The sequence below is a fragment of the Condylura cristata genome, unplaced genomic scaffold, assembly GCF_000260355.1.
Source record: "Condylura cristata isolate star-nosed mole 26May11 unplaced genomic scaffold, ConCri1.0 scaffold00024, whole genome shotgun sequence".
NCBI lineage: Eukaryota > Metazoa > Chordata > Mammalia > Eulipotyphla > Talpidae > Condylura > Condylura cristata.
In genome coordinates this window covers 29457267-29526808 of record NW_004567125.1, presented here as the reverse complement: position 1 = coordinate 29526808, position 69542 = coordinate 29457267, and the positions used below count along the sequence as shown (strand labels likewise).

Below are 69542 nucleotides of genomic sequence, written 5' to 3'. Positions count from 1 at the left end.
ATCCAGGCCATCTCGCCAGGCCGCGTGTAGCTGTTCAGCTGATGCTAGAATGCCATCCTGTTCAGCACATGCACGCTGCGCCTCTGTGAAGGTCAGCTTGTAGCGACCTCCACGGGGGTGGTAAGGGAAGACCACACCTGGGAAAACACGCAGTGGGGTCAGTTTGCACACCCCCTCCCCCCAGCCAGCTTCCAGTCACCTGACATCTGCGGTGGCGTGTGACTCTTTAACCTAGTCCTTCCTGTTCATTCTGCACTCTGGCCTCAGACCTAACCACAGCCTTCCCAGGCTCTGATGGCTTCCTTGGCCTTAAATAGGGGTTCTTGACACTCCCCCTTAACTAATCATATCTCCTCTTGCCTCCACTGGAGTCCTTTGCTCATGTTCTTTCTATCCTTTTCCACCTGTTGAACTCCTATTCACCTTCAAAACCCAGCTCCCACAACCCTCTTCTATCCAGTCCTATATACTTCTGACATCCTGCATCATTGGAACATTCCCTCTGGTCAAGCCCTGGGTCTACAGAACTGGCAATGTGTGGGAGCCCCAGAGAAGTTAACCCTGACAGGGATCCCTATGATTTCCAGCATTGGTGAGGACAGTTCATTTTGGTTTCCTCTTCCACTGTCAGTTTTTATAATTTGTACTAACACGAGAGTTCTGTGTGTCTGTTTGAGCGGTAGACATTGGGGTGAGTTGCATTTCAGATACTGAACAGGGTGAGAAGAAATGACCTGAAGCTATTCACTAGCATGTGCCCTGGGCAAGGCTCTGACCTTTCCAAGCCAGCTACCCATTAGTTTGTAATAGCACCTCGCTTGGGTTTGTTTTTGTTTTGAAAATTAAAGACTAGAGAGAACTCTTCGACCAAGATCCTGGCACACAGAAAACACTCAAAAAAGGGGAGCTGTTACCTTCACTAGCATTATTTGCTATTGTTGGTATATTTATTAGGGGAGAGCTTTGAAAACTATCCTCAGCATCTTCTAAGGTGAACTAAAGAGGACAAACCAGGTGGAGGAAATTCTTCAGAAAAAAACCATACATCTCAGCTTCATAGTCAGCCAATGAGTGCAAGCCCTCTCTCAACCACAGTGATTGGTTGGTGGATGGGCACATGATTCAAAGCTGGGCCAATGAGGAACAATTCTGAGCGGTTAGCTGGTCCTGGAGGAAATCAATTGCTAAATTGGGAGAATGCAAGCCTGGGACTAGGGTTTTGATTCCATCAGAGCAAACCTGCCTGAGCAAAGCTCACCTGGGAAGCAGAGCTAAGGGGAGGAGGCTCCTGCCACAGTGTGAGTATCTGATGCTATCCTGGGGTTTCCCAAAGAACTTGCTATTGGCATTTTGGCCTGGCTTGCTAACTATTCTGTGCTGACTGCAGCATCCCTGCCTCAACTCACTGGATGACACTAGCAACCCTCTCTTCCAAGTGCCATGATCTCAAACTTCTCTAGATATTGCCAATGTCCCTGGGAATCACTCTGGATGAGACCCATTACCTTACCCTTCCAAGCCTCCAATTCCTTTAGGCTAGCTTGACTTAGTTTCTGTTATTGCCCTCCCTTTAGAAATACCTCCTCCTGCCCAAGGGTCAGTCACCTTCCAGGTCCAGCTTGACCATGCCTGTGTCATCTTCCAGTTCGTTGGTGACCTCACATTCATAGCGCCCATAGTCCTGCAGTGTGACATTTCGGAGAACCAAGGAGGCATCCCCAGGCCCATCACCCTGCAGTTCTGCTCGTCCGCGATAGCTGCCAAATGCCCGGTGTTGGGGTCCCAGAGCCACAAAGACGTCGACAAAGGCCAGCGGATCCACTACCTTGGTCCACTTGAGGCGGACACCATCATGGCCATGGGCAGCTGCCTCATAATGGTAGCGGCAGGGCAAAACGATGGTGCCACCCCTGTGGCTGACCACCTGCCCGGGAGCTGTCTGCACCACCACGGAGCCAGAATCGCCCTCTGCAGGCGACCAAGCAGAATTCAGTAAAAGTTCCTAGGGGCGGGACACCTGGCAAGGAAGACCCTGGGCAGGGGATATGGGAAAAAGTTTTGGGTGGGGGTACTGGAAGGGGGCTGGGGTGGGAGTATCTGGGGCAGTCCTCCCTTCCCCCTCCCTATACACAGGCTGTCACAGGTGGCCAGTCCTCTTGCAGGGCGTGCCCAGCACCCCCAGCCCGAACTCACCCAGCACGTGCACGACTTTCTTCCGGCCACGCTGTGCCTCTGCGGGGGCTGTGAGCAGCAGGACTCCCCAGGCGGCAGCCCAAAGCGCGCGGGGACCCAGGGCCGCCCGAGCACACACCTGGAAGCACGGGGTTCTCAGTTTAGTTTCCTGACCTTTGTCTTTCGGAGGACTAGCCTCCCGCCTTTCCTTCTTCGCAGAGAGGACTTCTTACACTCCCAGGCCCCCGCCCCGGCCAGGGTGGGATCACTCCCCCAAGAAAACTGACATTCTCCCACCATCTTTCACCTTAGCTCCTGCGCAAAGCCCACGCCCCTGGACTCACCGTGCCTGGTCCTGCGTGTGTAACTTGCCTGATCCTCTAACCCCAAAGCCAGGAGTTTTGGAGCCCCGCCTCCTTCTCTCACTCGCCTAGGCCGAGGATGGGAGGGAGGAGGGAGGAGCCGAGGCAGCGGCAAGCGGCAAGGTTATCGGTGCGCCAGGAGACTGCAGCAAACCGGCCGGGAAGGGGGTGGCGGGGGAGGGTGAGTAGGCTGCCCATGGGATGGTGGAGACAGAATGGCAGAGAACAGGAGATAGAGAAAGGCAGGGAGAGACGAAGAGAAAAAGACAGACATGAAGAAGAAAAGGGGAGAGACAGTAGAGAGAGCGAGCCAGCGAGAGAATGAGAAGGTAAAGCCATGGGATAGAAAAAGTCAGAGACTCAGAGGGAGTGAAAAGGGACAGGGGGTGACAGTGGTGAGGGTGGAGGTGCGAGGGAGTAAAGTATGAGACACTGATTGGGACAGAAAAGGAAAAGCAGAGAGTCCGAGGAAGAGGATACAAATGAGTGAGACTGGGAAGAAAAGAGTATAGACTGAGAGGAGGAGAGAGACTCCAAGAAACGCAGATTTATAAAGAGACGCAGAGAGACCCGCACTCACTGTTCCACTTACCATTCTGCCCGTGCGGCCCGCGGAGCGGCCCCTGCGTGCTCAGACTGTGCTCCTAGAACGCCGGGGAGGGACTGGACAGTTCCAGGCAGGCGCAATCCCGGCGTCTGCCTGCAAGGGGAGGAGGGAGTCCTACGGTGGTGGTTGGGGGGAGGGTTGTCGTTAAAGGGGACGCAGAGGCGCGTGCTCAGTGAAGTGACCGGACACTGAGGAGGCAGGACCACGCATCTCAGTTAGTGTGGGGTCTCTGCCCCTCGGGCTGACCACGGGCCAGCAGAGGAAATATCTTGAGCCCAGTTTAACCATCTATAAATCGGAGGAGGGGGCTTGAAGGAGTCTTCTATTATGGAAATTCTGCGTGGGTGAAGGAGGGGTGCCGGTGGACCTGAAAGGGGGACTGACTTGCAGGACTGTTTTTTGATCTGTCACTTGGTGAACACGGTGGGGTGGTCATGGTTTCTGGCACCCAAAGATGCTCACTCTGGGGGCAGGAGCCTCACAAAAATTATACTTTGCAAAAGGGGCCTGCAGCAACAGGTCCTCGTACAATTTGCTGTGGGATAATGGAAGAGAACCTTTGTCTCTCTGAACTTCACTTTCCTCTAGAAAATAGAATGCTGGTTCATTGGTAAAGATACATGTTTGGATATAAAATAGGTGACTAACTGGGTTGATAGAGACAGGGAACAGGGGTGTCTGATCAAGCCTCTGCTCCCTTCTGGCCCTGAGTCACTAGAACCTTGCCCTTCATCCAAGTTCAAAAACAGAACTAGGAAACAATGAACTCTCCCCTCAACAACCTTGGTTGTCTCCCCAGCCTCCAAATTACGAGCCAACCAGAGAGCAGAAACAGGACTGTGAGTTCTAACAGTTGAATGGGCCAGGGCCCAAGCTCAGCCATAGCCAAGAGGCATGACCTTGCTCTAGGACTGTCATTCCTATGTACAGGTTCCCATCTGGAATACTAGATGAAAGCACATGAGGTTAGCTGCTGGTGTGGTAATCTAATAGGTACTTAATAAATATGCCACACTAGTAGTTATTATAACTACTAGTGACTTCAACAGGTCTCTGGTCCCTCTGAACATCTGGAAGATAATTAAGCAGAGGCAGATTTCTGTTGTCTGGCACCGCCAGATCCTGATGGTCACACCAGTGTCACTGAGTATGCACTGCGCCTTTTGTAGGGCTTGAGAAAAATCCCTTACCCCTCACCCAGAAACACTCAGCAACATTTTGGGCACCAAGTTTTTATTAAAAGAATCCATGGGGGAATGATGGATAAAGCTTTGGAGGGAGTACAAGAGTCCGTGTGGGGTTTGGGCACAATGACAGTTGATCTGGCTGTGGCCCTCTCTGTCAGGACACCAGGCTCCTGGGTCTCCCATTCCATTTGCTGGCTTTAAACCACCATAACCAGGACCAACAACATCTAGACATATACCTCCTTCCTCTAAAAAATACATCCCATTCTTCCTGGAGTAGGACCAACAGGCCATGTAAACAGTGTTCTGGGGTTCCATGGCCCCCTCAGTGCTGCTTCTTGTGGTGGGCCGGAAGTCCCCGAGGTAGGCTGGTGAAGAACGCAGGCCACTGCAAGCAGCGGAAGGCCAGCAGGTGGGGCCCCAGTGCATACAGCAGGTTACACACAAAGAAGCAGGCCCAGGTGTCTTCTGGCACGCGGTAGGTGAAGGGTGTACGCAAATGCATGGAGGCACCCATATGTGAGAACTGTGCCTGGTGGCCACACAAGAGGATGAATGTCATAGGCAGGAACAAGTCCTGGCATTATTGACACCCTCCCACCCCCTGAAGCTTGTCAGATTGCAGTCAGGCAGAACCTAGAGGGTCCCATCTTCAACTAGCTGACTATGATGATCTGTCTCCCTCTCCAGTTCATCTGTCTGCCTCTAAATATACCTCCCCCAAATGTCTTGTCTATCTGTGTCCCTCTGTCTGTCAGTCTCTCTCCTGCAAAACCAGAACCATCTTCACTCATCTGCTGGCCCTGAATCTTATATCTCTGACTTGCATCAAGTTCCTTCTCTTAGTATCACCACCCTGAGCAGTGGCCCTTGACACAAATCCTATCAATTCTAACCTGAAGATATCTTTGCAGTCCCCACTGCCCTGTTCTGGTCACAGGTTTTATCAGTTCCCATCAGGAAGCCATACCTTCCACTTCTCAGATACCTACCATAGCTTACCACTGTTCTCAACACAAACCCCCACGCTCAGTGCTCTTCGCCCTCAGCAACCTCTATGGCCTTGCCTTTACTTATGTTATAGCCTCGCAAAATCACTGTCTCCTGTGCTTTTCTTTAAAGCTGTTCTCATCTGGAATGCCCTTCCTGCCCAGAGAACTTACAGCCTTAGGTCAAAGTCCAGCACCTAAGTCCTCACTTCTAGAAAAATTTCCTCCCATATGGAATCCCTTTCAGCCCCCATCACTTTCTCCTTGACTCTAGTTCTGACCCAATAGGGTTGGGGGTATCTGTGTCTGGTTCTTTTCTCCCCCAGACTAGGGAAAGTTGGAGTACTGAGCTGTACTTCTCGAGGCCCAGATCACCATGCCCAAGAGCAATTACTGAGTAGTCAGAAACTTTCTCCCCTTATCCACCTCCTCACCTGGCCTATGGCTCCAGCAAACACTAAGGCCCAGTCAGGCAGCCAGGAGCAGCCAGGGAAGATGAGGGCGTAGACAGCCAGGATGTAGAAGGGCAGCACATAGAACATGTAAACCAGCATCTGGGAGCACACAGTCAGTGGGGTGAGCAGCAATCCCAGCACGTCTCCTGATATCCTCAATGTGATGCTCCGGGGAGTATCTTACCTGCCTCAGATCCCATCCAAGACAGAGGCTCTCTGCACACCCCACCCCTGTGCACAGTGTGCCTCTATTTCCCTGAGTATTCCCTCCCCCACCGAAATTCATCACCTCCTACCACCTGGACACATGTAATTGAGTCCAGCTCAGTTGAGAAGTAGTATGTCCCCTTGGTCTGGTCAATAAGAACATTCTAGCTCCCTGACCAGAAGATCAACTAATTAAAATGGGCCAATCAGAGCTATTGTATGCATAAATAAATAAATCTTAAAAAACAAAAAGAGGGCCACTACTTGCCTGAGTGATCATCCAGGGAAGTTCTTCATGAACTTCCTACCTGAGAGTTAGGCTTAATCTCTGGGGAAATAGGGCTTATATTACCCTAGGCTGGGTAAGAAGGACAGAGGGCAGCCTGGAGTTACCCAAGGCTGTCACCTTCAGCCCACAAAGGGAAAACCTGGGAATGAAGCCCAAACAAAAAGAAAGCAGGCCCTAGAGACAGAATTATCCTTGAGCTGCTAGAGCCAGTCATCCCTGGAGGCCAGGTACCCCAGCTACTTCTCTTTAAGACACTAAATTCCACTTGTACTTCTGCTAGTTTCACTAATGTTTCTGGTACCTGTTTCAAAGAGGCCCCTTGGCCCCTTCTCCCCCCTCCTGCCTTCTCACCTGTATTTTTGGGTAGGTCACAGGATCCCGAAGGTACGGCTCATACTGGTAAATGTAGACAAAACAGGCATCTGTGGGACAGTCAAGCACCACCTGGGGACAAACCAACAACACATCTCAAATACCTCTCCCACTGGTCCCAGCTGAGGCCACACCTCTTGCTCTGGCTTCCCCTACAGATGGTTCTCTCCCTCTGTCTGGGAAGCCACAAATATTGATCTGGAGAGAATGCTGTAGGGAATGAGGATTTGTCATGGAACACTTAAGTCATGAAGAACTTCCCTGGATGATCACTCAGGCAAGTAGTGGCCCTCTTTTTGTTTTTTTAAGATTTATTTATTTATGCATACAACAGCTTGGGTGCAGACCAGAGGTTTGGGGGTGAGAAGATTCACCAGAGACAGAGTGGGGAGCAGAATGGATGGACTGACTGAAATACACTGCTGAGGGAGCAGCAGGCGAGAGAGAAGAGGTCTGCCACACCATGTGGGTCAACTCCCTGGCTGGGGATCGAACTCATGCTGCAGTGGCTACATGCAGATAGCTTCACGGTGCTGCAGCTAAACTTAACCAGGGAGACCCATTAGTAGTGGACTTTTCTGCAGTGGATACTAGAAAATATGTAGGAGAGGTGGGCCAGGATGTGAGAACTAGAGGAAGAGGAGGGGTAGGCTGACTAGCACAGACTTACCAGGCCCCGGAAGAGGGTGAAGAAGCCAGCTAGGGTGAGGTAAATGATGAGGGCCAGGTCAAGTGGGCGCTGCAGGAGTCCCTTTTTTTGCTCCACCCATACCTGCTCCATGGGAAAGACAGAATGAGAGCTCTGGTATCCAACGGGCACTCAGTAATGGCTCATCACTCCTTTCCTAGTGACCAAGAAGATCCTTCCAAGCAGATAATGTCTTTTTTTTTTTTTTTAAAGATTTATTTATTTGTGCATACAGAACTGGGGTACAGGCCAGAGGCTCAGGGATGGTGAGAGGCTTCACCAGAGACAGAGTGGGGAGCAGAACAGGCAGATCGACGAAGTACACTGCTGAGGGGAGCAGTGGGCGGGTCAGGAGAGGTCTGCCACACCATGTGGTCACCTCCGGGGCAGGCGGGGATCGAACTCATGCGGAAGCGGCTTTAGATTCTCAGTGCTGTGCTTTAACCCGCTGCGCCACCAGGGAGGGCCGCAGATAATGTCTTTGACCAGAAGCAGATCAAGTAGGTAACACCAAAACACTCACCATGTTGTGGGTGCAGCAGGTTGGCGCCTGGGGTTGGTTGAAGATCCTCATGCCAGCCCAGCAGGGAACCAGCACATAGGGGATGGTCAGAAAGAAGGCAGGCCTGATATCTGAGCTGTATTTGCCTGCCATGTGGCAAAGAGATAGCATCGCTCAGTAAAGGTCTCTACCAAAGCCCCTGGCTGAAAGTCTGATTCAAATGTCATCCTTGTTCAAGCTCTAATACCTGTGGCTCCCCAGACACTCTTTAGTCTGGCCTGCCTTGATTTACCTTTGGATACAGCTCCTACACTACAGCTATTTTGTGCTCTCCTTGGACACACTTGCATTGTTCTTCCTGACAGCCAGCCCCTCACACCTGCTGCCTTCTCCACTTGACCTCCCAGGATCCACCTACAAAGTTTTCCTTTTGTCTCCTGGATTCAAACTAAAATTCTTTTCTTGTGTCAAGAACATGCTGGGCCAAATCCCTGGTGATAAAGTAGAGAAGTGGAGTTTACCCTCCTCCCTCCCCTCCCACTCTCCAAGAAGAAACAGGGAGAGGCAAGGCAGATTATTGCCTGGTGCATGGACAGGCATAGGGAGGGAGTGCTTCAAGGACACTGGGGAGAGAACGGAGGACCCTGGGGAGAGGATGGAGGACACAGTGGGGGTTTCTGGGCAAAGGGTAGTGATCTAGCCCAGGAAGAGGGGATTCCTTAAAGCTAAGGCGTTACCAAGGATGTTTCCTGGGAGGAACACCAGGATACTCATGATGAAGGATCCCAGCCAGTAGAGTCCAAGGCTCCGGTACTTCTTCCTGGGCAGGGGGTCAAGGAATGACTAGGAGATACCCACCCCTTAAAGCCCTAGCTAGGACCCAGGGAAACCCTGGGCTCCAAGTTTGCCCAGGATAGAAGGGACAACAGGGAGCTGAATGAAGGAATGAATAGTTGGATCCTCTGTGCTAGGACAAGTGAATGCTCGGGCACAGGAAAGACCAGCTGGCCACCCCATACACCTGTGATGCTTGCCAGAATCTTCTCTCAGCCATCCCTGACTGGAATCCTAAAGAGATGCCTCCTGATCTCCCCTACAGGGAAATTCTTGGGCTCCACCCTAGCTTGGGAACCCCTAGGGTCTTGACCTTCCCAGGTTCCAGAAGCTACCCTGCCTGCCACACACCTTTTGCGAATGGCTCCAGCCATGGTCAGGTAGAGAAGGTAGTGAACGGTGCCGTCCCAATAGCAGGCGAAGACTCCATGCGCAGTGCGGAGATATGGATCACCCTGTGGGGGCAGGTGCAAGGCTCAGACAGGTAGCAGACAGGAGGCATACCAGGTTGTCCCCTGCCTACCTCCTTGGTGTAGAATTCCATGAAGCCAACCATATAGCCATCTTCCTGGAGAGCAATAAGGAGGTCCACCACCGAGGTGAAGGCAAAGACAGCAAATACTGTGGGAGAGTAAACAGGGCTGAGTTGGTGTGTGTGGTGGCGGTTAGGAGTTGGGGGACAGAATGAATGATTGCAGGTGAGGCAGGGCCAGGTGTGGGCATGGACTGAGGCTGCAGATCAGATACCCAAATTCCAGGAAAGGATTCAAGGCCCAAATAATCCAGTTCCCAGACCAAAGTTCATGTGACCCACTCCAGCCTCTCATGAGGCATAGTTCCTGCCCTTAAGCGTATCCTGGCTGATGGGGGAGTCACCATCCTAGCCCTTAGGAGATACCATAGTGAGAGGGAAGCAAGTCATTTCAGGAGCTCCCAGTCTGATGCTTTGCTCTTTGGAGCCCCAAATCAGAGGAGGAAGGCTCTTTGAAGTTTCCCTTCAATAGAGTTTAGGGTCATACTTCTGACTATATAATTTTCCTGTCACTTGTTGACAATATATGTTTGACTCAATTTGTCACTGATTCAATAATGCCAAAAAGCCAGGTCTTTTTGAGGTGCTTCAGTTTGATGAGCGCCCTTCAATGATCACCAGTCCAATGGAGGAGACCCTGGTCCAGGCAGTTCTCTTCCTCAGGATCTTCCCACTGACTCACCAGCATAGAGTGGGTCATAGTAGATATCACCTCGGGACAAACTGTAGATAGCCACAAAGAGCAGGCCCAGGACCAGTATACTCATCAACGCCACCCCTAGGGGGCTGTGGAGGAAAAAAACCAAGTGAGGGAGGCCAAGCCCATTGATGGGGCCCATTTCACCTAATGAGGGCAGCACAAACTCTGGGACACTCCAGGTGAGAAGACTGAAATGTCTGTCATCCAGGAATGCCATTTCCTGAAACTCTCTCTCAAGCTGCTTCTCCCTCCTGGAAAATCTACCCAAAAAATATCTTTTCCACTTGGCATGTTCCTACTTATTCTTCCTGGCCTATCTATATTGTCTCTCTCCAAAAATCTCCCCAACTCATCAGTAAAGATTGTTGCCGAACTTGGGTCAAGTATATTATTGACACTTCTGACTAGACAATTTTCCTCTCACTTGCTGATATGTGTTTGGCTCAACCTGTCATTCATTCAACAATGCCAAACCTTGCTGGTGAGACAATTCCCAACTCTGCCAGAGGGTCTCTAGTATTCACTCTGTATACCTGTCTGAAGCTCAGACTCCTCCCAGCTAAAGTCCAAAGGCTTCCCTAATTCTACCTCACCCTGCCCTGATCAGTCTCCATCAACCTGATAAGGCAGGTCATTAAGTGCATGGATAATATAAGCCAGTTATCTCTGGATGGCCCCTAATACATGGCAAACTAAGGTCCAGAGAGGGCACAGGTTTATCCAGAGTCACACACTCTCCCCCACATTCTCTCTAGATCCCTTTCTCATGAATTCTTTTGACACCTGGCATCCCATCCTAGTTCCATCTTACCAATAACAATTATAATCAGCAGATGAGGCCATTAACAGTATTTGCACACAATTCTTAATTCTTAATTATAACTATGGGATAGGATCTAGGTCTTATTTATTATAGAAGGAAGAATCGGGGAGTCCCAGAGCAACCAGGCTCATCCAAGAGGATGAAGCCAGGAATATTTGTACCTGAGGAGTCAACTCCTAAGTCAGTACACTACACTTTTTGCCCTGTTTTTTGGTTGGGGGTGTTGAGGGGCTTTCATATGCCTGGTACCCAGTGACTGGATCCACTGGGCTGCCTTCTAGGGCTAGAAGACAGGAAAGGGAAAGGGAGAGGTCAAGGAATATAAGGAAAACTGAAGCTAGGGAGCAGGTGGGCCAGCCCTGAAGGAAGCCCCACTTCTGATAGTTAGGTGATGAAGGAATCACCTGATAGGGATGGTGGGGTAGTGAGTGTGTAGCAAGAGTCAGGTCACTATGGCCTTATCTGGGCAAATTCTTGGTGACTTGGGAAAGTATGCGATACTTCTCTGCGAAACCCACTGAAACTCTGATCTTTGGGGTACTCTTAAAGCTTTACACCCCTTCTCCTCAGGTCCCAAACTGCCATTGAGTGTCCCCAACCCCACAACACATTGTCTGACCAACAGAAAGAGACTTCTGGTTGTAGAGAGGTATTTCTGATCCGGCCCCCCTTCTTCGTGGGCAGAACTGCATGGAGGTGCCAGGCTCCCGGACCTGGGCAACCACAGTTTATCCTCTCTACAGTGCGTTCCTTGGCCCCAGCCCGCCCCGCATAACCTCCCCACACGCACTGTGAGAGCTCCGAGACGTGGTTGAGCACATAAGACACCGGGAGGGCGCCAAGTGACAGAGCCGCGATCTTGCCGGCCAGCGGCGGTAAGTCCATAGCGGTGGGTCGGGATACCCGCAGGGCTCAGGCCTCAGCAGCTCAGCCACGGGGCTTCAGGCGGGGTTGCCCCGACCAGTCCAGTCCCTCAGGCCCCGCCCTGCGCAAAGGTCGTCCCCACCTCCCCCACGGTTCCTGGTCCGCCACCTCCTGGACTGACCTGAGCACTCCCAGGCAGCCTGAGTCCCCGCCCCTTGCAACAGGTCCTACCCTCCTCCTAGGTCCTGTGCCCAGCCTCGGTTTCCCTTTCTGTTGAAGGATAGAACAGGCGGCCTCAGAGCACTTGTTGAAGCCAGAACTGTCCTGGCCTTCCCACTCTGCGCCTGAACTGGGGACTTAACTCCTGCATTCTTTATCCCAAAGTAGGGATGTACCAACCTCAACCTCAGACACTCTTTACCTCTGCCCTTCCCCAAACCTCCCTCCCACCAGCATCAACTGTGTAGAACTTGGATGTCTCATTGGTTGAGCCTGAGCTCCCTTTGGCACCCTTGCGTTTGTTTTCTAGATGAGCAGTGGCACATGTAGTCAGAGTCCAGGTATGAGGCTCTGACAAGGATGAAGGGTTGGCAGGCCCTGGGTTTGGGGTCCTTTTAACTAGATTGACTACTGTGGTGGTGCCCACAAGGTGTCGTGTGTGGCTTCCTTGAGCCCTGGCCTCTGTTTACAGGAGGAAATGGGCTCCCAGCACAATGGAGACTAAAAGGTGGAGGTGGAAATAATTCTAAGAATTTAGGGGGCTGGCCCTCCCTGGTGGCACAGTGGGTTAGGGCACAGCACTGCAAGCTAGCCACAGGGACACCCAGCCCTGACATTGACCCACATGAAGCAGCAGACCTCTGCTTTATCTTCCCACGGCTGCCCTCAGCAGTGTACTTCGCCAATCTGCCCGTTCTGCTCCACACTGTCTCTGTGAATCCTCTCAGTGCCCCTTCACCTCTGACCTGTACCCCAGTTCTATATGCGTAAATAAATCTTAAAAAAAAAAATTTTAGGGGGCAGGGCCCTCCTTGGCATCTCAAGGTGTTAAAGCACAGCACTATGAAGCAATGTGCAGCCTCTAGGCAGGAGCACAAGTTCAATACCTGGCCAGGGAGGTGACCCACATGGTGTGGCAGACCTCTCCTGACTCGACTGAATGCTGTTCCCCTCAACAGTGTTTCAGGAGATGCACTTGTTCTGCTCCCAACTCTCTTTGGTGAACCCTTACCCCCACCCCTGCACCTCTGGCCTGTACCCCAGTTTTGTGTGCATAGATAAAGCAGAGTCCAGGGGGGGAAGAAACGGGGGATTTGGACTGGATGGGAGGGCTGCCATATGAGGGTCAGAAGGCAACCTGCTGTTTTTGCCACCACCATCACCCTAGCCTCAGTTCTCATCCGTGTACTTGCTGCTGGAAACAAGGTGAACAGTGCCTGACTCCCACCCGAGGGTACCCACAGTCTGGGAACTGGGAGAGTTCAGAGCTTGGAGTTCCTTCATGCAGCTCCTTGGAATTGTGCCAGCTGAGTCCATCTGAGTCTAAGTGACAAGCTCATCACGGACCCAACAACCTCCCTGCACAGACGTCTATGCCCATGGAGTTAAATTCAGAATCTCTAGGCTGACTGAGGCTCTAGTCTCATCTCTTTATCTTTCCCAAGTCTAGCAATGCTGACAGCCATCCTGCAAGCCTCATATTTTCTCTTTTTTTAAAAAAAGGTTTATTTATGCATACAGAGCTGGGGTACAGGCCAGAGGTGCAGGGATGGTGAGAGGATTCACCAGAGGCAGAGTGGGGAGCAGAACAGACATCAACAAAGTACACTGCTGAGGGGAGCAGTGGGCAGATCAGGAGAGCTCTGTCATGCCATGCGGGTCACCCCCAGGGCAGGAATCGAACTTGTGCTAAAGTGGCTTTATCTTCTTAGTGCTGTGCTTTAACCCACTGCGCCACAAGGGAGGGCCCTCTCACTTTTTTTTTTTTTTTTTTTTTTGAGATTTATTTATTTGTGCATACAGAACTGGGGTTCAGACTAGAGGTGCAGGGGTGGTGAGAGGATTCACCAGAAATGGAGTGGGGAGCAGAACAGGCATATTGACGAAGTATGCTGCTGAGGGGAGCAGCAGGCAACACAGGAGAGGTCTGCTGCACCCATGTGGATCACTTCTGAGTCCTATTTCCTCACTTCTGGAAGCAAGTCTCTCCTCCTCCAAGCAGACTGCCCAACCACACATGCCCACCCTTCCTGCAAGGCCAGGGATGACTCAACCAGCTATCTGAGGCTGAGTCTCACTACTAGGAGGCACTTTTACAAAAAGGACACCTGGCACACTCCTCTTCCTCCACCAAAGTGGGAATGAAGTCCAGACTAGTTTGGTGAACTTCACCAAGAATTCAATGGTTGGGTGCTTGACCACAAGGCTCATGGTTGACATCACTGGAACCAGTGTCTGCACAAACAGAACTACCATGTCTGGGGACCCGGCCTGTCACACCCTTGTCCTGCCTGTGGCAGTGTACATACAAAGAGCCCTTCACTCCCCACTTCCAGAGACAGGGATAGGTGGTTCATGCCAATCTGGGCTCTGTGGGAGTCTTCTCACCCCAACACTGCCCAGATCAACTTCTCCAGTGCCAGTTCCTACTGTTCATTAACTTTCTTTAGACAAATATGAGCACCAGCTCCAGAGTCACTTACTGGTGAGATGAGGGGCACAACTGTGCCCTGTGACCACCTGCCCCAAATGTCTGGAGGATCAGGCCATGCACGGCCTCTCCCTTACCTCCTCCCTGCACAAAGGTGTTTGCTGGATCAGAGTTGGCCCGTCAGTCATCCTGGAGGTTTACGTATAAAAAGTCCTTCACTCCCCCGCCTTCCAGAGGGAGCCCACATGACCTTCCCAACTCCAACCCAGGCTGATGAGGGACGGAGATTCCATGGGCAGAGGGCCAGACAGTGCTCTGGGTAGCTTCATCATAGCATCTTGTTCCCACCCACCTGCCCCAGGTAAAGAACAGAAGGAATTTCTGGTGATGGCAATACCAGGCCGCCTAAGTGGGCAAGCACTGGGACTTTTAATACACGGCACAACACTGGCAACAACGGAAGGGCAGGCAGAAATGCAGGCCGGAACATTCCACAGTCCAGGGATGCCGGGTGCTTGAAATATGTTGGTGTCTCTCCACAACACTCAGTAGTAAGGCCGCCTAGGGTTGTTCTGGGAGGAGCAGGGGAAGCGCAGAGATAAAAGGGGAAGATTAAGGATGAAAACAGACAGCTCCTCCCATTCAGAATCTCCCAGGGCAGCTGAGTTCATATCCCTAGAAGGGGAGGGCAGGTTTGGGGAGTGGTGGGTGGGAGTCACTAGAGTGGCCTCACTCAGACAGAGGGACACTTTAGAGGAGCACATGGGCTGTGAGGAAGCCACGTGAGGATGGGGCACACGCACCAGGGGGTTGGGCCGAAAGCGGTAGGCCAGCATCATCCTCTTGCGGAAGGCCTCATACTCGTCATCTTCCTTGGAGAGCTCGGCTGGCCGGTCAATGCCGAAGCCGGCGCCATCCACTGTGGTAGTGCCCCTGCAGAGCGGTGATGGGAAGTGTGAGCAGGGATCCAAGTTGGTGCCACAGGCAGGAGAGGGGGTGGAGAGCCTAAGTTTGAGGAAGGGAGGCTCACCCCACTTGGCTGGGCTCAATAGCAGCACCTCATTGCAGCTAGAGGTGCAGGGACATCTGTGGAAGCAGGGTCAATGGGCCTGTTTCCCAGTGGGACTTTACTCTGCATCCAACACAGACTGCACTCGCTTGTTTATGGTGTTCTGGGACTCTCCCCTCCTTCACCCTCTTTGACCACACTCACTTGTTGACAGGGTTCTTGATGCCCTGGCCATCTGAACCCAGCCCTTCACCCTCCTTCCAGCCCATCTTCATCAGCATTTGGTAGCCAATGTTCTCCACTGTCAGCTTGAACTCCTTGTACTCTGAGTAGTCAGGTTCTCGGCCCTCCTGCAGGGCAAGAAGGCATTGTTATCCATCAGAGCAGCAGCTGGAAACCCCCGACTAAAGACATTGGCTGCTGGGACCACCTTCCCATCTACCTCCCTTCCCAAGTCATGCCTCAAAATGGATCAAGTTCCTCCTTCCTTATTAGGCTCCTGAGAGCCAAACTTATGTACTCCTGGCTGGCCAAAGAGAATCAGGTGACAGGGTCACAAAAGGCTGCATGCACATGGGAAAGATGAGTCGCAAAGCCAAGCCCCTGTCATATGTCAAGGTGATATCTTACAGAGTACTAAATAGGAAATATGGTGAATGAGAAGGCCACCCTGTCATGTGGTTCAAAGGACAAAGAAGTTTTACAAAACCCCCAAAGGCCACATGGAATGCAGCAAGTTGGCCATCTCTCCTTGGTGTCTCATGGCACAGGAGGAACAGTTAACTCTCCTCCGGAAAGCCTGTCTGCTGGGCTTCTGCCTGAGAAACACTGCCTGTAAAGGTACTTAATTGGCTCCACTGGAAGAATTTCCCTGGAGCCCCAGGAAATGTTTCTAAAGTGGCAGCTGAGCTTCTATTTGCTAATTCTCTACACAGACAGCATCTGCCATAAGCAGATGCCTCTCATGGCAGGAGAGCCAGCTCCTCCTGAGTGTGTGGGGGCTGAGGCTACCTCCAGCAGGCATCGCAAGGTGAGTAGGCTGCAGGAGGGCTGGATGGCCCAAGATAGAGGCCCAAGGCCCTCCCAGCTCACCTTCAGGGCCTTGAAAGTCTCCATGAACTTTTCCAACTCGTCTGGTGGCAGGAAGTCTCCAATGAAGTGTTTCCCCCGGCCCATCTTGGTCAGCTGCTCAGCCCACTCTGCCCAGAGAGGGAGAAAAGAATAAGGGGTGGAAAGCAGTACCCCAAGGCAAAGAGGTTCAGGGTGCAGCTGATTAAGGCCTTGATTTGGGCACCTGCTTCCCTCAGGTGGCACTGTTGAGTGATATGTTAAGAACTATTCCTTTCACTATGGAGGAAAAAGGCATAGAGAGTCTCACCCAAGGCCCTGCAGGCAAGGGAGGTGGGCTGGGGTCTGAATCAGGCTGGTGGTTCAAGACCAGTGTGGTGCCTCTGAGCAGGTGCCTTCTGGGCAGGTGGGAGTACTGTCCTGTGTTCCCAAAGTTCTGACATCCCCCATCCACACTCCCACTCTTGTATGAGTCCCATCCTCACAACCACGTCTGGGCCCACCCCGAGTCTTGTCCATCTCCATGCGCCGCAGTTGGTGTTCCCAGGTGCCCAGTTCACTGTCCACCTCCTCATCACTGTCATAGCCGTGTTGGTGTTGCTGCAGTGCCTTCTCCCACAGCAGCTGCATGTCTTGCATCGCTCGCTTGTGCTGCATGATCATGTCATACATCTGTTGCATCTGTGGGAGCACAGCTAGTGATAAGGGATAGGCATGGACAAGACTCAGAGAGTACTCTCAAGTACCCAGGATGTCAAGATGTTACTTGGGTCCTGGAATCCCAGGTAGAGCATGCAGGACCCCTCTCTACTTGCCTAGAACCCCAGGCCTACTCAGAACCCAGAACATTATGGCACTGGCACTGTGTACTGGGCAGTAACATGGGCTTTTGACCTTTGGGAGGGTCAATGGTGACATAAGAGGGTTATTTATGGTCTGGAGGTGCTTCAGGACACATAGGCTGGTACCTCCAGTTCCCAAGGGAAGCAGCAGAGGCTGTGTCCCCCACAACAGAATCTCTGCCCAGCTGGCATTACCCCAACACTTTCCAATACCATATGAGTAGCGGCCACAGTGCTCAGAGCATCTTATTCTAGTAAGGCTTGTCCTGTACTGGATGCTGGGAGAAATAAACAAGATTTCAATAGAGACTACCCAGGTGAACCAGCCATGAGTACTGGCGTGGGGACTGCCCAGCAGCACAAGAAGGCCTAGACTCTGGGCCTGAATGCATGCTGGTGAGGGTCCTCAGAAAGAACCTGCCTGCACAGGAGGCTCAGACTATACTGTGGCCACTGCACTCTGGGGCAGAGTCAGGGACAACACCATTGGCCCTATGGAGCCTGCTTGTTCTGCCCTACACAATCTCACCTCCTGTTGTTCTTTCAGCTGCTTCTTCTGAGCGTCTGAGAGCTCTGTGACACCCACCAGACCTACTGGTTTTCCCTTCTCATAGCCAAGCCCCTTGAGGTCCTGAACTGGAAATAAGACACAAGACAATCAATGACAGACACATGCAATGTCCTGCTCCTATGTGTGCTGTGGAACCTGTGAACTAATGAAACCTGCCAGCAAGCATGGCAGGACCTCCCGCCAGGTGAGTTAGTTTACCATGTCACTTGACCGCAGGGGACACATCTGATGTCATCCCCTGTGGGATCCTCTAGGCAGGCTCTGCTACCACTGTGTGTAGATGCTGATACAACTCAAGAGATCTAGGATAATGGTGACACAGCAGGACTCTGCAAAGCCTGAGATAAATGAGTGGCGATGAGTATGCACATGCATGTGCATGTGTACATGTGTATTTGAAAGGTAAACAGGTGCTGTGTGTGTCTGAGAGGTGTGCATGTCTATTTCCATATACAGACTCCAGGAAGTCAGTCTTGCAGTCAACAGACATTGGCGTAGACACACCTGGGCTCAGAGTCTGGCATAAGACTTATCGTGTGGTTTGTTAGCTTCTTCTGGGGAGGCAGCCAACCACCCTCAAAGCTATTGACATTTAATTTGGCATCAGCTTTGAGCTTGGCTAGAGCCAACAACACTAATCTGTGTGAAGAAGCTGCTATGGCCTCTCCTGGGTATAAGAAACAACCACTCCCCAGGCAGTAGCTTCCTGGAGAAAAGTCAGGTAGAGAGGGTTGCAGGGATCCCCCTGGGAGGGTGCAATAAATTGGGTCCTCCCAGGGGCTAGATCTTTGCCCCAAGAACCACCCACATCTGCCCCTTGATTTCATGATTGCAACCAACCTCATCTCAAAAATTATGTGGGGCCACAGCAGGATGTAGGGGAGTCCTGTGGAGAGGGCCAGGAAGACAAGGACTGAGCAGCCCACCCACAGCTATTTTCCTCAGGCCACTTTCTCAGCGAGCAGCCAGTGAGGGGCTACCCATGTTCCCCTAAGGCCAACATGGATAAGAAGAACTCTACCTTAGTTTGAGGCTTCAGAATCCATGCTTGTCCACTGCCAGAAGAGGAATGTGGCTTCTCTACCAGGAGGGTACGGAAGCCAAATCCAAGGGACACAGTCTCAGTGGATGTGCATGTATCATGCTAGATCCTAGCCCCTTCCTTTATAGCTAGCACCTAGTTCAGCATTGAGCACAACCCAACCCAAGTTAACTACCAAGACTTAGGTAGGTGACACCTAGAGCCCCAAGGAGGAGCAGAATCTTCAGTTTTCTCCTTGGACCCCAGGCACTGATCAGGAGATCCCTCAGTCTGGACAGGAGGGTCTGTAGACCTAACCTGTGATAAGCTGAGCTGCCTTCCTATTCAACCCAGTCCCAGTAAGGCAAATACAGATGAGAGCCAAAAGCTCAGACACAACTTACTGTGAGCCAGGTCTATTCTAGTGGGGGGTGGGGAAGGTGGGAACACTTCCTCCCAAAGGTGCATACTGAATGGGCAAGTTAGACGATGGCATGAGACAGCATCTCTCAGTTACCAATTACCATTTGCAAGTATAATAACAATAGACACCTAATACCTGCAGGTTTTCAGCAGAAAATGAGAAATCAGATCATCATGAAACTGCTATCAAGAAGAGAGGATAGGAGTAATTATGCCAAATTGACCATGACAATCACTGTTTTATCACTGTGTATTTCACATAACGTACCAGAACTGACAGGATGCAGGAGAAGCAGTGCTTAGGGGAAAGCATACAGTTGTAAGTGCTCACATTAAGAAAAGTTCTCACCTTAAGGTTCTAGAAAAGAGCAAACTAATTCCAAAGCTAGCAGATGGAAGAAACAAAGATTAAAACAGAAATAAGTGAAACAGAATAGAAATACAATGGAGAAATTCCATGAAACCAAAAAAAAAAAAAAAAGATGTTTTAAAAAGAAAAACGAAACTGACAAAGTAATCTAGATTGACTAAGAAAAATGGAAGACACACACACTAAAATCAGAAATGAAAGAAAACATATTACTAATAACCTTACAGAAATACAAATGACTATACAAGAATACTATGAATAACTGCATGGTAACAGACTGGATAGCCCTCACTGTGGAAACATTCCTTGGAATGCATAAACTACCAAACCTACCTCTAGACAATATAGGAAACCTTAACAGACTTAGAAAGACAAGTACAATTAATAAACAGAAACCTGCCAACAAGGAAAAGCCCAGGGCCAGGTGGCATCACTGGGACAGGCTATAAAATACTTAAAACTAAATAACTGAAACTGACTCTCAAAGTTTTAAAAATAGAAGAGAGGAGGCCTCCCTGGTTGCATAGAGGTTAAGTCTTAGTACTAGCACTGCTGTGGCCTGAGTCTGACTCCTGGCCAGGGAGCTACACATGGCACAGCCGACCTCTCTGTCTTGCCAGCTGCTCCCCTTACCAGTATTACCAGTATATTTCAGTGGCTCTGATCTGCCTGTTCTGCTCCCCATTATGTCTCTGGCAAATTCTCTCAGCCCTGCACCTCTGGCCTGTGCGCCCTAGTTCATGTACACATAAATAAATAATCTTTAAAAAAAAAAGAAATACAGCAGCATGTTAAAAGGATTATACACCATGACCAAGTCAAATTTATAGCAGAAATACAGGGGTGGTTCACGTAAGAAATCAATCAACACACTATATTAACAGAATGTGGTAACATACCACATTAATAGAATAAAGGGGGATGGGAACCACATGATCAGTTGATGTTGTAAAGCATCTGACAAAATCACTCTTTCCTGACAAACTATGAACAGATGGAAACTTCTTCAACATAATAAACGCTATGTAAAAAATATACAGTAGGATTTCACTGGTGGTACAAGGGGTTAAGTCTCAGTACTGTGAAGTTATCTGCAGCCACTGCAGCAGGAGTTCGATCCCTGGCCAGGAAGCTGACCCATACAGCAAACAGACCTCTCCTGTCTTGCCAGTTGCTCCTTTACACTGACAAGGAGAGGATCTGCCTGTTCTGCTCCCCACTCTGTCTCTGGTGAATCCTCTCACCCCTAACCCCCATGTCTCTTACCTATGCACCAGTTTTTATGCATAAATAAATAAATCTTTCTAAAACATAATTTTTTTCTCCTTCTCCTGGTTACAAAAGCAATACAACAAGCTTTCTAAAAAATGGAAGTTGAGTGCCCTCCCTGGTGGCACAACGGGTTAAAGCACAGCACTATGAAACTATCCAAAGCCACTGCAGCATGCATTCAATCCCTGGCCAGGGAGGTGAGCCACATGACTTGGCAGACCGCTCCTTGTCTCACCCTCTGCTCCCCTCTGCAGTGTATTTCAGTAGACCCACCTCACTCTGCTCCTCACTCTGTCTCTAGTGAATCCTCTCACCTTCCGCACACCTCTGGCCTATACCCCAGTGCCTATATGCATACATAAATCTTTAAAATATATACAGCCATAAAATTAAAATTACAAAAAAAACATAGCTAACATTATACTCAGTGATAAAAGACTGAAAGTGTCGCCATGATCAGGAACAAGGAAGAATGTCCATTTTCCCTACTTTCAAAAGATATCATATTAGAAATCAGAGCCAAAGCAATTTAGCATGAAAAAGAAATGAGAAGCATCCAAATTGAAATGGAAAAAAGTCAAACTACATCTATTTGCAGATGACATGATCATATTTGTAAAAAATTTACAAAAAGACTATCAGTGCCTATAAATTCAACAAAATTGAAAGACATAATCAACACACAAAAATCAGTTTATGGGACCTCCCTGGTGGCAGAAGCACTATGAAGCTATCCACTGCCATAGCAGTATGAGTTCAAGCCCCAGCCATGGCATGGCATGGCAGACCTCCCCTGACCCGCCAGCTGCTCCCCTCCGTAGTGTATTTCAGTCAATCTGCTTGTTCTGCTCTCCACTCTGTTGCTGGTGAATCCTCTCACTCCCTGTACCTCTGTCCTATACCCCAGTTCTTGTATGTATAAATAAATAAATCTTTTAAAAAAAGAATCAGTTACTGCTTTCCATGAGCAACTAAGAATCTGAAAAACTTCATATACAATAGCATCAAAACGAACAAATCATGAATAAATTTAACCAAGGACATTCAATGAGACTATAAAATATGTCAAAGAAAATTAAAGATGACAAGCAAATGGAAAGATACCCAGGTTTACAAACAGGAAAACTTAAATATTGTTAACATGTCAATACTACCCCAAATCAATCTAGAGAGTCAATATAATGACTATCAAAATGTCAGTGGTGTTCTCTGTTAAACAACAACAATAGAAAGCCAATCCAAACATTCACATGAAAATTCAAGGGACCCATGATAGCCTAAAGAAATTTTTTAAAAAGAAAATAAATAAATAAAAAAGAACAAAGGTGGAGGCATCACACTCCTGATTTCAAGACTTACTGCAAAGCTAATGTTATCAAAACAGCGTATTGTGGGCCCTGCCTGGTGGCTCAGCAATTGAAATGCAGTACTGAAGAACTGGCGGTAGCCATTTCAGCATAAGTTTGATCCACGGCCACATGGCTCAGCAGGCCTTATCTGTCTCGCCCACTGCTTCTCTCAGCAGTGTACTTCGTCAATCTGCCTGCTCTCTCCCCACTCTCTCTCTGGTGAATTTTCTCACTGTCCCTGCACTTCTGGCCTGTACCCCAGTTCTTTATGCATAAATAAATAAATCTTTTTTAAAAAAACAGCATGCTGTTGGCATACAAACCAATGTAAACAGAACAGAGAGTCCAGAAATATACAACTGTTCAACTGCTTTTTGTTTTTTGTTTTAAAAGTTTTACTTACTTACACAATACAAGAGCTGGGGCACAGGACAGAGGTGTAGTGGGGTGAGAGAATTCACGAGAGACAGAGTGGGAAGCAGAACAGGTGGGCTACTCAAATACACGTTTGAGGGGAACAGCAGGTGAGACAGGAGAGGTCTGCTGTCCTGTGGGTCAGCTCCTGAGTGGGGATAGAACTTATGCTACAGTAGCTGCTGAAAGCTTTACAGTGTTGAGACTTAACCCCATGAGCCACTAGGGAGGTCATCAATTGGTTCTGACAAGCTTGTCAAGACTATTCAATGGGGAAAGGAAAGTCTCTCCAATAATGGTGACAGGAAAATTAGATCTATGTGCAAAGGAATGAAATTGAAACCTTGTCTTACACCATAAAAATCAACATGGATCAACAGTCTAGAACTATAAAGTATGAGGACAAATCACTATTCACTTGGATTTGGCTGTGATTTTTTTTAAAAGATTTTTTATGTATGCATACAGAACTGGGGTACAAGCTAGAGGAGCAGGGATGGTGAACAGATTCACCTAAGACAGAGTGGGGAGCAGAACAGGCAGATCGATAAAGTACACTGCTGAGGGCAGCGGTGGGTGAGACGGGAGAGGTCTGCTGTGCCATGTGGCTCACCACCCTGGCCAGAATTGAACAGGTGCTGAAGTGGCTGTAGCTACCTTCATAGTGCTGTGTTTTAACCCACTGTGCCAACAGGGAGGACCCTGGCTATGATTTCTTAAATATGATGCCAAAAGCAAAGGCAACAGAAGTTAACTTCATTAAAATCTAAAATGTGCACCACAGGACACCATCAGGAGAATGAAAAGACAGCCCACAGATTAGGAGGAAAGAACTGAAGATCAGGGACCTCCTTGGTGGCACAGAGTTTAGTCTCAGCCCTGTTACTATCATCAGGCATTGCAGCCTGAGTTTGATCCTGGGCCCACAGCTCCACTCAGCAGTATATTTCAGCTGATCCACCTGCTCTGCTCCCCATTCTCAGAATACTCTCATCTGCCTATACCCCAGTTCTAATATACATTCAAAAAAAAAAAATAAAATGCAGGGCCCTCCCTGGTGTCACAACAGGTTCAAGCACAGCAATATGAAGATATCTGCAGCCACTGCAACAGAGTACAGGAACACAAGTTCTATCCCTGTCCCTGAGGTGACCCACAAGGTGCAGCAGTTCTCTCCTATCTTGCCCGCTGTTCCCTTCAGCAGTATTCTTTGTCGATCTACCTATTCTGCTCCGGACTCTGTCTCTCGTGAATCCTCTTACTGCCCCTGCACCTCTGGCCTGTACCCCAGTTCTGTATGAATAATCTTTAAAAAAAAGAAAAAAGAAAAAACTGCAAATAACGTATCTACATAAGCTGTTAATATCCAGAATATGCAAAGAATTTCTATGGCTTAACAACAGAAAGAAAAACAATCTAATTTTAAAAATGGACAAGCTATACATATGACCCATTGCATCCATTGATTAGGGAAAGTTGAATTCAAACTACAATGTGGGCTCTCCCTGGTGCAAAGGGTTAAAGCACAGTACTATGAAGCTCTCAGAAGCCACTGCAGCATGGAGTTTGCTCCCTGGCCAGGGAGCTGACCCACATGGCATAGTAGACCTCTCCTGACCCACTCACTACTCCCCTCAGCAGTGTATGTCAGTACATCTGCCTGTTCTACTTCCCACTCTGTCTCAGGTGAATCCTCTCACCCACCACACCTCTGGACTGTACCCCAGTTCTGTAAGCATAAGTAAATAAATTTTTAAAAATAAGTAAACAAAACTACAATGTGATTCTATTGTGCATGCACTAGGATAGCTGTAGTATGGTGAGGATATGGACTAATTGGAACCCTTGTGATAGGTGTGGGGTGTGTAAAATGATTGCCTTATGATTTCTCAAAAGGTTAAATATAGAGCTAGATAATCCAGCAATTCCAATTCTAAGTATAGACACAAGCAAACTGCAATCAAAGATACAGCAGGTTAACCTTCTGAGCACTAGACACAATAAACAAAAGGTGTAGACAATCCAAATCTCCATCAACTGATGGATGGAAAAAGCATGGCACATCACAGATTAGAACATCACTCAGCCATGGTAAAGAATGAAATTCTGATACAACCATAAAGTAGATGAACGCTGAAAACATGTTCAGTGAAAGAAACCAGACCCCTTTTGAGAGGCTGGGGAACCTAAGGGGAGCTGGCCCACCTGACAAAGGTGAGGGAGAGGTGTCCACATCCCTTTGCACCAGCTCGGCGGGCGGGAGCTCCACCTTGTCCTCTTCGGGCCCCCACCGACTCTTCCGCTTCCTCTTCACGGTGGCTGTGGTGGCTGTGGTGGCTGTGGTGGCTGTGGTGGCAGGCTTTCCAGGAGTGGCAGCAACCGGGGTGACAGTGGGTAAGGGTGAGGATGCAGATGAGACAGGGCAGGCAGCAGTGGGGGGCATGGACTCCGACAGGGTTTCAGGAGGGGATTTGTGCTTCAGACCAAGGTCAGTTGCTGTGGGGGTGGCTGTGGAGCTGGCTTTGGCTTTCCGGAACTCCTCCAGTTTCTGACGATAATATTTGTACCCTTGGCTATTGGGTTCATATAGAAAGCTGCAAAGGAGAGTGGGGGCATAGCATCAGCTGGGCCCATGTCCCTGTCCCTGATTCTGGACAGGAGCTGCTCAATCTTGTAAAACATGCTTAAGTTGGCCAGAGTCACCTTAGGGTCCTATCAGGGAAGTGGTCCCCACCATGACCTCCAGTCCTGCCAGGCCTTGTCCAAGTGCAAAGAATGGTATGACAAGCACCTGTCACTATGACATTCCCACAAACTGCAGACAACTCCAAGTCACTACCTTCACTTAACTGGGCACCTTTGAGAGGGCCATTGGTCACCTTCTTCAAGGAAAAGAATGTGCTATCTCAGATGCTCTACAGACTGTGGGGCTTCTTCCATGCTTCCCTAGGGACCTCGCTTCCCTAGAGGACTTCACACCAAGAAGTTGCTGGGTGTCAGCAAACACTGAAGGATTTGTTCTAAACTTGATAGCTCAGTGCACTGTTGCTTCTCTCCATTACATCCTCAAGAGGCATCAATAGCAGATGAAACATTGGAACAGATGAGGAGCTAGATGTGAACCCAAGAGGAGAGGTCTGGAATCCCCTACCTCCAGCTCCAGCTCTAGGTGCAGAGGAGACAACACAGGTTCAGAACTGGCAGAGGCCATGGCTCCATCTGTACCTACCCAGTATCTCAGACTATGACTGTCCTGAGTTGACAGTCCCACCTTGGGAGACTGATGCAGTAAGATGAGAAAAAAGTAGGCATACAGAATGAAAAGTAGGAAATAAAACTGTTTGCTTACAGATGACAATTCAAATAGGCAAAAAAGCTCTTGGAAGTAGTAAGTGATTACAGTATGGTTGGAGGATCCTAGGTAAGCAGCCAAAAGCCAATCACTTCACTATACACCAGTACTTAACAAGTAGAATTTGAAGTTGAAATTGAAAACACAGTAGCATTATAGTAGCACCCAAAAATGAAACATTTAGGTAAAAAAAAAAAAACAACAACCTAATAAAATAATGATGAAAACTGCAAAACCAATGAATGAAATCAGAGAGAAACTGGAGCAACATTCAATGTTCCTGGTTAGGAAGACTCAGTATTTTTAGTTCTTCCCAATTTGATCTATACATTTAATGCAATCCCAATGAAATTCCCAGCAAAGTATTTTGTGGATGTTTACACACTAAATTTTAGAGCAAAAGACTCATAGTAGCCAATACAATACTGAAGAACACAGATGGATGGACAATAACTGACTTCTAGATTACTACAGGGCCTCCCTGATGGCTCAAGGGGTTGAGTCACAGCTGTTTACAGCCACTGCAGCATGAGTCCGAGCCCAGGCCAGGGGGCTGACCCACATGGCGCAGCAGACTTCTCCTGTCTCATAGCAGTGTATTTCAGTAGATCTGCTCATTCTGCACCTCACTCTGTCTCTGGTGAATCCTCTAAACCCCCACACCTATGGCCTGTACCCCAGTTCTTGTATTCATAAATAAATCTTTTTTAAAAAATAGACTACTACAAACTTATGTAATAAAAAAAATTAAAAAAAAATAGACTACTACAAATGTACAGTCTTTAAGATGGGGAATGAACATGCAGATCAGAGAATAGAAGGCTGAGAAAAGATGCACCTAAGTACAGTGAATGAGACCATTTGCTTTAAGGAGCAAAGACAAAAAGGTAGTCTTTTCAACAAATGCTACTGGAACAAGTGGGTATCCACAGCCAACAAAGAAACCAATAACCTCAACCCCTTTACTAAAATGGGTCACTGACTAAATGTAAAGTACAAAAAGTATATAACTCCTAGAAGATAGAAGAAAACCTAGTTGATCTTGGTGAAAAGTTTATAGCTACACCACCAAAGACAGGATCCATGAATGAAACTGAAAATCTGAACTTCATTTAAAATCTCTACTCTGGGGGGCCATCTACTCCCTGATGGCCTAAGGGTTAAGTCACCGCACTATCACCACTACAGCCCGAGTTTATCTCCAGCCAGGAAGCCAATCCAGATAAGGTGCAGGTGACCTCACCTATCATACCTGCTGCCCCCCAGAAGTGCTAGCTCAATAAATCTGCCCCAATATGTCCCTGGTGAATCTTCTCCCCCATTCCCCCTCACCTCTGGTCTACACCCCACTTCTTCAATGAAAAAATAAAATAAATAAAGCCTCTACTCTGCAAAAGACACTAAAAGAAAGACAAGTCATAACTGGAAGAAATATTTGCAGAAATATCTGGTGGCACAGTGGGTTAGGACACAGCACTGCATGCTGGCTGCAGCAGTGTTAGTGTGAGTTCGATCCCCCACACAGAGGTGACTCACATGGCGCGGCAGACCTCTCCTGACCTACCCTCAGCAGTGTACTTCGTTGATCTGCCTGTTCTGCTCCCCACCGTCTCTGGTGAAATCTTCTCACTGCCCCTGCACCTCTGGCCTGTACCCCAGTTCTGTATGCACAAATAAATAAATCTTTAAAAAAAAAATCTTCTAGATCACACATAAGGAACAAAAAAGATGAGATTCCATAGCACACCTATTAGAATGACTAAAATTCAGGGCACTGGAAATACCAAGTGCTGATGAGGTTGTCGAGCAGTAGCAAATCTCATTCACTGTTGGTGGGAATGCAAAATGACAGTGACTTTTGAAAGGAAAAAGGATGGACACTGTGAGTCTGTTCACCAGGAAAAGTCCCTGTCTTATTTTCAGCATCAAGCTTATATACTGTAACAAAGAGGGCCTGCGCCCATTGGCCAGGCCCCAGCTAGGCGGGTGGGAAGTATCAAAAATTATTTACAAAAGAACCTGTAAGCTGGGGTTTTTGGGTCTGTGCCCATGTACGAGGATGGAGACAGCCAGACCCTAGTCAAGGTTGCGGGCGCTTCCTTATCAGCCTGAGGCCCAGAATTGCTAACTAAGCTAAACTGCTAAGCCAAACTGCTTTCCTTCAACTTTAGAAAACAGTTTGGAGGATTCTTACAAAATTAAACATACTCTTAGCACACGATTTAACAATTGTACTTCTTGATATTTACCCAAAGGAGTTGAAAACTTATGTCCACATAAAAACCTGCATAGGGGGCCCTCCCTGGTGGCGCAGCGGGTTAAAGCACAGCACTGAGAATCTAAAGCCGCTTCCTCATGAGTTTGATTCCCGCCTGCCCCGGAGGTGACCACATGGCGTGGCAGACCTCTCCTGACCCGCCCCCTGCTCCCCTCAGCAGTGTGTTTCGTTGATCTGCCTGTTCTGCACTCCGCTCTGTCTCTGGTGAATTCTCTCACCCTCCGCATCTCTGGCCTGTATCCCAGTTCTGTATGCACAAATAAAAATAAATAAATAAATAAATAAAATCTTAAAAAAAAAAAAAAAACCTGCATAGGTGTTTACAGCAGTTTTATTCATAATTGCAAAAAGTTGGCAGAAAACATGTCCTGAAGCAGGTGAATGGATAAATAAATGGTGGTCTATCCATCAGAGTATTTTTCATGCAAAAGGAAAAGAGCTATTAAGCCATGAACAGATACAGAGGTGCCTGAAGGGTATATTACTAAGTGGAAGATACCACTCTGAAAAGGCTATGTACAGTGGTTTCAGCTATCTAAGGTCAACCTTGGTCTGAATAGTTCAATAAAACATTTTGAGAGACTAATATCATGGTTTTATTGAGGTACACTGTTACAATGTTCTATTTTATCATGTTATTAATCCTTTATTTTATAAATTAAACTTTATCATAGCAATGCATGTCTAGGAAAAAAAAGAGTATAGAGAGGATTTGGTACTATCCAAAGTTTCATGCATTCACTGGAGATCTTAGGATTGTATTCCCCTACATACAAGGGCCACTAATGTACTGTATGATTCCAACCATATGACATTCTGGAAAAGGCAAAACAATGGCAACAGTAAAGTTTTATGATTGGGGAGTGGGAGTGGTAGGCTGAGAACAGAGGACTTCTAGGGTATTGAAAGTATTCTGTATAGGGCCCTCCCTGGTGGTGCAATGGGTTAGGACATAGTACTGCAGGCTAGCTGCAGCCACTCCAGTGCAAGTTCAATACCCTGCCCCGAAGGTAACCCACATGGCACAGCAGATACCTCCTATCTCATCCGCTGCTCCCCTCAGCAATGCACTTCATCAATCTGCTTACTTTGCGCCCTACTCTGTCTCTGGTAAATCTTCTTACTACCCCTGAACCCTTGGCCTGTACTCCAGTTCTGTATGCATAAATAAATAAATTTTTAATAAAAAAGAAAATACTCTGTTTAACAGTGGGTACATATCCTTATACATTTATCCAAACCCAGTGACACCAAGTATAAACCATAATGTAAACTATGGACTTACAGGGATGACATGTCAGTGCAAGGTCACTGACCCTAACAAATACCACTATGGTGAGGAGGTTGATAATGGGAAGGCCATGCCTTGTATGGGGGCAGGGAATATATGGGAAATCTCTGTATCTTCTACTTAATTTTGCTATCAACCTAAAATCATTCTTAAAAAATAACATCTTTTAGAACTGATGAAACTCAACAAAAATAAACATCAAAAAATGGGCAGAAGAGCTAAAAGATACTTCTACAAAAAAGAAACTCAGATGGCCAACAAGCATATGAAAAATGTTCAGTATCACTTGTAATAAGGAAGATGCAAGTTAAAACCACAATGAGATACCACCTCACCCCAGTGAGAATGGCACATCTTCAAACAACTAGCAACAACAAATGTTGGCGAGGAAGTGGAGAAAAAGAACTCTCCTGCACTGCTGGTGGGAATGCAAACTAGTACAGCCACTATGGAAAACTGTTTGGGGGCTCCTCAAACTGCTTAACATGGAGCTTCCCTACGACCCAGCAATCCCACTCCTACCTGGGTATCTACCCAAAAGACATAAAAACACTGATTCAAAAAGATATCTGCACCCCCATGTTTATTGTCACCTTATTTACAATTGGAAAGACATGGAAACAACCCAAATGCCCAAAAATGGATGACTGGATTAAAAAGATGTGATAAATATACACAATGGAATATTACTCAGCAACCAAAAAATAAATAAATAAATACATGCCTTTTGCAGCAACATGGATGGAGCTGGAAAAGGTCATGCTTAGTGAAATAAGCCAGAAAGAAAAGGAAAAATACCAGATGGTTTCACTCATAGCAGGAGTATAACAGACCAGGCGAGAAAATAATAATAATGAACAGCTACATACCAGAGCCATTTTATGGGGGTGGAGTGGGGAATGGGATCAAGAACATTGGGGGGAGGGAAATGCTCTGGACTATGGTGATGGCACATGGGTGATTTGGCAATGGGAAGCCCATGGGGATTACAACTGAAATGGAAAAATGCACAAGATGATGTAAAATAAACTATTATAAAAAAAAAATCTCAAAAGCCTGTAGAAATCTAACTTGTGGTTCAAAATATCTTTTTCTGAGGAAAAAAAAACTCAAATAAATTTGGGATGAAAGAAAAAAATAACAATATCATCTTTTAAAAACTTTAGCAAGAGATGGCACACGGGTGACTCGTGATGGGAAACTCATGGGCATTACAATTAAGCTGAAAAAAAAAGTACAAAATGATGTAAAAATAAACTATTATATTATAAAGAAAAAAAAAGAATAGTGTGTTGAAATTACTGAATAAATGTCTGCACAACTTTGAAAAAAAAAAAAGGTTTAGCAAGGGGCCCTCCCTGGTGGTGCCACGGGTAAAGCACAGCACTATGAAGCTATTGCAGCCACTGCAGCACAAGTTCGATCCCCAGCCAGGGAGGTGACCCACATGCCGTGGCAGACCTCTCCACCCGCTGCTTTCCCCAGCAGTGTATTTCAGTCAGTCGGCCTGTTCTGCTCCCTGCTCTGTCTCTGGTGAATCCTCTCACTCCCCACACCTCTGGTCTGTATTCCAGTTCTTGTATGCATAAATAAATGTCTTTAAAAAAAAACTTCACTGTGGCCCTCCCTGGTGGCACAGTGGGTTAAAGCACAGCACTAAGAAGCTAAAGCCACTGCAGCGTGGATTTGATTCCCGCCTATCCTGGAGGTGATCCACATGGCGCAGCAGACCTCTCCTGACCTGCCCGCTGCTCCCCTCAGCAGTGTACTTTGTCGGTCGGCCTGTCCTGCTCCCCGCTGTCTCTGGTGAATCCTTTCACCACCCTGCACCTCTGGCCTATACCCCAGTTCTGTATGTATAAATAAATAAATCTTTAAAAAAAAACAAACAAAACTTTACTTCACCTAACAACATAAAGCTTTCCCATCAGAATACAGCGAGTACAGTGGCGATGGCACATTTACTGGCTGGCCACCTTGCCTCAGTTTCCTCACCTGGAAGAGCCCAGCACACTGGCTGTTGCAAAGAACAAGTGGCTCTCACGGGTGATGTGTCAGAGCTGCATGTGGCTCACAGCGGGTGCTGTGCGGGCTGCCACCACCTTCGCCTGCGTGCCTTCTGCCAGCTGAGATGCCACTGGGAAGATGCAGTTAACAGTTTAGCCCACTGAGGCTAGATGTTCAATTTTACTAATGTCTCATGACTACATAGAGGACGTTACACTGATCTATTATTTCTGGGAACAGCATCTAAGAACTGGGATTACTGTCAAAGGGATAGGTTTTTCTGGCTTCTTTATAGCTATTAGGGGTAGTTCCCTGAAACACAGAACCACCGGTGTGCTGGCTCATGAGAACAATCAAGAGGGCAAAGAAGGGCTCAGAGTCCAGAAAACAAAGTGGCAGCTATATCTGGGGGTGACAGGAGCAGCTGCACACCTGCCTCCACAACGCCTGAACATTTGGTAGGATCCTAAACACCCTCCCCAAGCAGGACACCTAATTGTTCCTCAAAGTCCAGCTGCATGCTGTTGGCTCTGGCCATCGTCATAACCAGGGGCAAGTTTCCCAGATCACACTATCCCCCATCAGCTATCCCACTTCAGCCCTCACAACATCTCTCCTGCCTGCCCCCCACCTCCAGCCAGGTCAACACAATAGGAAGGCTGATAGTATTTCTCCAATCTGACCCTTCTTGACCAGAGCAACTGAGCTCTGGACTCCTGACCTGGGAGAGCCTAGATCTTGGACAGAATTCCCTAACCTTGCTTGCTCTACCTGTGGTAGATTTTTGCAGTCTGTTCTACTGATGATGAGACATTAACCTAAGCTTCCTGTTTATTTTAATAAACTTACTTAAGTAAGTGGGAATAAAAGGTGCAATGACTTATAGTACACTAAAGTAAATGCTGGTTTGGGTGATGTAGAGTGGAGGTGACATCACTGTGTAGTGAGAAGACCCCAGTCCCCTGAATTCCAGACCCAAAAACCTCTTAGTCCTAAGGGCTTCCAGCTACAAGGATATTTCCCTGCTTATCAGAATTGTCTACATCTTGGCCTTCTCTCCTTCCTACATGCCCATGATTCCACGGACCCCTGATGATTCCTGATGATTCTTTTCCCCTCCACTCACATCATATGGTCTGACCACCCCTACTACCCTTAGGACTGCAGTACAGCCAACCCTGTGCAGACCCCTCTGGACCTGGCCCTGTTGGACTTCAGAACCCATCCACACCATGCTCTCATGCTTACCCTCCACTCCTCTGTTGCTTCACTCCTTAGAAGCCTCTAGGGGGCCCTCCTTGGTGGCATAACAAGTTAAAGTGCAGCACTGTGATGCTGTCCACAGCCACTGCAACACAAGTTCAATCCCTGGCCAGGGAGCTGACCCATCTGCTGTGGCAGACCTCTCCTATCTCCTCAGCTGCTCCCTCTGCAGTGTACTTTGCCAATCTGCCTGTTCTGCTCCCACTGTCTCTAGTGGATCCTCTTACTCCCCACACCTCTGGTCTATTTCCAGTTTTTGTATGCATAAATAAGTCTTTAAAAAAAAAAAAAAGCCTCTTTGGGCCCTGACCTGCCTCTTCTAGCTAAGTGCAGGTATTGAATTCACCACCAACGAATCAAAAAACAGTTACATGACCCATTCCACTGGTACCTACCACTCACCAACCCATGTGAAACCTACTCACAGACCAGGAATTCCCAACCACAGTCTTCATCGTAAAGGCAAGAACCTAAGAACACACACACAGCTAACAGCAGTTCTGTAGATTTCTGCCAGGGGCCTGGCTAGCTCAAAGTCTGGGTATGCTACAAAAGGGAGCTTGTAGAGAAAGCTGGAGAATTTCTCTACAAGGTGTGTGGAAAACAAGGTCCCCAGAAGCACCTGCACACTGGCCTCAGAGATAATTTGGGGCTCTGACATGCACTTGGGAATAACTGTATAGTGCTCAGACTGAGCTCTAGGATCGAAACTCACGGACACATGTCCTGGTCCCACCAACTTCTCTCCATGAGACTCCATCACATTTCCTTATCTGTGGGGCCATGACCATAGTAAGGGTCATCTCTTGGAGGCTCCCCCCTTACCTGAATGCCTGGTTCTCACGATTGTTCTGGAGGGCAATGGTTTCCACCTCTGGACCCCCATCTGCTATGAACCTGGCCAATTTTTCTGCAAGGTTCTTGACCTCTTCATCCTCTGGGGGTGAAACTTTAAGCAGGCTGTCAGTACTGAGCTCAACTCACCACACCCAACAGCCTAATTTCTGCTAAAAACCCCACAGGCAACAAGAGGGGTTTATTTTAGGAACAATGCAAAGAAAAACAGGCAAATGGGAATCAGATTACTGCACTGAGAGAAAACACTAGATTCAACATCACAACATATCCCCACCTCTCCCCCTCCCCACCCACCACCCCCCATCCCTTCCCACCCTGTAAGTTGCAGGGGCCTTGGGTACACATTGGGACACAAGAATAGGCCACATCTGGGGCCAGCTAGAGAGATGGGAGCCACCCACCCAATCTTCATACTAGGGACTGACTTAACCCCCCTTCTTCTGAGAGAAGATGGGGCAAAGAATTACAGGCAATACAATGAACTGCCCTGTGGCCCAACTTCAATCTCTACACCAATCCCTTGCTGACTGGCGGGAATTTTTCACTTGGTTATAGTCAAGAGCCCAGTCAGCACTTCCCCCCAACACTCATCCACCAGGATCTCAGCTGATCCTTTGTCTCTGCCTACCCTCCCCTCCACAATGTCAGAGACCACCTCAGTATGTGGGTACCTTCATTGCCCACACACAACAGGCATTCATTAACACTAATGAAAATGAACATGAACCAAAAGGTTCCTTCTCTCCATTGTTTACAGTCTTGGCTTTGACTCTCAAGACTTCCCAGTCCTCAAAGCACTGGCAAAGCTGGTAATATCGGTACCAGCATGACTCCCACTGCTTGGGAGGACACACACCCAGGCTGCTGACATCATTCCATGCCAAGGTGGCCACAAGGAAGGAACCCTGATTCCATGAGGGGTGGGGTTGTTCACGTGTCCCCAGAGTCCCCTCCATCAACCTACCTTTCTGAGAGGCTGCCTGTAACTTCTGTGCCTCCTTTTTTATCTCGGCTACCTTCTTTCTGTAGTAGAGGAATTCCCTGCTATTCTTATCATGCAAAAACCTGGAGAGTTTTGTAAACAAAGACAAAAATGAGCAGAGAAAATGGGCAGAGCAGTGCAGACTCAGATGACATGTTGTACAAAGGCAAGCTGGTGAGCACATGCCTGGACAGGGCCCAGGAATAGATCTCCATATCCCAGGGGAGTCCCTGGTACCTCTGGTATGAATTAAGGAGCCCTTGGAACAACATCTGGCTTATACAAGCAAGCACCCAGTCCCACAGCCTAAGTCACTTCAGGGTTTTATACAAATATCTGTGCATACTGTCGTGTGGTACAAACATTCAGTAGCAGTGACTTTCCCCTCCCAGAAGTACTTACGAAAGTGCTGGATTATCCTTGTAGTTCTCCATAGCTAGCTTTTCTAATTCTGGGCCTCCTTCTGCCACAAAGCGGGCCAATTTCTCTATCACTTTCCGAGTCTCGGCTCCCTCTGGGGGTGAAACTTTAAGGAGGCTGTCAGTACTGGGGTTCAACTCACACACCCCACAGTCAACAGGCACACTCTCTCTATGGACCACAATGACAGAGGGGTGGGGGGAGAAGAGGGTGAGATGCGGGAGGTTGTCGGGTGTCCCAGGTCCAAGTACAAAGCACCCCGATGAGGGGAGTCAGTCTTTGGAGGCACACTGGCAGGCACACTGGCAGGAGAGAAGTGTGAGCTCTCGAAGGCCAAGTCGGTCCCCAGGCTGACAGGGTGACGGTCCCCTTTTTTTGAATGCTTAATTCTTTTCTTTTTTTATCAGTGTTCAGTGTTATAAACTGATTCCCTTTCATCCTTCAAAGATGACAAATTCTTTAAAAAACATCATTACAAATTGATTTAAACACATCAGGTGGGTTTCTGTCCATTGCATTAACGTCATCACAGAAGCTCAATCATCCCCTCTGTGGCTGGTGGAGCCTCTTCCAGCTGGCTCCCAAGGTCTTTGGGCAGGACCTCAGGAGTCTCGCCGGCCTCCTCGCTAGCTGCTGGGACAGGGCGCTCCAGGATCATCTCACAGATTTCCTGCCCAGACCTAGAGCCAGCAAACTGTCCAAGAAGTCTTGGTTTCCATGAGTGACAAAGTGTTTCCAGACCACCTTCGGGGCGCTAGGAAGGCTTACTGCGACGAGCTTAATTATTACCTCAAGGCCTTTTCAACGTAAAAAGGTACAAAAATACATTTTTGTATTTGTGTTAGCCTCCCCTTTGAGACACATAGACCTCAGTTTTTTATTTTCACTCCTCTATCTCCAGATCATCATTCAGCCACTATAGAGCTCATGACCCTCTTAGGAGAACTCCCAAGAGAAAGTCCTTGCAGTCAGGCAGTGACTGAAAATGTTTGAGTTGCTCAACAATAGCCCCAGACACCAATAAGTGCCAATTTTGTTCCCCTTGTTACCTGGACTGCCAGGAAGCTGAGTGGGGGTGGAGGTGGCTGTGGCTTATGGAGGACCCAGGAGAGGTACCAGGGACATTCTGTGTCTGCCTTTTCCCCAGTCTCACACTCTTCCTATATGCCTGGCAATGACCTTAACCTGGTCACTGTTTACAGGGATCGTGCTTTTCTGAGGTCATTCCAATAGCAAGCTGTTAACAGGCCCTAAAATAACCCACTGCCCCAAGTAAAGTCATGGTTTCCAGCAGGGCCCTCTTTGAGAAAACACTACTGTCCCTGGCTTCCCTCTGACTGAGGCTGGACACTGAATTCCTCTGACCACAGCCTGAACCAGCACCCAAAGTCTAACCAAGGGTTCTATATGCTGTCACAGCATGACTACAAAATTGCTTCCCTCAGTTCTCACCCATCACGGTGCTATGACTATATATCAGTCACCTGGGCTGAGATGAACTAGGCCTCCACATAGTTCAAATATCAGCAAAGCTACCACTAACCATGCCCTCTACACCAGGCAGCTTGGGTGGCTGAGACCAGCAACTGCCTTTCCCTGGGGCAGGAGGGCATACTTCCCACCCTTTGTGCTGAGAGATAAGTAATCCACAGAAAGGAACAGCACTCTGGTCTCAGGGCTGGGAAAGTGTGGGTCCAGGCCAGAGACACTCCCTGGAACTCCTCCCCTTGTGTGAGACAAACAAGGACATGGTGAAGGCTCCCCTAAGGGGGCCACAACTCCCATGCACTGATCAGCACCATTCTGGAGCGGGCCCCAGAATGAAACTGGCAGTCTGCTGTTCCCACATACTACTTACTTTCCCCATCCTCTACTTCAACCCCCCCCCCCACACCCCAGGGAACAACCTCAGCCCTCCACTCAGCTGGGAGGACTGGTACCCCTCCCCACTACACTAAAGCCCTTACAATCCTGGCTGAGCTTTCCCTGCCAAGTGCCGACAGCCCCGCAACACTGGAGCAGTGAAGGGAGGCAGCAGCCCTTACCTTTCTTACCTTTTATCTCCAACCATTGCTCATAATCCTCTTCTTCATCTTCATCAGGAGACTGGAAGACACTTGGGCGGCTGGCCACAGGCAGTTGCTTGGCATGCATGTAGTTCTTCACCTGCCCTGGTGGGCTGCTGATGAGGGGGGGCCTCTTCCCAGTCCGGGGGAGCACACGAGGGGGAGCACTAGGTGCACTGGGGGCAGCATCTTGGGAAGGAAGGGCATGATGCTCAAGGTCTCTAGGGTGCATGCCTGTCTTCTCAGCTAATCCACATGCTCTAAGCCCTGGGGTATGGGTCCTTGGATTGCAGCTCAGTGTCTGGCAGAATTAATGAGGAAGCCACCCATTTTATAGATAAGAACAATGAGGCTTGGAGGAAGGCTTTGTGGTTGTCACTGACCCAGGCCTCTGCATGCAACAGCTTTGGTTCCCCATGACTGTACCCCTGGGGGCCCAGGGAGAAGAATCAGCAGGGTAGGTCCAGGTAGTAGGAGACATGGGCAACAGCTCACCTGTGTTGTTTTGTGCCTTCTGCAGCTTCAGAAACTGCTGCAGGAAGCTGCCGTCGTTGGCGAACTTGTTGGAAACAGAGGAGTTGTGGGAATTCACCATTCTAGACCCAGGGCAGAGGACAGAGGTGAGCCGAAAGAGGCAGCCACTGAGAAAAAGGCCAAGTGCCAGTCCTGAGCCCATTCCTGTTTACTAGGATGCAAAACTGGCCCCAGAGATTATCAGCCCTGCAGAGCACATGATGGGCAAGCAAGAACAATCTCACTAGTCAAAGCAACTTGAATTATCTCCAAAGGCAAAGCAATCTGCCAGGAGCAACCAGTGTACCCAGTAAGAAAACTTAGGCCAATTGCTCCCTAACAATACCCATCACGCCTATTGTTAACTAGATACCTGTGTACCATGCATGGCACCTGTCATACCTGTTAACTAATCACATGACCTGTTTCTGGCTCCCATGTCTTCCCAGGTATTCAAGTTCCCCAAGGAAGGGTGTGTGTCTCTATCTGTGTGTGACTGGCCTGGGCTCGACAGTGCCTCTGTGAATCACACAAACATAGGGAAACACCCAAAGTAACATCTTGGTGGGAGTTTTTTATATTTTTACTTTCTTATTTCTTTCTGCAGAATATGGTTTACTTAAAAATAAGTTTTTAGGCCCTCCCTGGTGGCGCAGCGGGTTAAAGCACAGCACTAAGAATCTAAAGCCGCTTTCGCATGAGTTCGATTCCCGCCTGCCTGGGAGGTGACCACATGGTGTGGCAGACCTCTCCTGACCCGCCCACTGCTCTCCTCAGCAGTGTACTTCATTGATCTGCCTGTTCTGTTCCCCACTCTGTCTCTGGTGAAGCCTCTCACCGCCCCTGAGCCTCCTGCCTGTACCCCAGTTCTGTATACAAAAATAAATAAATCTTAAAAAATAATAATAATAATTTTTTAAAACATCTACTTTTAACGAATCAGCAAAAAAACAAATGGAGCAAACTAAATATCTAATTCATTTTTACCATATTGGAGCAAATGAGACTGTCAAAATACAAATATAGAAAGGAGGAAACCCAAAAAACATACCTTATATCACAATAGCTACTCTTCAAACATTTTGTTCTATTCCTTTAATTTGCCCCCTAAATTAGAAACAGAACTAAGGCTGTGACCATAGAGAATAACCTACTTCTTCCATTTCCTCTTACAGCAATAATATCCTGTCCAATCTCAGCAATCTCTCATCATTCACTTTACAAGGCTACATGACATCCCACCACAGACACACCCAGTAATTTAAGAGCTTAGGAAGCCTGTATCTAAGCTTTTGCCTTTAAAAGCTTCATCTTTCTAGAAATCTGTTCTAGTGAACCCAAAATGGAAATGACTTAACAATGGGCAAAGGGCAGTGGTTAAATGAATTATAGGATACTTGCAGGCCAGAATGAGCCATACTGAACAGTTAACATTTTAAAAATAAAACAATCAAGTACATTGCTAAATGAAATACGAAATGCAGAATATAAACAATATCCTACTTATGACAAAATAAATTTGAACTAAAAATTGTTAGGAAAACACAACATAAAACCAGCATTGCCTCTGCATTTCAGAGTTATAGCTGATTCAGGATTTTCCTCATCTTGTTCTCTACTTCCCACTACATATATTGACAATGTTTAAATTTTTAGTTTTTCATGTGAAAGAGAAGGTTGTATGGGTAACCTGCTTGAAATGAAACCAGTAGGGCTTTCTAAAGATCCTGGCTCCATCCTCACACCATGCAGCTCCCTTGGAGAACAAAGGCTTGAAGGTAGGGATAATGATAGACAAGAAAGCACCTTTGGCGGTAGTCAGCAAACGAATTCCACTTGACAACCATTCCTAACAAACAGTAGAACATATAATGCAGCTGCTGGCTCTTGTTAAACAGATTAAATGTGGTACATCCATATAATCAAGTACATCTGCCCTTAAAAAGGAATGAAGCTTGACACATGATACAATGTAGAACCTTCATTGACTACTTCTTATATGAAATATTTAGAGTAGGCAATCCAGAGACAGAAAGAAATTAATGGTGGGCTGAGGGAGGGGGATAGGTCTCTTTTGAAGGTGATGGCAAGTTCTGGAATTAGAAGTAGCTAATATGAAGCTATATAGTAAGTATGTTATTATGATGCTATGTAGTAAAAACCACTACTGGTATAGTTTAAAAGGTGAGTCTTATGGTATGTAAATTACATCTCAATGAAAACGAAAAAAACTATGATGCCTCTAAACAGGGGAGGAGCAGCTAACAAAATTGATTAAAACTTGAAACAAGGCCCTCCCTGGTGGCGCAGCGGGTTAAAGCACAGCACTGAGAATCTGAAGCCACTTCCGTATGAGTTCGATTCCCGCCTGCCGCCTGCCCCGGAGGAGACCACATGGCGAGCCAGACCTCTCCTGACCGCCCGCTGCTCCCCTCAGCAGTGTACTTCGTCGATCTGCCTGTTCTGCTCCCCACTCTGTCTCTGGTGAGGCCTCTCACCGCCCCTGAGCCTCTGGCCTGTACCCCAGTTCTGTATGAATAAATAAATAAATCTTTTAAAAAAAAAAAAAAAAAAACTTGAAACAAAAACATGGGGAGAAAATATACCAAAATTATTATCTTGAGGTGATATAAATGCTTCCTATTACCTCAGCAAGAAATTCTAATATTTGGAGTGGAGACAAGAGTTATTCCCAAAGTTACGTGTGCCATACACTCCTCCACCTGACGTTTCCCGTTAGCAGTTCAGCCCTGATTTTAGAATCCAACAACCTCACAAGACCACCTGGGAAGTGACTCTACCACGCTGGTGCAAGTGCTTCCACAACATCAGGGGCAAGAGTCCCCAACTAGTAGATCACTCACCTCCAAGCCATGTTCCACAGTCCTTGGAGGCCTAATCTCTTCTGTCCAGAATACACAGATATTTGGAAAACAGGGGAGCTGAGACAGAGCTTTGTGGAATACTAATGTTCCACAATTCAGTTTATAGTCTGAAATTATTAGTTCATGTTGCTATAATCACTTGGAATTTCTGATGACAGGGAGAAGGAAACTTGAGCTCCCTACTGCCTAACTCTGGAATAGACCCTTTGGTCCTGTAATCAGTTCAGGCTGCCTGATTCAGGGGCCCTCTGCTTGGCAGGCCTTTCCCTGCTTCCTCAATAGGCTGCTTCTCCTTAGGTCTTCCAAACACAGAACCTCTGCTATAAGCCTCAGAAGTGCACCTACAGTGTTCACTGCATCTAGGAACGCATTGCCTCATGTTAAGCACTAGCAGCTCTGGGAATGGGAATGGCACCCACTTTGGTAATATCTAAATCCCATAGGGGGAAAAAAAAGGAGTCTGGGTTTTTGCTGTGCCCTGTGCTTCCAGTTCCAGGGCCATACCTGATTGGCATTAAGTAACTGCTTAATGAGGAAGCTGTCAGGCCATCCTCTGGGCACACATAACCCTTGTTCCTCTCATGCCACAATGAGCCTCGTACAGAATGTCACTCTTTGCATCATCAGGTTGCAGGTCAGGTGTAGCAGGCACACTGCTCTCACAAGCAAAATCCTCTGCAAGTAACCCTCTAACACACCAGGAGGCACTTACTCGCCAAGATATGGGCAATGAGGGCTGACCATTTGATTCTGTTTGGCTTTCTGCTCCATTTTGGCTTCAATTTCCCGTTTCTTCTGAGCAATAAGCTCTTCTTGGTGAAGAATATTCATGTTCATTTTTCCAGACTTGGGAGGAGCAACCCCAAACCATCGGTTAGCCTTTCCTGGGTAGAAGAAGCACATTAGAAGTCACCTGTGCTGCACAAACATGCCCACTTGCTGCTATGGGCCAGACAGCAACTGACATTCATACTTTATTCATTCAACATTGACTGAGCTGTACCAGGTCCTGTATGAAGTGCTGAAGAAGGAGCCTCTCTACCCATTTGGCACCCATCTATGTTGGAGAGACAATAAACTTACAACAAAAAAAAACCGCAAAACTGTACCAAGAAATCTTGATGAAAACTATATACAGGTAGAAAATAACCTCTAGAAGAGTTAACCAGAGCCAGAACTGAAGAGTTAAAGTTTAAAGAGCAACCTGGGCAAAAGTCCCAGGAAGGAATAAGTCTGAAGCATCCAAGGACCAACAAGGGTCCAGTACAGCCACAGTGGACCACTCCAGGGATGAAGATGAGAGCAACAGAAAATCTGTGCTTTACTTTAATGACTTTGGAAGTAACAGGGGAGTATTAAGCTGACAAAACCCAACTGGTACTTTTATTTTTAAGATTACCTCCATAAAGCACAGCACTATGACGCTATCTGCAGCCACCGCAATATTGGGTTCGATCCCTGGCCAGGGAGGGGACCCATATGGCGTGGTAGACTTCTCCTGTCTCACCCACTGCTCCCCTTAGCAGTGTATTTCAATACATCAGCCTGCTCTGCTCTTCACTCTGTCTCTGGTGATTCCTCTCACCCCCTGCACTTCTGGCCTGTACCCCAGTTCTTGTGTGCATAAATAATCTTAAAAAAAAAAAAATCACTGCAGTTGTCCACTGAAGAGTGCATAGGCAGCAAAGAAACCAACAAGGAAGTTTGTTGGTCCAAGCAAAAGACAATGGCGTCACATACAACGGTGGTAACTGAGGAGATGAAGACACCTCAGAGATTCTCCAGAGACTCAGAATAAAATCCAAATTCTAAAAGTCAAATTTCAAGGTAATGCTAGAAGAAACCCCCTCCCCGGTTGCACTTCATCCTAATTATTTGACAACACAACCTGCCCATCCCACCCTGAGGCCTTGGTACTTGCTGTCCCACCTCTTCTTGGGAGGATCTTTTCTCCAGGTCATCCCATAGTTGGCATGCTCTCATCTTAAATGACCCCCTCACATCAATGCAACTTGCTCTCTGTTGCACACAGAGTAGAAAACAACCTTCAAGAAAGCAGGGGCCTCTTTGGGGTCATCATTGCACCCCCAGTGCCCAGAACAAAGCCTGACACACCACAGCAAGTATCTGCTGCATGGGTGAACACCTCCCAGTCTGGGGATACGCCGTCTGTGAAAGAGAGAAGGGCAAGGCTTGCGATAACATTGGGGCTCCTGACAACGACTAAACAGTGTAAAGGAAATACTACATCAGTTCGGAAAAGCAGCCTTTCCAGAAAACGGGACACAGGACACAGGCCAGACAGCGGCTGCTACCAAGGTGGAGAGGGAGGGTGCTCGGGACAGCCCAAGGTTGTCGGTCTTTGGGGCACAGGATTCGGAGATTCCCCGAAGACGACTACTTGGAAAACGAAGCAGAGGCAAACCTAGCGGCGGCCTGCTCGGAAAGCTAGGAGCCCTAAACGCGCCAGGAGTGGAAACAGACAACTGAGTCTGGGAGGCGTGGAGGATGGGGCTCGGCGGAGGTCACTCCGGGCGGCCTGTAGGTTGTGGCGGGATTGGCGGGGTAGGTGGGCGACAGACAAACGAGGCTGTGGCGCGCAGACCAGGCCCCGGCGGCCGCCGAGGGGAGGCGGGGGCTGGTACCTGCAACATCCCGGGTGTCCATCTTGAGACTCCTCCACACCCACAATGCTTTGGCGCCGCCTGAGGAGGCCTGTTATAGTGCGCATGGCCTGCCGGGAGATGTAGTCTGCGTCTGCCAGCCACCTCCGGCAGCTGCGAGGACGCAGAGGGTCTTCTCCCCCACCGGGAGTACACATCTTGACCTTTCGTCTGTATCCGGTCTCAGTCTGGAGGACCAGAAGGCGTCGCCGTTTCTTATACCTACTTGGAACCACGGTATCGCTAAATACAAACTACAAGTTCAAGGATGCTTTACACGGCAGATCTCGCGACAGCCGCGAGGCTAGCCAGCCCCGCCCCACGCACCGCTTCCGCCTCCCTGCGGGCGGCTTGTTGTTGTGGAGGCCAAGATGGCGGCACAGGCGGTGGCGGCGGCTCAGGCAGCTGCACAGGCGGCGCAGGCCGAAGCGGCAGAGTCGTGGTATTTGGCGCTCCTGGGCTTTGCCGAGCACTTTCGCACTTCCAGCCCGCCCAAGATTCGCCTGTGCGTGCACTGCCTGCAGGCCGTGTTCCCCTTCAAGCCGCCGCAGCGCATCGAGGCCCGTACGCACCTGCAGCTTGGTTCGGTGCTCTACCACCACACCAAGAATAGCGAGCAGGCGCGCAGCCACCTGGAAAAGGCGGTGAGCGCGGGCCGGGCAGTGAGCGGGGAGGCACTGGGTGGTGCGGGCCGAGGGCCCGACCGGGGCACCGCCCGCCTTTGGGGACCCCAGGGCCTCGCCCCACACGGCACTTAACGTCTCCGGTGGCTGCAGGGCAGAAGGACTTCACTCAAGGTTTGCTGAGTTTTCTTCTCAGGAGCACCAGTGTTCCCAATGCTTAAAAGTTTTTTTGAGTATCTCCTGCGTTGGCACGGAGATTCGGCACACCGGTACACGGGCCGGTGGGTCCAACTTCTCGGCGCACAGACTCCTCCTGAAGTGACTCAGGATTGAGGAAGGGAAGGTTGACAGTCCAAATATTCCTGGGGGATCTGAAGTTTGGTCTCAGGAAACCTGGAATGACTTTCCCCTCCCTGGATCCGAAAGTCTGATCTGTGTGTTTGGAGGGTCTTGCAGTGTGCAAAGCAGAGATCCCGAGCCTGTAGTTGGACATTTGAGGTACTCTTGAGTAGGCACAGTCATCTGAGGCTCTGTAAGGGGGTGGGGGTGGCGGCGTTGGAATTCTAAGACCAGTTGCTCCATATCAGGCGTTCTTGAAGCTCCTGCTATCTCCCTGTCATCTGGTGACTGCTTTTCCTCCCACCGTCACTAATTCATCCTCTTTAGCGGGCAGACCACCCTCTTCTCCCCCGCCCCTCCATCTTGAACGTATGATCTTGGTCCTTCAAAGATTGTGGGATGATCATAGTCACTCTGCCCTTTCTTTGCCTATGGAGCTTTTTCTCACACGACCACCACACTCCTTTCAGACCCACTGTGCCTTTCCACTTACATGACTTTATTCTGTTTAAAGAAGGGACCTCTGGAATATAATGAGAGCTTAAATTTTTACTAATGTGAGGTAAATCCGAACCCTCCCATGGCTAATAATTGGAGGATTTCAGACCTTTGTTTTCAGATTGTACAGAGTTAGAAGGGGATTTCAATCTTTAATCAACTTCCTTGTTTCAGGATTGAACCAGCCTGAGAAGTGATTTGTATAAAGCCGAAAGAAGGTTAATACAGTCATCTCAAACCTAGACTTCAGAGTGCCAGGTTCTATGCCAAAAAATACAGTTACTGTTTTTGTCAGGTTTTCCTCTTCCTGTCAGCAGTTTGTTTTCCTCACACCTCTTCTAGGTGCTGGCAATCAGCAATGCCCACCTAAGGTTATATTTTAGTGAGTGAAGCAAATAATCAATATGTAATCAAAGACTAAACAGTGATAGAAGAACCACAAAAATAAGTGCCAGAGAAAAGGGGTGGTGCTGGTGTGGAGCTATTTTTTTTAGAGGGAGTGAATGAGTATTTTTGAGAGTAACATTTGAGCAGAGAATTGACTGAGTAGGGAGTAAGCTTGGTAGACCACTTAGGGTGTCAGGTGGGTCTCAAGGAGAGCCCACACTGTTGAGACCAAATTCTTTATCAGAATTTGTCCTGGGCAGTCATAAAGCTGACATCAAATGAAGAAGCCCCACCTTTTCTTAGATGAGTGAGCTGGAGACTTGCCTGCCAGATCTTTTGTAAATGTGCCAAAAGAACTTTTCCTTTCTGCACTAAAAACAAATCCTTCCACCTCCCTTCCCTTGTCTCCTTCATCCCGAGAGCTGAAGAAAGCAGTTAACCTATTTCTAGCAGTGGTTCATAGTTGCTGTGTGTATCATTCTCAAATTTTGCCACTCAGTCCTGTTTAGAGGAAGCAGTCAGAGCTCAGGTTGCTCCCTTTTACCCACTTGGCTTTTGAATCCATAACTTAAGCCTTTTAAGTTCCTTCCCTTGATTTTTTATAGGCTCCTGAATTTTGTGTGGTCTTCCCCAGAGCCACAGAGCTCATGCTGACATTAGACTGGTAATTTCTTTCTAGCTGTTGCTTGCTAGGATTTTGTCCAAATTTCAATTTAAGTGCCTCTCTTTCTGCTGCCTTCTGCAATTGGTTTGTGACCTCTTTTTGTGTTGCAACACGTTATGTTTTTTTATTCCTTCCAAATCAGATAGAATCATGATCTGTTCTCCTTATAAATGTGGTTTGCTAGTTTCTAGTCTCAAAGAGCAAATGGACAAAGATACTCCGATTGCTTTTCAGGAACTAACCCAAACTTTTTAAAAAAACCCACCTTTTTTTTTTTTCAAGTGACTGATTTGGGCCCTCTAGTAGAGCAGGGGGTTAAGGCACAACATCAAGAGACTCTCCACAGCCACTACAGCACAAGTTCGATCTCAGCCCAAGGAGGTGACCCACATGGCACAGCAGCACTCTCCTGTCTCATCCACTGCTCCCCTCAGCAAAGTATTTCAGTAGCTCCACCTGTTCTGCTCTCCACTCTGTCTCTGGTGAATCCTCTTACACCATCCCCCACCTCTGGCCTGTACCCCAGTTCTTGCATGCATCAATAAATCTTTAAAAAATAATAATAAAGGTGAGTGACTCAAGTATTTCTGATGATTTCCTCCTTGATTATTCCCACTACTATTCTTTCCTTCTCAAACTTAACAAATGCTTTACATGAAACGTTTAGTTGGCCTTTGACCTTGGTGCTGCACTCACCTAACTGTTATTTTCATTTCTCTCTGAGACTACCTAACCTCCCTGGTAGTTAAGTATACATGTATTTATATATACTTGTACGTGTGAATGTGTACATAGGTAAATTTATTTACCTCTCTGTTGTACTAGTTTCTAGCTTTCTCTTTAACAGTATTTATAAGCTTTCTAGAAGGAATGTATGAAGTATTTATGCATCTGCTTCATTAGTCAAAAGAATCATAAGCATTCCCATGAGGGGATGGTGGTTTCTCCTTGTGCTCAACAACTTTATTGAGATTGAAGCCATTGATCTGTTGTTCCTGCCTGTCTTTCCTGGGTCTGCTCAGAGGTCCTGTCACTCTTACATGCATGATGGGACACTTTTACCTGCAAGCCTTTCCTAATGGTTTTGGCGGTGATGTGGATATATGTCATCAGAATCCATCACTGCTCTGAGACTCCTTGAGTGAATAGCCTGGAATTATAAGGAATGTTGTTTTACTTAGAAATTTCTTGACTAGAGAATTTGTTAAGCTGTTTCTGGAGATTTTGTCAATTTGTGTTGTTTCATTTTCATCTTAGTACCTTTCATTTTGATGCAGACATATTCCTGTGTGAATGTTCGATCTTCTGTTGTTTTGCTTTCACACTGTCTTTCAAGCAGCCAGTTCTATGCCAGCCATTTGCGTATCCTCTGGAATTAAGAGAATGGGTTTCTCTGCATTTAAACGTTTATCTACTTCCTCCTTGCTTTTGATCACACTCCTATTTATCCCTTGACTTGGAAAGTACATCTTCAGATTTTCCAGGCTTGACAGCCACAGAAGAATAAATACTACTTCTCTGGAATGGATTGTTTATTATTTTCCAGGTAATTACTACCACATTTGCTTCTCTGTCTGGGCTGCTTTTTAGTGTTTTCTTGTTCTCCCTAGAAAACTGCCTTTCCCTGAAAGCAGTTATAAGGTTAGACACTTGTTAATTCTGCTTCCAAGTTAAGTATGACAGTGGTTCACCTTCCCAATGTGTTTCAGTCTTCCCTTTCTCTTAAACCCAAAAGGGTTCGTTCTGTGCCATCTGTCACAACTGGAGCAGATCCTTCATTATCTCCTGCTGAACTCCAGCCCCATTACGTGGCAGAACGTGATGCCTACCTGCATTTGCAGAACTCGGAGTCAAGCATTTTTGTGATAGTGATCTGCGTTTTCTCCTCTTATTTTTTTTTTTTATAAAGATTATTTGTTTATGCATACAGAACTGGGGTACAAGTCATAGGTGCAGGGGCAGTGAGAGGCTTCATCAGAGGCAGAGTGGGGAGCAGAACAGGCTGACTGATGAAGTACACTGCTGAGGGGAGCAGTGGGCAAGATAGGAGAGGTCTGCCGCGCCATGTGGATCACCTCTAAGGCCGGGGATCAAGCTTGCTCTGAAGCAGCTGTGGCCAGCTTGCAGTGCTACACCCTAATCTCTTGCACCACCAACGAGGGCCCTCTCTTCTTATTATTTTTATTTCCATTTCTATAACTCCTTTTTGTCAGTCCATTCCTGGCACTGGGAATGCAGTGCCATGAGGAGATGCGGTATGGGACTTTATCTGGTGACTGCTAAGGAACCAGCATTTCCAGGATTTGATGTGCTGCTCACTCACCTTGTGTCCTGTCTTCTGCCCTCCAGGGCAGCACTCCCAATACACCTGATGCTGGGGGAAAAGGTCTTTCCAAAAGGGTGCGTCTTGAGCCTTTGAACAAAACACCCACTTGTTCGTGGTCACTAAGGGCCTGGGGAAAATTATGTTCTTTCTCCAGCTCTCATGTCAGAATTGGAGGGAGCTGGCAGACAACTGCCCACTATCACACTTATATCTGTTGTCACTGGGGAGCAACCCAAGAGTCATGGGATAGATGTTCATAAAAGTACCAGAGGAGAAGGGATGAAAAGATACTGCTGTGAGGAGACATTGATGAGCCCACACATGCTGAGACTCTGGGGAAATGGACACGCAGGCATGCAGGGTTGTCCTTGATTGTGAGTGCAGAGTGCCTTGTGCAGTGGGGAGATGCTTCACACAGTAGAAAGGTTTTACCCCTTTCTACATTAGCTAGTTCACCTCTTTTGAGGGAGCAGTAACACAGATGGGGTCACCTTTACCTCAGACACAGGCAAGGCCAGGCTATGGTCAGCTGTGGATGGTAGATTTACCCAGCCTTTAAACATTGTCCCCAGAGGCCTCTGTGGTGTGGCACAAAGGGTTAAATCTCAGCACAGTGAAGCTATCCACAGCCACTGTAGCATGAGTTCTTTCCTTGGCCAGGGAGCTGACCCACGTGGTGCAGCAGCCCTCTCCTGTCTTGCCTTCCGCTCCCCTCAGCACTGTATTTCAATCAGTTTGCCTATTCTGCTCCCTACTCTCTCTCTTTTGAATCCTCTCACACACATACCCATACCTCTGGCATGTACCCCAGTTCTTGGATACATAAATAAAATAAATCTTTAAAAAAAAATAAATCTTAGGCCCTCCCTGGTGGCGCAGTGGGTTAAAGCACAGCACTGAGAATCTAAAGCCGCTTCCACATGAGTTCGATTCCCCCCTGCCCCGGAGGTGACCACATGGCGTGGCAGACCTCTCCTGACCCGCCCGCTGCTCCCCTCAGCAGTGTACTTCGTCAATCTGCCTGTTCTGTTCCCCACTCTGTCTCTGGTGAAGCCTCTCGCCGCCCCTGAGCCTCTGGCCTGTACCCCAGTTCTGTATGCACAAATAAATAAATAAATCTTTAAAAAATGATAATAAAAATAAAAATAAATCTTGTCCCCATGCTGGATTGTTTGCCTGAGCATGGATGAATGGAAATACTGGTGGTGGCCTTGCACTCTCTTTCCTTTAAATTAGAGTGATATTGGTTTATAACATTATGTAGATTTCAGAGGTATAGGCTTATAAATGGGCTTTCCCATGTACTGTGTTCATCACTAAAAGTCCTTCCACCCACCACCTGACAGTTGACCCACCGTTATTACCCAATTTATCCACCATTCTGTTCTCTTAACTAAGACTTTGGGTTTAGGGTTTTGTTTGTTACTTCATTTCTTTATTTTCTGTATATGAGGGAAGTCATAATGGTGTGACTTATTTCACTAAGCATTAGTAATTCTCTCAGTCCACCCATGTTATTGCATTCTCTCTACCTGCGTTCTCTCTCAGGGGCTCCCGCCTAAGCATGTCCGAGGTCAGTCCCTGCCAGAGGTGAAATCAGGAGCAAGGAATCTTGAGGTTAAGCAAAACGTTAGCATGTCCCAGCCTTGCTTTCCAACTACAGTTTCTGGGGGGCCCACAGGTGCTTCTTTTGCTGGACTGGCCTTCCTGGTGGAGAACAGCAGCTTTTGTAGAGAGCATGTCTGACATGTCCAGTTCCCAACTCTGTGACATCACATGTGACTGGAGCTGGGCTGTGTGCTGTTCCCTTATTTCCCCCTTTGTCCCCACAGTTGGCTTCCAACTGAACAACTTTCGGTTCCATGTTCTTAGCTTCAGGTACTGACCCTGTCCCTGCTGCAGAGGGCTCTTAAGAGGGAACAGTTGGGCTGACTGCAGAGTGCCTTTTTCTTGGATTATACACATTTTCATACATGTATGAAAGAAATAGAAGCCAGAGGTGTTAAGAGCTCTCTCACCATCTCTTCTCACACTCTTACTTTCTCTTCCTATTTTGCCTTGCCTGTCTACCTAATTATGTGTAATTACATCTGTCCATCATTCATGCATCCATCTTTTTCTTCCTCTCTTTCTCAGTTACTTGTTTCACTCCCCACTTCTGTCTGTCCTCTTCTTTTTCCTGTGGCTCCCCCTCCTGACCCACCTGTGTCTTGCAGGCAGCTGATCTGAGCTGGCAGCTCCAAGTCTTCCACCTCAGCTGTGACTTTCCAGACTTCACTTCTTTACCTGGCCTGCAGCTGGCTAAGCCGTCAGCCTCTGGCTCCTCCTCCCTGGGCCTTCTATGTGCTACATCTACAATGTTCTTAAAACAGCCTCTGGCTGTGTGCTTTTGTTTCCTGTCTCCCACTGGGTCTGGCCCCAGGATGACTTGGGACGTTGTTGCCCACAATTACTGCTACTTGGTGCCACAGGGACTCAGCAGCTTCACCTCCCTCAATGACCTTCTTGAAACTTTTCTACAGGCTCTTCTATGCCAGAAGCACTTCTTTGCCTGGGTCCCCCTCATCACTTCCCATACTTTTTCACCCCTTGAGGCCCAGTCCTACTCCCTCATTCTCTGTCAGGATGTCTGTTTGGTTCCTGATGTGCTTTTCAGCTGCCTTCTTTCCAAAGCCCTGTGAGTGCTTGTGGAATGGGTAGGTCAGCAGTAACAGTGCCAGGTATGGGTTTAATCCTGTCTGGTTGCACAGACCTTGGTCCATATGGCGAACTAGCCAGGAACTACCCATACTGTCCCTCCTGGAGTGCCTCTCCCTCGCCTTCAGGCTCATTCCAAGGGTCTGCTAAATGTCATTTCTCCAGGAAGGATTTATAGCCACAGACCCATGCTCCAGTGCATTGCTAACTTGTGCCATGCTTTCCTGACTTACTGTACTACAGTGAGTGGCACCTGGGCCCACTCTCCTCCCTCTTTTGAAGCAGCCGCTCTCTATAGTAGTAGGAAGTGCTCTGGGGACAGAGAGGCCCAAACAATAGGGAAACTTGTGCTTGTTTCTTCTGAAACTGAGGCAAGGTGAGCCATCCCCTCAATCACCTTCGTCCTGGACTAATAACTGCAGCCTTCAGTGGCTAGAAAACTTGTATAAGACAGAGTGGAGCCATTGAATGGGTGCCCAAGTTTGGCTGAAAATAATCCGTTTCTCTTTTTCTTTCAGTGGTTGATTTCACAGCAAGTATCCTTGTCTTGTTGCTATGGATTCCTTTAAGAAATGCTCCTTGGATAAAAAGAATGTGTTATAGACTAAAGTCCCACATACGACCACCTCTCCATTTAACCTCTGTCCCACAGATCAGCAGTCTCCCCTGGGTGTCATCTCCGTGGGTCTCTTTATGCCCTGCATTGAGCTCCATTCCTATAGGGGGTTGCTGGGAAATATGTGAATTTGGGTTTCACAGCCAGCAAACCTCTCCAGTGTAGGAACCCTGGGTGTGGCCCCTTTAAACTGACCTCTTTGCAGTCTCTCTACTTCCTTAACTGGATGCCACAAGATCCCACAATTTGAAGATGTTAAGTTTGAAGCGGCAAGTCTTCTGTCTGAATTGTACTGTCAAGAGGTAAGACTAAAGGAAGGTTTCTGAAAGCCAGTTCCCTTTCCATATAGTGAAGGGACAGTTATAAATTGAGGTCTTGTGGGGTGGTCATTAAGACTTGCCATTATTTTTCTACTTTGTGCACTAGCACAAGCATTGAGGTAAACACTTGCTAATGAGAACCAGCAGAATCTTTCCTACCCAGCATTGAACAAACATCCTTGTCCTAAGCTAAAGATAATCTGTTCCAAATAAATCCATGCAGCTAACCTTCGTAATCTGGGTCCTGATTTCCCATTGTGAGCAGTGGCCAGGCATGAGGCCTGGGCAGCAGGGATATGGTCTCATGCCCTATCCCTCACTGATTGCAGAAAAGGAAAAGTGGGGATTGTCATCCAATTCTACTGTTCTGTTTTGAACTGAAGCTACTTTGTTTATTTGAAAAGGGAGTAATTTTAAGAGTGATGCAAAAAGTTCATAGCTGGTAAGGCCAATAAAAATCTCTTTTCCCCAATAAAATAAATTGGCAGCCTACAAACCTTCTGAGAGAGAACAGGAGTGGCCTTCTGGCACCACAGCTGCTACCGACTTGTTTTTTCCTCCCCAAACCTGCCTGTTTCCTTTCAGAATTCTGTTGATGCAGCAAAGCCACTGCTTCGGAAGGCAATCCAGATCTCCCAGCAGACCCCATACTGGCACTGCCGCCTGCTCTTTCAGCTGGCTGTGAGTATGGGGGCTGGCTAGATTTGGGTATAACTGGCAAGGGGAGAGCTGGAGCAGCAGACGCCTGGACATACTGACTGAATTAATTGGTGGGCACTTGGTAGTTTCTCTTAGCTGCTCGTATAGCCCCTCCAGCCTTTGTCTGCCACAAACCTCCCAGCATGACTTGACAAACAACAAGCAAGTGATTGGTGGGAAGTAGCCATCTCCCCAAGGCCTGCTCGGTCCTCTCCCTCCTGGTGTTGTCTTTGGCCTATGTTCACTTAAGCCCGGGGGCATTTCAGTGCCAGGATTAAGCTGAAATAGCTGTGCTGTGGATAAGTGCATCTGTAATCAAAGCAGTTAATGGTGATGAGGTAATTTGGTTAATTTAGTCCAGAACTGATGCTAAGACCATCATAATGATGTATGGGATATACAGTTTAACCTGTGAGCCAAGCAATAAGAGCAGGTACCTTGTGCATCCAGGGTCATCGCTTTCTTCTTTTCAGCAACTGCACACTCTTGAAAAGGACCTGGTGTCAGCATGTGACCTCCTGGGCGTGGGGGCTGAGTATGCCCGAGTGGTGGGATCCGAGTATACCCGGTAGGCACTATTTCCTGCCCCACTCTTACCTGGAAGAGCTGTCTGTCTTGTTCCTGTGTCAAATAGAAAGGCAGTTCAACGTGATACGGACATACAAATAAAATGTTCACCCCTAAAAAGACACCTCTTCCTCCATCAATTCATAAAGTCAGTGTTGGAGGGTTACCTCACGGAAATTTGCATGTTTCTGGTGATTCTGTCATTTACTGTACCACACTTGGCAGCATCGTGCTTGGCAGTGCCTGCAGAGTACCTACCTGCTTGGCAGTTCCTGTAGACAACCTTTGTGTATCCTGCTCAGGGGACCCAGCTTCTTTTAGAGACAAACAGGAATCAGTTTTTGTAAAGCAGGGACACATTAACTTGATTAGATCATTGGAAGAAGGTGCCCTTGAGTCAAGTCAGAGGCCATTGGCACTTTGACCGTTTGTGAGGGACTCCAGTTTGTACTTTTCTACCAAAGACCCCCTATGTAGTAAACAAGTGCCAAATAGTAGTGTTCTTGTTCTGTTGTGTACATTGGGATTCTGCAAAGTTCTGTCACTGGAAGCTAGTCTTAAGTCTTTGGCCATTTTTAAGTCTTTGGCACAAAATGGCCCCTGATTCCCTTCTGAACTCCAGAGGGCAGATCCTGGGGTATACATGCTCTGTGATAACCTTGAGGAGCGGCGGGGTAGGCTAGGATGCCATGACCTCCCTACCTCAGCTGCCTTTATCTATATAATGGGGAGAACACCCACTTTCTGGGGGGCTCCATGCAGACTGACAGACAGCTCTTAGATATTGAACAGACTGAGGACCTATAGGCTCTACTTGAACAGCTGTTCTCCACTATTTTGGCTTTTTTCTAAACTTTAAAAAATACCCTTTTTTGTCATGTCTCTTGCTGATGTTGGAGGGGGGATGGGTGTGGGAATTGCTGAGGTACCTCATTTTCCCAAATTCATCCTCTTAACTCTCAGGAACCAGAGGGCTTGAAAGCCACAGGCAAGGAAATAGAGAATCAGAATCAGGTGCCAGAGGCTGCCCACTTAACTCTGTCTTGTCCCCTCTCCCTCCTGGGAATCACTATTGCAGAGCCTCTGGCTTATGTTGAAAGTGAATTTTGGTGCCCTTTCTGTAACTGCCCCTACATGATGAGCACCATTTATATCTTCTAGGCTTTCAAGCCACATGAGTTTAAACCATGCCCCTGCTAAATGAATGAATGAATGAATGAATGAATGAATGAATGAAATAAGATAGTAGAGCTGTTTTATGAATAGGACATACCTCACTACGCCCCATTATCATCTACTCAGTTTTTCTTTGAGGAAAAACTGTAGGTCTCTATAAACATTGAGGCTGTACCGTCTTCCCAGGAGGCACTGGACTTAGCACACTAACGCCCCCTCTTTATTTTCCAGAGCATTGTTCCTGCTCAGCAAAGGGATGGTAAGTCACAGGCCAGGACCCTACCCTTGGCAAGGTTTGGATTCCAGGGTGTAGGATTCATGCAGAAGCAGCAGCTAACTGTACCAGGTTCCCACCTCACTTGGCATCATCTTTGCACAGTGCTGGGGTTTGTGGGGTGGGGGTGGAGGGCAGGCACTGACAGTCCTGGATACCTTGAAGAACTTCCTCACCTATGCTTCTCTCTCCCCAGTTACTGCTAATGGAGCGCAAGTTGCAGGAAGTCCACCCACTGCTCACCCTGTGCGGGCAGATAGTGGAGAACTGGCAAGGGAACCCCATCCAGAAGGAGTCTCTGCGTGTTTTCTTCCTGGTGCTCCAGGTGACCCACTACCTGGATGCTGGGCAGGTGTGTAGCACCTCCCATAGGGAACACTGGGTGTAGGTGGGGTGCAGCTGAGCCTTAGGCCAAGACAAATCTGTGGTAGCCTCTTGCTACTCGGTTATGCCATGTGCCTGTCGTTTAGAGCTCAGCTTCCCTATACCGTAATTAGTTCTATGTCCTGTGCCCTTGGGAGCAGAGGGTGCAGAGAATCAGGGTCCGCCAAGACTGAGAGTCATGACTCCATACTATCCACCAGGCAGCAACAAATATTCTAAAAACCCCCAACAGGGGCTTCCTCTACCCACACCCTCCTTTTCCTGTTGGAGTTCTGTGCTTAGTGTATAGGAACACAGCAGATTCTTCCAGAGTGTTGAAGGCTCAGAGACTGCCTGTGGAGCTTTGGACAAGGCTTCTCTGCAGAAGCCTATGTATGAAATCACAGTGCCTGCAAGACTTCTGGGCTGTCCTGTTACCTAAAGTTAACCACCTCCTGTCCAACCTTATCCTTCCCTTGGGGTCACTGCAAGGAGAAAACACACGGCAGTCTTTAAACAGGCTTCTCCCGGGCTGTGGTGTAAGCCAGCAGAGCCTCCATAGTTGTGACCCAGCTGACCCATGTGGTAGGTGCGCACAGCAGGAGCTCCTGGAGGCGAGGGGCAGAAGGGTGGTTGGGGAAGTGACCCCTGGCACCTGTGGAGCAAGCAGGGCTCAGGTGCACATGGCACGTTGTTCAGTGCCTTTGCCGCTGCAGGTAAAGAGTGTGAAGCCATGCCTGAAGCAGCTGCAACAGTGCATCCAGACCATCTCCACATTGCATGATGATGAGATCCTGCCCAGCAACCCTGCTGACCTCTTTCACTGGCTGCCTAAGGAGCACATGTGTGTGCTTGTCTACCTGGTGAGTCTTGGGTAGGGCCAGTGAGGCAAGAGGCGGGACAAGGAGAAAGTCCCACTGACACCATTTGTTCTTATCTCAGGTGACTGTGATGCACTCCATGCAGGCTGGCTACCTGGAGAAGGCACAAAAGTATACAGACAAGGCCCTCATGCAGCTGGAGAAACTGAAGAGTTAGTAGGCTTGCTGGTTGTGTGGCCATGTGGCCTGCTGGGTCTGAGGATCCCAGCAGGAACCCTTGCCCTATGGGCTTGTTTTCCCTGTTGGCATTGGTGGTAACCCAGGATCAGAGCAGGCCAGGCCAGGCCCTTGACCCCTGACCAGGGATCTTGTGCCCTCTCAATCCTGTGACCTTATTGTACAGATGGTCATGAGAGGTAGGGGACCATGTGGGCCTGCAGGATGGTAGTGCACAACTAACTCAGGTGATGTGTGGGGTCTCATAAAGCATGCCAGAATTGGAACTCAGTTCTTGCTGAGTAATAAAACTTGTCTGGAGATTATGGGTTCTCCCTAGATGTATGACTGATCATCCTGTGGGGCGAGGGATATCTCCCTGACTCTGTCACCTGTGCTGTCACACTGCCTGGGAGAAGTGGAGGACAGGAATTCGAGACCATGCAACCAAAATCTTTTGGGATCATGGATCTTTCCCCTGGCAATTTGGGAAAGGGTTGTGCTTGCTGTCTGCTTCTAGCATGAAGACAGCTGCTCAGGGTGGCCAGCAACTGAGGGTCCCCACTGCTGCAGAGTTGTCAGTGGCCTCACTCTGGGCAACTTCAGCCTTTTTAGAATCTTACTAGGTTGGGTGGGGTGAGGATGGCAGACAATCTCTGATAAAACATTTTGGTTGCCCAAGCCTGGCTGTCATCCATCTTTCCTATTTGGGTAGAGAGGGAACAGTGGGCACTAAAAGGTGGTGAGTATGGAGATGACCTTTCACTGGAGGGTGCAGCAGGGACTGATAGGACTGCATGGACTGGATGCTCGGTCATTGCCAAAGAGCAAGTAGCCGAGTGGCTGGTGTGGTTGAGGCAGGTAGGAGGCATGTGCCCCAGGACGTGGGTGGGGCCACGGCTCCTAGTGCCTTGCCATACGCTTACCCTACTGCTTGTCCTCAGTGCTGGACTGCAGCCCCATCCTGTCATCCTTCCAAGTGATCCTGCTGGAACACATCATCATGTGCAGGCTTGTCACAGGTCACAAGGCCACTGCGCTGCAGGAGGTAATGCCACAGAGGGTGCACATGGTAGCCGTTGGGGTGAGGGACCTGAGGTGCAGACAGCTACAGGTCACTGGATCACAGAGGCCAGAAACAGTAAGAGTCTGCCCTGTGCACGTGGGCCTCAGGTCAGCGTCTGTTATCAAGTCACCATGCTGTAATATAGTAGCCACAAGTGCTCAGATTAATCTGTACAAAATCCAAACAGACCTTCCCTTGGAAGCTCATATACCCAAAGTATGTGGGTCTAGAAATCTGGCCTCTCCTCCCCCAGGGTCTGTCACTTCATGCCTGCCATCCTGAGTAGGCAAAGGTGCTATATGATGAGACCCAATTTGGGAAGAGGGGAGAAGGAAGGTGGCCAACGAAGAGCACTGTTAACAAGGACAATAGGATATCTCCTGTGGCTTTGTGCCCAAGAAGGGGAGGGCAGGACATGGGCACATCCCTCAGCCATAGGGTCTCTCCCTAGTACTGTCAAAACACCAATTCGTCACAGGTCAACATGAGATTATGCTCTCTCTGGCAGATCTCCCAGGTTTGCCAACTATGCCAGCAATCTCCTCGGCTCTTCTCCAACCATGCTGCACAGCTGCACACACTGCTGGTGAGTATGGGACCACCTGCCAGGTCCATTCTAAGCGCGGAAGTACCCTTGGGACTGCCATACCAGGCAGATCTGGAAACATCCCAGTGAGTTTTGTTCTGACAAGCATCTTGAGTATAAGTAGACATAGGACCCAGGCAGTATTTGTATATTGTCTTTTTGCCTCTTGATTTAGGATAAAGCTCAGATGTAGCTGGCTTAGTAATTGCTTGTCAAGTTCATCCAGGTGCAGCCATATGGCCAAGCCAAGCTCCCAACGTGCGGGTGAGCTGTATGGCCCAAAGCCCTCAGCACCTTCTTCCTCCAGGGCCTATATTGTGTCTCGGTCAACTGCATGGACAACGCAGAAGCCCAGTTCACCACAGCCTTGCGGGTAAAGTACCAGCCAGCACTTTGAGCGGTGGGCGGTGGGCTCAGTGAGAAGTCAGGCACAGTCTGTGGTGTGGATGAGAGTTTTATAAAACTGCAGTCAGCAGCCTGCACTGGGACATTCTACGGGAGGTTGATCATGACTGTGGCTCATCCTTTATCCAGGGTTTTCCATGGTAGGTCCTGTGCTACTTATATGGAGACAAGGCTAGTGCTGGCAGCCCAGAGTGACAGGATAGCTGAGAGCAGGGAGCCAACCCAGGAACAGACACAGGAACACTACATGGGCTGGATGCTAGTTCATTTAGTTTCACTCCTGATTTCCAGCTCCCTGCACAACACACCAGGCTGGCCTTGACTCTTGTCACAGCATAAGATACTTAGTCACTCTTTGGTTCACAGGCTCTCTGGAATTGTCCCATGGTCAGTGACAGAGCTGGCACTTGAGCCCAGCATGTAAGGCACAGGCTTAACCCTGTACCACCCAACACAGGTGCTCTGCAGGTAGAGGACACCTGTCCTGCCAGGTCAGGAAGGAGCTCAGCTGTGAGATGTCCTGGTCTCAGGCTTGCCTTGGGATAGGCTTGTTCCATTTTGTCCACAGTAACCCAACCCAAGGCTGTGGCCTCCAATTCCAAGGTAGATCCCAGCTTTGCATGACTCACTCTGGGATCAGACCAATATCCCCACTTTGTCCTCAGCATCCTCATGGGGAGAGAAGGCTAGCTACCTTCCTAGGGAAGACTAGGACTCATACAAGATCACTTGGGGTGCTATGTGTGCCCTGTCAAATGAGGCGCTCCCCTTTCCCCTCAAGAGACCCTTCAGAACTCTTTACTCCCTGAGTTGAGCCAAGGTGGCATCACTGCTCTGCATAGTATGAGTACTGCACCCCTGCTCCTGGCCTCAGAGATGCATAGGAACCCTGGCCTGTTGGCAGCATGCTAGTGTGCTTAGTGGTAAGGCACCTTCCCACCCTTTCGGGCCCTTCCCTTCACCTGTGTTCCTCCAGCTGGTTCTCACTACCCACTGCAGTGGTGCTAGAACCCCCACACCCACCCCATTTTTGCCTGCTGTTAACTATGTGGCCCCCTAAGTTCTCTTGTCTCACTTCTCACAAGCTACTAATTTGGTTTGACATCAAAATTCCAAAACTTTGTAAGGATATGTACTTTGTAGTGTCTTGCCCACTGGCTGAGATGGAGTTGAGCACTTCAACCAGCCACATGGGAAGTGCAGAACCAGCTCCTAACCTCCGGCTCGTTCTAGTACTCACTCCCAGGACAGACTCACAGTGTAAGAACCCCCGGGCCTCCTAAGCAAGTGCTAGACCCTGCATGAAGGTTCTACGTTTCCTAAGTTCCCTTGGCCAAGGTCTGGGCCACTCAGATCAGTCCCTCTTGGCTTTTCCTGCTTCCCAAGAGCCTGAGACAACTGTCTGTCCATCACCAGCCATTGATGGCATTTCTAGTCTCCTACTGCCTCAGGCCACCCTTCAGATGGGACACTAAGAACACATAGACCAGAGCCCCACAGGGCACCAACTGCTGGGTAAGGGAGGGGCCACTCGGTTCTCAGTTCTGAGAGAAGCAGAAAATAGATCAAACTGTCACATGTTCTAAGATCAGGATCAGGTGTTGTGGTTCTTCTGTTTACTACATTTTTCATAACATGGTTGTCTTTTGTAACAAAAAGAACTGTCCCAGGCTTCCCTGGTAGCACAGGGGTTAAAGACATAGCACTTTCAGGCTCTCACTAGCCAATATAACATGAGTTTGATCCTCAGCCAACAAGGTAACCTGCATGGTGTGACAAACCTGTCCTGTCTCACTCACTGCTCTGTTCAGCAGTGTACTCAGTAGATAAACTGTTCTGCTCCCTACTCTGTTTCTAGTGAATTCTCTTACCTGCCACATCTCTGACCTACACCCCAGTTCTTGTATGTATAAATAATTTTTTTAAAAAAACTGTCCTTGGGCCCTCCCTGGGGTGCAGTGGGTTAAAGCCCAGCACTAGGAAGCTAGCCGCAGCTGCTTCAGCACAAGTTCCATCCCCAGTGGGAGGGAGGGTGAGGTTATGTATGCATAAATAAATTTTTAAAAAAACTGGTACAGGGCCCTCCCTGGTGGCGCAGCGGGTTGGAGCACTGCACTGAGAAGCTAAAGCCACCTCCACATGAGTTCGATTCCCGCCTGCCCCGGAGGTGACCACATGGTGTGGCAGACCTCTCCTGACCCACCTGCTGCTCCCCTCAGCAGTGTACCTTGTCGATCTGCCTGTTCTGCTCCCCACTCTGTCTCTGGTGAAGCCTCTCACCGCCCCGAGCCTCTGGCCTGTACCCCAGTTCTGTATGCATAAATAAATAAATCTTTAAAAAAAAAAAAAAAACTGGTACAGGCCAGAGATGCAGGGACAGTGAGAGGATTCACCAGAGATAGAGTGGGGAGTGGAACAGGCAGATTGACAAAGTACACTTCTGAGGGGAGCAGCAGGCAAGACAGAAGAGGTCTGCCGCGCCCTGTGGGTCAGTCCCCCAGCTGGGGATTAAACTCATGCTGAAGTGGCTGCGACTAGCTTCCTAGTGCTGTGCCTTAACCCAGTGTGCCACCAGGGAGGTTTCCAGTAAATAAATCTTTAAAAAAAAAAAACTGTCCTTGGGTTTAAGAGGCAAAGAAAGGAATGCATCTAAAACAAAAAAGGATAGATTCCAAAGTAAGAGTGATGGAATGTTTGGAGCGTGAGTGGTTCTGTGTATGTAGTGTGATATGGCTATTCCTGACCTGACCCTTCACCCCATGTCTCTTACTCCAGCTCACCAACCACCAGGAGCTGTGGGCCTTCATTGTGACCAACCTGGCGAGTGTGTATATACGGGAAGGAAATAGACACCAAGAGGTAGTAGGTGACATGCTTCATGTTTGGTATCCTTTCTCTCAACTTTTTATTTAGGGTGGGAGTTGTCCAGGGCACCAGACCTCAGCAGGCCCAGAGTATCTGCCTCCAACAGGGCCTGGGTTGGGAGATGAGTCTGGACAGAAATGCTCCATAGCCAGATTATACTTCTCCCTGTTGAAAATGAACTAGACTATATTGAATCCCACAGGAAAAAAAAAAATCTCTTACCACAAGTGTGTATTCAGGTCATTGAGGCTTCATGATACAGTTCTGAGGAGCAGATCGTAGCAAGAAAGGAAGTAGTCTGGGCTCATCTCCTAAGTTGTCCTGATTCCCATTCTTCTGAGGTTGGGGAAGGTGAGGTGCCCTGATACCAGATTGCCCTGGGAGACATGACCCCCAGTCTGGCCTCTGCCCAACCTGGACTCCTGCCTCCATATTCATCCACTTTTCTCTACCCCCATGGCTTTTGCTGTAGTCCAGGCCACTGTCATCTCTTGTCTTCAAAGAGGTTAGATGATTCCCATACCACAAATGGGTCACATGTTGGCAGCTGAGAGCAGAAAGCTTTTCCAGTTGCTTGGGCACTTAGGAAGTAACAGGCAGGGCCAGGTGGTGGGTCAAAAAGAGCTCAGCTCAAAAAAAAAAAAGTTTGGCTCCCCTTTGTGTTTGCTCCCATACCGCACGTCTGTCTGCTGGGGGGAATATGGAGACATCAGGAGATACCTCAGTCCATTCATATTCTTAATCCCCTAACACTGGCTTCACCTGACAGCCAGAGAGTCATGACGCTAAAATGTTATCGGGCTTCCTAAGGCCCCCAGAGTTCTAAATAAACCCTACCTAAAAGGCCCATGTGAGCCAACCTTCCTACCTTACTTCCTCACTCTAGACCCTCTGACTATAGAAAGACAAGGGCAGAACACTGCCTAGCACCCCTACACTCTCTCCTGCACTGGGAGGTCCCCCACCTGACCCTTCCACTGAAGACCAAGTTTCCCTGGGAAGTAAGAAAGATTGCTTAGGTGTGGGATTGGGTGAGGGTACCAGCGGTCAGTTGTAGCCATACTAGTGGTCAAAGAGGCAGAAAGATGCTGACTGGCATTTCCTCACAGCTCTACAGCCTGCTGGAGAGGATCAACCCAGACCACAGCTTTCCTGTCAGGTAGGCATCTGCACCCAGTCCCACAACTCTTACTTAGTCTCTGCTCTTACAAGTAGTGTGAGTGCTCTTATGCCCTGATGTTTGGCAACCACTCGCCTTCATCTTTTGTAACTCTGCTTTTATAAACCTTTCACAAACCTCTGCTCTTTCTCACAGCTCCCACTGCCTCCGAGCAGCAGCCTTCTACGTACGTGGGCTTTTCTCCTTCTTTCAGGGACGCTACAATGAGGCCAAGTAAGTACTCAGTGTTGGGCCTTCTGCCCCACCACCAGGTGGACTTTGCATAGGGCCGTTATGCTGATGCTTCCTTCCCCTCCCTGAAGATGTCCTGCTGGGACTCAGCATATTCTCCTTGCCTAGGCGGTTTCTGCGAGAGACTCTGAAGATGTCCAATGCAGAAGACCTGAACCGGCTGACAGCCTGCTCCCTTGTGCTCCTGGGCCACATCTTCTACGTGTTGGGGAATCATAGGGTGAGGGCTTAGGCCAGTGGGCAGGAGGCCCACGTGGTGCAGGAGGTACCACCCATGCCTTTTGATGATCTCATCCCAACCCCATAATATTCAGCAAGGAAGAGTCACTCACTTGCACAGCCTAGATATAGGGGCATGGGGGGATGCATTGAACACTGAAGGATTAATGTAGCCCTTCACCCCATGTGTATTGGTAGCCTCCCAGGTGAGTAAGTGAGTAGCGAGAATGCTCCCTGCCTGTTCAGCCCTCTTACCCCCATTGGGCCTAATCACTGCCTCCTCCCAGTCCCCAGGGCCCCAGATCTGCATTTATAGTGGGCTTCGGATCAGAGTCTAGAGGTGACTACCACCAGTGCTTTTTTCTCTAGTTAGAAAGAGGCAAAGGCCAGAGTTGCCCATGACCAGCCCTGCCCCAGTGAGGAAGCAGGTGCATAACTAAGAGGTGGGGACAGCTTGTTTTTTCCTGAGTTGGTTGAGGAGTTTCTTCAGAGAGGACCATTGGCGATGAACTCTGAAGAAGGATCAGAATTTGCTAGGCTACTGGAGACCACATTTTGGGCCTATACCAGCACCCCTCCCCCAACTATTCTTGGTTGACAGGAGAGTAACAACATGGTGGTGCCTGCCATGCAGTTGGCCAGCAAAATCCCTGACATGTCCGTGCAGCTGTGGTCATCTGCCCTGCTGAGAGGTGAGTGCGTGTGTTTTCCCAGTAGTTGGGGCTGCTGAAGGCCAAGGTCCCAGTTCAGCATACTTCCAGTCTCTTTAGGAGGCTGTTAGGGGACATTGTATGCTGGGCTACTTCACAGTGCCAGCAGGATGCAGGGTCCAATTCAGACTTGGACCCAAGAGTCTGGTCTCTATGCATGGTAGATTTGGGCTATGAACTCCTGGCACCCTGGATGCAGGCAGGTGTGCAGCAGATGTCTCTGATGTAACTGCTACTCCCTGTTTACAGAGTGAAATGGAGGGTTCAAAGTCTTGCCCATGGGAGGGGACTGGGTGAGCCTCTGGTCCTTTTGCCTCAGAAGTGGGCACTGGGGTCGTGCTCGAACCAACTTCTAGAGGTTCGGAATCTGTTCCACAGCCATCTATGTTCTGTGTACCTTGCTGCTCATCTGCTTCTGGGGATACATGATTCAGGAGGGCACGAGTGACTTCCAGGTGGTGCCAAGGTTTGACACCTGTTAGGACTCTGCCATAACCACAGGGAAAGGTGTGGGGTGGGGTGGGCCAGGTGATCCACATGTTCATGTCCTACTCAGACCTGAACAAGGCCTGCGGGAACACCATGGACGCCCATGAAGCTGCCCAGATGCACCAGAACTTCTCCCAGCAGCTGCTCCAGGACCACATTGAGGCCTGCAGTCTCCCTGAGCACAACCTCATCACGGTAGGGCAGTTGGGACAGAGCACATCTCCCCTAGCCTAGCCCTAGGGCACCCACCCTAGGAAGGGAAGAACACACTGGCTGTCACCTACCCTCATATCTCCTGTAAACCCAGCTCAACCTCAGGGACCCCTCAGATGAAAGCAGTTCAGGCTGTTTCCCATGGATTAATGAACCTGGTTGGAGCGTGTGGACCCTGACTGGGTGGCTAGCCAAGGAGGGTGGCATTCCAGGCACAGACTTGTGTCTGGTGCTTACCCCAGGGAGGAACTCAGCTGTGCCTTCTCCCCTGCAGTGGACTGATGGCCCTCCTCCGGTGCAGTTCCAAGCTCAGAATGGACCCAATACCAGCCTGGCCAGCCTCCTGTGAGGCCCTGGAGAGGACTGCCCAGCTTTTTGGAGTACCGAAGGGGCCCTTTGTATTCCTGACTTCCACCCAAATAGCACTGAGCTTTCCTCGGACATGTGCTGGCGTGGGCATCTCAGGCTTCTTTCCTGATTGTCCAGAGCTTCCAAGTTCCTGGGGAGTATGTGGATCAATTCCCATGCTCCCCAGAGGAGCCAACCAGCTGTTCCTGCCTTATTAGGACCTGGTACCAAGTCCTAAGGCACTAAGTGGGATGTTGGAGCAAACTTTCCAGAGCCAGCCTGTAAGTGGACTTGTTCTGCTAGTCCTTTGGACACATCTGAGTCATGCCTACAGGGGGTTCTTATCTGGGTGGGAAGTGAAGTATTGGGTCCTGATTGTTCCTGCCCCAGGGGCAGAGGATGCAGTGTGGGGAGCTATACCACTGGGGCATCGCCACGCCACTTCCATCTGGAGCCTTTCCTCAGTCGTGGCAGCTTCCAGAGGCCAGATGCCCAAAATTGGAAGGAAGAAATGGCACATGTTGGGAACAAAACATCTCACCATGCTTCCCAGCTTGCCTTTCTCTGCAGTGTGTCTACCCTTCAGACAGTTGGGCCTCTCTGGTCAAGGGTCTTCGGGGACCCAGGAAGTCAGCTTCCAAACCTATGAAACTTGACTTTGCACCATCTGGCCATGAAGATACACGTACTTGTAGGCGTGGGTGTGTGTATGTGCTCATGTGGGATGCAGATCACAGAGCTGAATGAGCAGGAGCTAAGACTCCTATGTTGGCACCAGCTCCCAACCCCTGTTAGTATCCCCACTGTGGGGTAGGAAGCAGTGGAGAGGGTAGGAAATCCTCCTCAGTCCAACTCAGGGTGCCAGAAGATAGGGGATTGCTTCCTGGCAGCTGCTAGGCTACCCACACCCTCTCCCCACTCAGCTCTCTGAAGGCAGGAAGGAACTAACTGCCTTGGGCTTCTCAGGGCAGCGTTGAACCCCAGAAGGCTCTGCTGATCTCAGCCACTTACGCCAAATCCTGGGCCTCTCAGTCTGGGAAAATGTCAGCAGAGCCACTGAGGCAGCCTTCCTCTCCAGTGTGTCCTACCACAAGGTGGTGGACTGTTGGACTGACTCATTAATCTGCATCTTGTTACCTTGCACTGTGAAGGCATTGTGTCTGTGATGGAGGGTGTGTGGGTGGGATTGTTCAGGTCACTTAGCTGCTCTGACCTTCAGGTCTGAGTGTGCCTTAGCCACAACAGGGCTGTCAGCCAACTTTCTGGCACAGGCCCCTGCTGCCCACTTAGGGGCCAGCAATAGGTAAGCAAGTAAGCACCAGTCGGAGGGATGGGCCAGCAGGAGTTATCATATGGGAGGACCCACTGTTAACATACTGGGTCACCCAAGATAACCTGACCCAGCTCACACCTCCGACCCCGGGCCCCTAAATCCTGCGGGGGAGGGTGTCCTGACCATAAGCCATCCCATCCTGTCTTCCCTCCACCAAGGGATGGAGCCTGGTCTCCCCATGGCCACACCTGCTGGCTTGGAACCCTCTTGGCCTCTCCAGACCTGAGTTTCTTAAATCACACCGTGCATCATGTTTGTCTCTGCATATTTATTGAAGTTTTTTTTATTTTTTATTTTTTTTGCTTCTAGGGATTTTTGTATGTAGAGCAGTTGAAATAAGAACCCCAAAATTTAACATCCATTCTGATGTTCAAATGCTTTTAGTGACCACCTGTTCTTTACGTGTAAAGTTAAGGATGAGTTTACAGTTACCAATCCAACATTTAATACCCACGCAGCTTTATGGGCACTGAACCCCATGTGATTGTACATGTGCACAAGCTTTGTGCCCTTTTACAGCAGCATCTTCCGATCCATGAAACTTTTGATAAGTTCTTCCTTTGAGTTCAGACTCTGGCTCCCAGTTTCTCAATCATAAGATTTTAAGAGATAGCAAGCAAGTCCCCAAGGAGGTATTGCACACAGGGTCATATAGTAAGCATTAATAAGTAAAAAACTCCAAACCCTTCTGTGTATGGGACAAAGGAGTAGTAGGAAGTTTCCTCTTTGAAGGTAAATTACTGAGAACTGGTCAGACACTCCCCTCCCCAGGTCTGTCCATTGTGGAGCCAGGACCAGGAGGCACAAGTCCCTTAAAGACACAGCTGCCTACTGCCCCCCCCTCCCCACACACACACCTGATCCCTGCAGTGGCCCACAGGCAGGCGAGGCTAGGTCTGTTCCCAGGGGTGAGCACTCCCTTCCCACTTTCTGGGAACGCAGGCAAGGAAAGCTGGCAAGGGCTGCCTAGTACAAAAACGTATTTGTCAGTTGCATTGTCTATTTTGTTGAGGGTTTTTAATAAGTATGTTTGGCATAATGTCTTTTTATGGGTTTGTAATATGGTTTTAGCATCCTATAACTTCAGCTGGTGCTTTTAATCAGGAGAAAAAAATTTGTAAATATAAAATATTGTGTTACAAATATAACCATATAAAATAGCTTCCCATCTGTGAATTTCCTATATATCTGAAGTAAAACTTGCTGGAGCTATTGCTGCATCTTTGTCATACTGTCTCCCCCTGTCATTCGCACTTCAGAAATTACTCTCACCCTCCCAGCCAAGTGCAGCAAGGATGTGAGGATATGGAACCCCTTTCCTGGGACCAGGGGATCTGCTGAATGCCAGTCTTAGTCCTGCTCACTGTGCTTCTGCAGCCCAGTCACATTTGGGAGGGTGGGAACCCCAGTATATAGTTTCTCAGGTTTGCATTTCTGCCTGTTCGCCCTGACACTTGCCATGGACTTGCTCATATATCTGGTCCCCTTTGTTCTTAGGAAATATACACAGCCTTTGTGTGCCTAGGGTTTGGTTTAGGAGGGTTTTTGTCCCTGAGGTGAAGGTGACCAACAGTCATCTTACATGTACAGTTAAGTGGCACTTAAATGCATTTACAATGTCATGCAGCTGTCACCTTGTCCTACTCAAGAACATCCAGGCCCTCCCTGGTAGCACAAGGGGTTAAAGAGCAGCACTAAGAAGCTATCGACAGCCATAACACAAGAGTTCCACCCCCATTCAGAAAGATGACCCACATGGCCCAGCAGACCTCTCCTGTCTCCCCCGCTTCTCCCCTCCCCCAGCCCCTGACAACCACCAGTCTTCTGTTGGATGAAATGCCCTGTTCTGGGCATTCATATAAGTGGAACCATGTAGTAGTTGTCCCTTTCTGGCTTCTTTCAGTGTCATGTTTCTTGTAACGTGTCAGCTTCACTCTTTTTTTTTTTTTTTTTAAGATTTATTATTTGTGCATACAGAACTGGGGTACAGGCCAAAGGCTCAGGCGGTGAGAAGCTTCACCAGAGACAGAGGAGCAGAACAGGCAGATGGATGAAGTACACTGCTGAGGGGAACAGCGGGCGAGTCAGGAGAGGTCTGCCACGCCATGTGGTCACCTCCGGGACAGGCAGGAGTCGAACTCATGTGGAAGTGGCTTTGGCTTTTCAGTGCTGTGCTTTAACCCAGCTGCGCCACCAGGGAGGGCCAGCTTCACTCCTTTTTATGACCCATCCTGAGAAATACATCCTTAGGTAGTTTTCTCATATATCGATGTCAATATAATTCAGCTATGTGGCACGGCTAAATGGACCACCCATCCTCTCTGTGGTGGCCATTGTCCTGAAACACCTATTACTTCCTCTGGATTCACCCTTTAATTGATGGTTTGGATTGTTTCCCCCTTGTGGCCTCTGTGAGTACTGCTCTTGTGAGCCTGCAGTGCATATTGAAACACGTTAAAATCTCAGTCTCAGGTTATGCTGGGCCATCCTAAGGTAACTCCCAAATGACCTTGACTGTTCACTCCTGGGGAGCATTGTGAGGACACCTTTGGACTGTGGAACCACTCATGACTGGATGTGAGCAATCCATCATCCTGCCTAGAAGTTCATCAAGTATGGTAACCCATCATCTCTACTATATCTGGCTCCTGCCTCTCCATGCCTGCCAATCAGCCTTACCCGTTCAGGCTTTCAGGGTGGAAGTTCCTCCCTCCTACAGCCTCACAGCCTTTGTTTTGGAATGACTTGCTGGCTTCTCATCCAGAGCACAGCTGAGAACCATGACCCTTGCTAGCAGGTATATTACCCCCCCAGGTGGGAATAAGTGTTGTGTGACCAGGCCAGTCTGAAAAGGTCACTGCTTCACAGGAAATGCCCCAAGGAAGTAGCAGTCACTAGGCCCCCTGTAGACTCCTGGGGCCACAGACCTTTCCTTAGGAAGTGACTCCCCTCTAGAAGTGCCCACAGCCATAAGGTAGGTGGTTCTGGGCAGCTTGCAGATCCTAGCGCCTGAGATAATGTTCCAGTTGAAACTCTCCCCAGTAACCACCCCTAATCCCCTAGTAGGTCTCAAAAACATGAGCCTTTTGAAGGGACCCAGCACATTTGGGCCCCCAGTGCTGTCACCAAAGGGAGAAGATGTATAAGGGGAGACTTGTGAGGGGGACACTGGCAAGAATGACCTGGGAAGACAGAGTTCTCTGGCAGGAACTGCAAAAAATGGAAGAAGAAGCTTTGTAAGTGGTGATAAAGTGAGCAGGGTAGTTTGGGCTGGAGGTCTTAGAGCACCTGGTCGAGGGGAGGGCAAATAAATCATGGAGTTACCAGAGAAGTTGCTGTAGAATGCCAGAGGATGAAAGCAATGGCTGCTTTAGTCAGAATTTTGGGAGCTTTTTGGATAAGGTCAAATAGCTTTATTTCTGCAGGTCTGGTTGTTACAGCAGACATAGTGCAGGACATAATCTCTCAGGAGTGCAGGACATAATCCTTAGCCTGGGATTTCCAGTCTTCATCCCTTCGCATACAATCCTGTAATCCTAGATGAGGGAGACTTGGCCAGGAGTTGGCCACAGGGTGGGAGGGAGGACAGGAGTGGGCCTCACAGAGATGATCAGGGTTGTTAATGCCCTTGACACACCTAATCTTCAAATCCTGCATGCTACTCTCCCCTTTCCTAGCCAATTTTGCCCCTCCCAGACATTCTGTGCCCTTTCCCACCTGCCTCCCAGACACTTTCCCTGGGACTACTCTGCTCATCTGTCCAGTATCCTCTTAGACAGCCTAGCCAGACCTAGCATGTGGTGGAGCCATGGGGTGGCATGAGAAAACCAGTCTTTGGCCCAATTCCAGGCAGGTGCAGCAGATGCCACCATGGCCACTTGCCCAAACTGCAGGTATCTGCATGCCTGGCCACTGTGCCAGATGTCCTCCAGAAATGACAACAGGACTCTGCCAATCCTGCAGGATAGTCTGGACCTCACAGTCCCCCAGGGATGCATCCTGGGGACCTGAGAATTTAATATGTTCCCTGTGAGCATTGGCTTATCCCCTTGGCCATGATGAGAACCCTGGATTTACATTTCCCCACAAAGAAAGCTATTCAAGGAAGTAGACAGTTCTTCCTTTTTGTTGTAGTCTGTACAGCACTTGACATTGCTTCCT

General features: G+C 48.5%; 4 protein-coding genes across 4 annotated transcripts in view; 1 reads left to right on the top strand and 3 right to left on the bottom strand.

Moving 5' to 3' along the window:
* HAPLN4 (hyaluronan and proteoglycan link protein 4) overlaps positions 1 to 3203 on the bottom strand; it is a 7575-nt gene extending 4372 nt beyond the window's left edge. Inside the window, exons 1-4 of the mRNA XM_012729268.1 lie at positions 3127 to 3203; positions 2194 to 2311; positions 1606 to 1968; positions 1 to 137 (exon numbers count right to left, since the gene is read on the bottom strand). The exon at positions 1 to 137 is cut by the window's left edge and continues 196 nt beyond it. Coding sequence (XP_012584722.1) covers positions 1 to 137; positions 1606 to 1968; positions 2194 to 2311; positions 3127 to 3129 — 621 coding nt within the window. The 5' untranslated portion in view covers positions 3130 to 3203. The remainder of the gene's footprint in view (positions 138 to 1605; positions 1969 to 2193; positions 2312 to 3126) is intronic.
* Positions 3204 to 4368: 1165 nt separating this feature from the next.
* Positions 4369 to 10147, bottom strand: TM6SF2 (transmembrane 6 superfamily member 2). The gene is made up of 9 exons (XM_012729146.1): positions 9879 to 10147; positions 9188 to 9285; positions 9016 to 9119; positions 8568 to 8650; positions 7852 to 7976; positions 7311 to 7412; positions 6620 to 6712; positions 5752 to 5871; positions 4369 to 4860 (listed from the first exon to the last, which is right to left on the bottom strand). Exons 1-9 carry the CDS (start codon positions 10111 to 10113, stop codon positions 4654 to 4656), a joined length of 1167 nt encoding a protein of 388 aa, XP_012584600.1. The 5' UTR covers positions 10114 to 10147; the 3' UTR covers positions 4369 to 4653.
* A 4468-nt stretch (positions 10148 to 14615) lies between these two features.
* SUGP1 (SURP and G patch domain containing 1) lies at positions 14616 to 43154 on the bottom strand. The gene is made up of 14 exons (XM_004688586.2): positions 43133 to 43154; positions 41200 to 41371; positions 37585 to 37685; positions 37078 to 37278; positions 35006 to 35129; positions 34586 to 34686; positions 33589 to 33712; positions 24778 to 25166; positions 17682 to 17788; positions 16814 to 16991; positions 16335 to 16441; positions 15447 to 15592; positions 15037 to 15166; positions 14616 to 14805 (listed from the first exon to the last, which is right to left on the bottom strand). The coding sequence occupies exons 1-14, from the start codon at positions 43152 to 43154 to the stop codon at positions 14779 to 14781; spliced, it is 1929 nt and encodes a 642-aa protein (XP_004688643.1). The 3' UTR covers positions 14616 to 14778.
* Positions 43155 to 43490: 336 nt separating this feature from the next.
* Positions 43491 to 64136, top strand: MAU2 (MAU2 sister chromatid cohesion factor). The gene is made up of 19 exons (XM_004688585.2): positions 43491 to 43794; positions 51203 to 51220; positions 51537 to 51602; positions 52206 to 52301; positions 52793 to 52887; positions 54294 to 54321; positions 54533 to 54688; positions 55416 to 55562; positions 55642 to 55732; positions 56681 to 56784; positions 57311 to 57388; positions 57696 to 57761; positions 60569 to 60655; positions 61768 to 61817; positions 61974 to 62051; positions 62178 to 62289; positions 62890 to 62980; positions 63555 to 63682; positions 63975 to 64136. The coding sequence occupies exons 1-19, from the start codon at positions 43522 to 43524 to the stop codon at positions 64047 to 64049; spliced, it is 1839 nt and encodes a 612-aa protein (XP_004688642.1). The 5' UTR covers positions 43491 to 43521; the 3' UTR covers positions 64050 to 64136.
* The last annotated feature ends 5406 nt before the right edge of the window (positions 64137 to 69542 follow it).

Excerpts from the sequence above, each read along its gene's own strand:
- TM6SF2 (XM_012729146.1), bottom strand. The coding sequence starts at position 10,113 with ATGGCATTCCTGGATGACAGACATTTCAGTCTTCTCACCTGGAGTGTC. Across the intron at positions 7,977-8,567 it reads CCTCCCAGGAAACATCCTTG|GCAAATACAGCTCAGATATC; the intron begins GTAACGCCTTAG and ends GCCACATGGCAG. Across the intron at positions 7,413-7,851 it reads CCTGCTGCACCCACAACATG|GTATGGGTGGAGCAAAAAAA; the intron begins GTGAGTGTTTTG and ends CCCATGGAGCAG.
- SUGP1 (XM_004688586.2), bottom strand. The coding sequence starts at position 43,154 with ATGGACACCCGGGATGTTGCAG. Across the intron at positions 15,167-15,446 it reads ATCAAGAACCCTGTCAACAA|GGGCACTACCACAGTGGATG; the intron begins GTGAGTGTGGTC and ends ACCGCTCTGCAG. Across the intron at positions 14,806-15,036 it reads GCTTTCGGCCCAACCCCCTG|AACAACCCTAGGCGGCCTTA; the intron begins GTGCGTGTGCCC and ends TGCTCCTCCCAG.
- MAU2 (XM_004688585.2), top strand. The coding sequence starts at position 43,522 with ATGGCGGCACAGGCGGTGGCGGCGGCTCAGGCAGCTGCACAGGCGGCG. Across the intron at positions 51,603-52,205 it reads CTGAATTGTACTGTCAAGAG|AATTCTGTTGATGCAGCAAA; the intron begins GTAAGACTAAAG and ends GTTTCCTTTCAG. Across the intron at positions 55,733-56,680 it reads GCAGCTGGAGAAACTGAAGA|TGCTGGACTGCAGCCCCATC; the intron begins GTTAGTAGGCTT and ends GCTTGTCCTCAG.